A 72,089-nucleotide genomic window follows, 5' to 3' on the forward strand; every position below is an offset into this window, starting at 1 on the left:
CTGCCCCTCTCCAGTCTGTATCATCATCATATCTATTTGCAGGCTTTGGGGAAAAGCAGCTGGAGAGTCATGGTGGCCTGGGGGTCTATTTGTCTCAAGCGTAGATTGTCTTGTGAATGTCTGTTTCATGCACTTGTGTGAAGAAGCAGTTTTTACTTAGTCCCAGTAGATGAAGAGGAAATGAAAACTGGGACCTTACCTCCACAAAGTCACAGCAGTTGTATGTTGGGAACATGAGATTTAAATGTTGTTATGTTTAGCTCCAAAGTCATTTTATTTATTGCAACAACCACTCTCTTACGCATTCAGTAAGTTGGAGTTATTTTTCACTTCAATTTTCGTGTAAAGATATCAGAGAAAACACTTCCTGACTGGCTATTTATTTGAAAAGTCATGAAGTTTCCAGATAAACCCAGATACATCACAGAGCACTCCACTTTCTCACACATCTGCAGGACCCCAAGATTGTGCAGCAAAAATTGATGTTCAAAAAATCGAGCCAGCCGGGCATGGTGGCGCACGCCTTTAGTCCCAGCACTTGGGAGGCAGAGGCAGGCAGATCGCTGTGAGTTCAAGGCCAGCCTGGTCTACAAAATGAATCCAGGCAGCCAAGGTTACACAAAGAAACCCTGTCTCGAAACCCCCCCCCCAAAAAAAAGAACAATAAAATATTAAAAAAAAAAAATCGAGCCAGACTCTCCCAAATTAGATCTGACTGTATTCATGACATTAAGTTTATTAAGGATTTCAACAGTATACAGTCAGTCAACGAGTCCTTCTGTCTTTTCTCACACAGCTTGAGGTCCTTACACTCCAGTTGGGACTGGCCTTCCATTAGCAACATTGCACACAAGTGCAGCAGGTCTAATTCGGTGTAATGGAAATGCAAATACAAATATTTAGTGTGTCAGCAGCTGTGAGGACCAACGAACAATGTGCCAGTATCACGAAGCACAGCAGTGCTCTATTTGGGGCATTTACAGGAAGCTTTAACCATCTGGATGAATGCCAGCAACAGAGGCAAAGAAATAATATTAAGCACAGCCACACAGAGAGCACAGAGAAATGCAGTGCAGTGGAGTGGTGGAGGGGTGTGTAGAAGTTTGGAAGGAGGTTTGTATGAGCAATGTCATTCCTTGCCTCCTCATCAATAAATGCTTCAGTATTGAATCCCATGGTTCTTAGGTATTGTAAACTCAATGAATGATGGACCTAAGTATACTACCTACTGGGTATGCATTTTGTGAAATATTATATAATCAGAAAAAGATAAAGAGAATGGTGACACATTGTTCTGTATTTTACTCCAATTCAATATATGCATCTTTACATTTTGTATTATAAAGACATTTGAAAAAAGTCTGAAAAATTGTATTTATCAGATAATTATTTTTTGCGATGATTTTTAACACGAGGCTGCCACACATTAAGCAATTGAAAAGCTCTCAGTAATTGCCTGAAGACTTGTCTCAGACCCAGGCTACCCTCTGAATTTTTCTTAACACAACATCTCCTTCTAGCATTTGATGCCTACCTTTGTTTGTCAGTGAGATGATTGCCTTCGGTCTGGAATAGTTAATATCCCTGGAAAATATTCAAAGTTAAATTAGTTAAACATAATGACAACATTTCGACTTTGATATGCATATAACCCCAGCCAGCGGCTAAATATCTTTATCTATTTCCTTTATCTTGAATGTTCAGATACGACGAGCACAGCAAATGCACATCAATTGCATTAATCACTGAAAAATGTGCTTCTGGAGGTAAAACCTGAGAAGCTGAATGTCTTAGTATCCCTGCTCCCTTTGCCTTGGTAGCAAACCTGAGGAGTCACATCTTTAATGTTCTTCCACTGTGTCCCTGTCTTATATTCAAATCCCCCAGCCCCAGGCTTAATGTAAGCCTGGCAAAGGGGATATCACTGGACAGGATAGTAGAAGGAACTGACTGACTGACTGTAGCTTTGATCATTCAGTTCTAGTGGGAGTCATTAAAATATTATCAAAACATGAATGTGCACAATTCGCACACATTTACATATGTTGGCTGGTGTCCAGTACAAGAAATCTACTTGATTTGTATCGTTAACATTGTGCACTGTGCCCCTGTGCCATGTCTTGGTCCCTTAGGCTCAGGCTTATTATGAAAGCTAAACAGAGTTGGGCAAGCAAGTGGAAATCAACTGGCTACTTCTGCTGCTACTGGTGGAGTTTCAATGGGGATTATTAAACTATTGTTAACAGACATACCCCTGTGTAAGCAGAGGTCATTATGGGAAAAAAAAACCCAACATTTTAATTCAGGCTATCAAGACAGAAATCGAAAGGCCTTATTCTAAAACTTAAGCAGCTCTTTGCTAAAACATGCCAGTCCATGTGTCTAATACACCCCCTTCCCCCAGGTCTGGTCTCTTTTTATGCCTTTAGAAGTATGAAAGATTGTATATTTGCATACCAACATATCTGTTTTTTTAAAAAATATTTATTTTATGTGCACAGTCTGAGTGAGGGTTCCGGACACCCTGCAATTGGAGTTACAGACAAGTTACATGAACTACTCGTGTATGCTGGGAATTGAAACTGGGTCATTTCTGGCATTCTTCACCACTGAGCAATGTCTCTAGCCCCTGGATGCCCATATTTCTTTACATGGATAAAGTCAAGAACTGGGCCTCAAAGCAGTTTCACACCATTTAGTTTCCTCATCAAGAAAAGAACACTATGGCTCTTGAGCCTGGACGTCCCCCTCTTCTGGGTGCCATTGAGGATACGTAGAAAGGTACACCTGTCAGTCAGCTCTTTCCATTGAGGATACTTAGAAAGGTACACCTGTCAGCTTTTTCCCACCATTATGCCACATTCAAACCATCCATCATGGAGAGAACCAGATGGAGCTAAGCTTGTAAGTGGCAACACAGAGAGGCATTGGTACAACTGTGCACACAGTAGCACTTGCTTTGTGTGTTAATGTACTGATCCACAGAATTGGATGGTAAGGTGCAGTGCCCTGGAACACAGTTGAAATGTGACTCTTTGGCTGTTGTTCTCCCAAAGGCTGCGATGTCTACCTTTGTTTGCCACAGTGATCCAAGGGTAAGTGACTCCTTAGTCCTACTTTTCCTGTCTGTAATCATGTGGCAACTTAAATGAAAAGCAGCAGAGACAGAGAGGAGAAAAGGACCAACCCATGATAGAGATAACTGACCTCGGCAAAAGGCATATTTTAGTTAATTACTATTTCCACAAAGTATGGAAGTTATTTATTTGTCTTAATGTTGTGTCAAAAATACCTGACAAATGCAATTTAAAAGAAGGATTTGTTCTGTCTTAGACTGGCAGTGTACAGTCCATCCTGGGGTAGCCATTGTAGCCAGGAGCATGCATAAAGTGTGAAACCTGGGGCTGGAGAGGTGGCTCAGCAAAGAAGAGCACTGGCCGCTCTTCCAGGATCTGGGTTTGATTCCCAGAACCTATATGAATGCTCATAGTCATCTGTAACTTCAGTCTCTGGGGAATCCCATGCCCTCTGCTGGCCTCTGCAGGTAGTACACAGGCAGAGGGTGCACAGACACCCGTGTAGACAAACACTCCTATACAATCAACCAACCAAGCAAGCAAGTAAATAAATAAATAAATAGAATTTCTGAGGCTAGAGAGATGGCTTAAGAGCACATACTACTTTTCTAGAGGACCTGAGTTCAACTTCTAGCATCCACACTGCAATACAGCTTCCCCTGGGGAAGCAGATCAGATCCCGAACTGTCTGTCTCCCTGAGCTCAGAAAATAAAGCTTTCATATCTGAAGTGAGTTTTCTTGGATTCCACCTTGAACCTAACTGTATTTAAAATTTTCTTTTAAAAAATTGGTTCATTTTACATCCTGGTTGTAGTCCTCCCTCATTACCTCCTGGTCCTACCCTCCTTCCCTTATTCCCCCTCCCTCCTTCTCACCTAGTCCTCAGAAAGGGGGAGCTCTCCTCCCCTATCATCTGACTTCAGCATATCAAGTCTCACTTGGACTGCCTGTATCCTCTTCCTCTGTGGCTTGGCAAGGCTACCCCACCAGGGGGAAGTGATCAATGAGTGGGCACCAGAGTCCATGTCAGAGGTAGCCCCTACTCCCCAAATTATGGAACACACAAGCAGACTGTGCTGCCTATCGACTATATCTGAGCAGAGGGTTTAGGTCCTCACTATGCATGGTCCTTGGTTGGTGCATCAGTCTCTCCAGCAACAACCCCCCACCTATGTCCAGATTTGTTGGTTCCATTGGTCTCCTTGTGGAGCTCCTGTGCCCTCTGGGTCCTTCTAACCCTCAACCCTTCCGTAAGACTCCCTGCACTCCACCCCAAAGTTTGGCTGTGAGTCTCAGCATCTGCTTCAGTTCCCTGCTGGGTGGAGTCTTTCAGAGGACCTCCATGGTAGGCTCTCTTCCTGTTCCTTTTATTTGCCCCTCTGAATGAGGCTCGCACCACCACAGTACCCAGTCAAGGGCGAGGGACTGCGGATTTAACACACAATAAAACAGCGAGTCCTTTGTGCTAAGAGAGCAGCAGCCGTGGCAGCTTTTATTCAGTGTCCAAAGAACCTTTTTATAGGCAGCAAAACAGGAATGCCACTCGCAGGTGAAATCCCTCAAGAGTTGATTGCCCATAGGAGGGAAAGTCCGGAGGAGGGGAGGGGTGCGTTCTCAGAGCAGTAAACATGACCAGCTGACCAACATAAACACAGACATGGAAGCTGCTAAAAACAGGACGTGAAACAGCAACACAGGCAGGCAGCCCAGTCGGGCCTGGTTCCCACACTTGCTCTGTAGCTTCTTCATGTCTGTGTATTGTAGTGTGGTTCCCCTGTATTATGTGGCTAATATCCAATTAAGTGAGTATATATCATGCCTATCTTTCTGGGTCTGGGTTACCTCACTCAGGGTGACCATTTCTAGTTCTATCCATTTGCCCGCAAATTGCATGATTTCCTTGTTTTTAACAGCTGAATAGAATTCTATTGCGTAAATGTACCACAGTCTCTTTATCCATTCTTTGGTTGAGGGACATCTAGGTTGTTTCTAGATTCTGTCTATTATGAATAAAGGTGCTTATGAACATAGGTGAGTAAATGTCCTTGTTGTATGGTGGAGCCTCTTTTAGGTGTATATGCCCAGGAGTGGTGTAGCTGGGTCTTGAGGTAGAAGTATTCCTAGTTTTCTGAGAAAGTGCCAGATTGATTTCTAAAGTATTTGTATAAGCTTTCGCTCCCACCAGCAATGGAGGAGTGTTTTCCTTTCTCTAGAACCTCAAGTGCTGTCACTTGAGTTTTTGATCTTAGCCATTCTGATGAGTGTAAGATGGAATCTCAGAGTTGTTCTAATTTGCATTTCCCTGATGACTAGGGACAGTGAGCATTTCTTTAAGTGTTTCTTGGTCATTTGATATTCCTTTGTTGAGAATTCTCTGTTTAGTTCTGTACCCCATTTTTAAATTGGATTATTTGGTTTGGTGGTGTTTAATTTCTTAAGTTCTTTATATATTTTAGATATTAGCCCTCTGTCAGATGTAGGGTTGGTGAAGATCTTTTCCCAGTCTTGTTTTGTTCTGTTGACAGTGTCTTTGCATTACAGAAGCTTTTCAGTTTCATGAAGTTCCATTTATTAATTATTGATCTTAGAGCCTGAGCTGTTGGTGTTCTGTTTAGGAAGTTGTCTCCTGTGCTGATGAGCACAAGGCTCTTCCCCACTTTTTCTTCTAACATATTTAGTGTGTCTGGTTTCATGTTGAGGTCTTTAATCCACCTGGACTTGAGTTTTGTGCAGGGTGATAAATAAGGGTCTATTTGCATTTTTCTACACATGGACATCCAATTAGACCAGCACCATTTGTTCAAAATGCTATGTTTTTCCATTGTATGGTGTTGGCTTGTTTTTTTTTTTTTTGGAGAAAAACAAGTGTCCATATGTGTGTGGGTTTATTTCTGGGTCTTCAGTTTGATTCTATTGATCCACCTGTCTGTTTCTATGCCAGTACCATGCAGTTTTTATTAATATTGTTCTATAGTATAGCTTAAGATCACAGGTGGAGATACTTCCAGGAGATCTTTTATTGTACAGGATTGTTTTAGCTATTCTGATTTTTTTGTTTCTCCATATAAAGTTGAGAATTGTTTTTTCAAGATCTGTAAAGAATTGTGCTCGAATTTTAGATGGGAATTTCACTGAGTCTGTAGATTGCTTTTGGTTAGATAGCTATTTTTTACCATGTTAATCCTACTGACCCATGGGCATGGGAGATCTTTCCATATTCTGATGTCTTCTTCAATTTCTTTCTTCAGAGACTTGTAGTTTTTTTCATACAAGTCTTTCACTTACTTGGTTAAAGTTACGATAAGAGACTTTATTTTTTTTCTGGCTATTGTGAATGGTGTAGTTTCCTCAGTTTCTTTCTCAGCCCATTTATCACTTGTATAAAGGAAGGTTACTAATTTTTTTTACTTGATTTTGTACCCAGACACTCTGCTGAAGGTGATGATGAGCTGTAGGAGTTCTTTGGTAGATTTTTTTGGGGCCTTTTATGTATACCATCCTATCCTCTGTAAATAGTGATACTTTGACTTCTTCCTTTGCAATTTCTATTCCTTCAAATCTCCTTTTTGTATTATGATTCTATCTAGGACTTCTAGTATTATATTGAAGAGATATGGAGAGAGTGGACAGCCTGATTTCAGTGGAATTGTTTTAAGTTTCTCTCTGTTTAGTTTGATGTTGACTATAGGCTTTCTGTATATTGCCTTTTCTATGTTTAGATATGTGCCTTGTATCCCGACCTACCCTTTACTTTGAAGTAATTTCTTTCTTTCTTTCTTTCTTTCTTTTTTTTCTTTGAAAGCTCTTTATTATTCTGCATTGCTGGTCAGTACAACACAATTAAGAAGCTGTATAGAGGTCAGGATGTACCCCACGTCATAGAAAACAGTCTTCAGGCTGGGCCCTGTGCTGAGTGACTCCATTTTATAAGACAGCAATTTGCTTCATTTTGAGAGCAACTGCTGAGGCCGAATGACTCCCTGTCTTATTTGTGCAAGTGAACAATCACCATCTGCCCAACGCAAACTACACAGCACAGACCAATCATGTAATCAGGTAAAACATTGTGGGTTTATTAAGCAAAATCAGGAACACACATGGGCCTGGATTTTTACTTGATTACATGATTGGTACTCCATTTATATGCCCCAAATAAAGGGATGCCTCCTTGTTATAGTGTCATATAAAAGGAGGTCAGTGGTACTCAGTGACATGCCTTTACATTGACTGCATGCATTCTGGGATCAATAGCCAATGAACTCCTATGTCAGTTCCAGAGCCCCTGCTCAGCAAGGTCCCTAGCTTGACATTGCTTGCTTGTATCACCCCAGGTCTATGCTGAGGACCAGGTCTGCACACCTGGGAACACTCTATAGTTGGGTTAGTTAATAGCTTATTCAACCACCTGAAGTGATTCTCCGTTCATACCTTTGTAAAAGCCATAGCCTCTTTAACTCTTTAGTTGCCATGCTGTGGTATGGAATGTTTTTTAAAGTGTTATGTGTGCTTTGAGTACATAGGATTGAAATAAAAGAATGTGTAATTGCCAACGATCCTGACTATGATTGAAATTAGTAATACTTGGTAAACTAAAGTTTGTATTTTCTTTTTTAAAAATTTAATTAATTTATTCAGATTACATCTGAAATTGTTATCCCATCCCTTGTATCTATCCTCCTGTTCCTGCCTTCCTCGTGTTTTCACCCTATTCCCCTCCCCTATGTCTGTGACCAAGGGGTACCTCCTCCCCCACTATATGGTCATAGGCTTTCAAGTCTCATCTTGGTAGCCTGCTTATTCTTTCTCTGAGTGCCACCAGGCCTCCCCACCACAGGGAGTGGTCAAATATGGGACACCAGAGGTTTTTTCTTTTTAAAGTAATTTCTATCTTTATTCCTGATATGTGTTTCTTGTATGTATGTGGCAGATGGGTCCTGTTTTTGCATCCATTATGTTAGCCTGCGTCTTTTTATTGGGGAGCTGAGGCCATGATGTTGAGAGATATTAATAACCAGTGGTTGTTAGTTCCTGATTTTTTAATGTTGGTGCTGGTAGTGTGTGTGTGTGTGTGTGTGTGTGTGTGTGTGTGTGTGTGCATGTGTGTGTGTGTGTGTGTGTGTGTGTGTGTGTGTGTGTGTCCTTTCTTTTGGCTTTGGGGATGTGGAGGTTTACTTCCTTTGTTTTCCTGGGTGTAATTAACCTCCCTGGGTTGGAGTCTTCTGTAGGTCTGGATTTGTAGCTAGGTCCTGTTTAAAGTTGGGTTTTTCACTGAATATCTTGTTTTCTCCATCTATGTTGATTGAAAGTTTTGCTAGGTATAGTAGTTTGGGTTGGCATCTGTTGTCTATTCATGTCTTCATGATATCTGTCCAGGCCCTTCTGGCCTTCATAGTCTCTGTTTCATAGTCAGGTGTAATTGTAATAGGTTTGCTTTTATATTTGACTTGGCATTTTTCTCTTGCAGTTTTAAATATTATTTCTTTGTTCTATACATTTAGTGTTTTGACTATTATGTGGTGGGAGAATTTTCTTTTCTGGTCCAATCTATTTGGAGTTCTGTAGACTTCTTGTATGTTTATGGACATTTCTTTCTTTAGGTTGGGGGAGTTTTTTTTCTATGATTTTGTTGAAAATGTTTTCTGGGTCATGGAGCTTGGAGTTTTCTCCTTCTTCTATTCCTATTATTCTTAGGTTTGACATTTTTATAGTGTCCCAGATTTCTTGTATGTTTTGTGTCAGTAAAACCTTTTTATTTTTAACATTTTCTTTGACTGATTAATAACTTCAACTGTATCTTCTACACTTGAGATTCTTCCATCAATCTCCTGCCTTTTGCTGTTTGTGTCTGCAGTTTCTGTTCTCTTCCCTAGCTTTCCCAACTCCAGGGTTGTCTGAAGTTGTGTTTTCTTTGTTGCTTTTAATTCCCCGTTTAGGTCTTGAATATTTTAAAAAATTTCTTTCATTTATTTCTCTCTTTTGATTGTATGTTCCTGTAGTTCTTTATAGGATTTAATCAATTCCTTCATCTGTTTGAATGTATTTTCCTGTATTTTTTGAGAGATTTATTTTCCACCTCAGATTTAAAATCTTGTTAGTATGAGTGTTAGTATCTCCAGGGCTTGCTGTGTTAGGACCACTAGTTTCTGGTGGTGTCACATGGCTCTGAGTTTTGTTACTTGTGTTCTTGCACTGACTTTCAGCCATCTGGTTGTCTCTGGTATTAGCAGGGTTGGAGTTTCTTCTTCTTTTCTTTCTTTCTTTTTAAAAAACTTTTAATTTTATTAATTTATTCAGATTACAACTAAATTGTTATCCCATGACTTGTATCCTCCCATTCCTCCCTCCTTCCTCCTTCCCCTCCCAAGACTCCCCTACCAAGTCTCATCTTGGTAGCCTGCTTATTCTTTCTTTGAGTGCCATCACGCCTCCCCACCAAAGGGAGGTGGCCAAATATGGAGCACCAGAGTTCATGTCAGAGTCAGTCCCTACTCTCCACATAACTGTGGAGAATGTCCTGTCCACTGGAGTTTCTTCTGATGGGGTTGCTGTCTTTGTCCCAGGTGGTCCAGGCAGGTTGGAGACAGACAAAGAGAGCTCCAAGCTGAAGGTTGCTTGCTAGGGCTCCCAAGAGGTCTCTTTAGGATGGCGGACAATCGCTGCTGGAGCTTGTGACAAGCTGCATGGGTGCCCCTCAGGCCTCCTTGGTATTGTGGACAATGTGGGTTGTTGCTAGAGCCCAACTCATCTGTGCTGGTTTGCTGTCATTGACTCATATGGGCTAGGCCAGAGAGGAGCAGGTGAAGAGAGATCGAAGCCTAAAGCTGCTCTGGTGCAACACAGGCCTCCTCTGCTGGTTCATTGTCTGAGTCCTGGATGGGCCAGGCCAGAGAAAAGTGGTGTGTGTGTGTGTGTGTGTGTGTGTGTGTGTGTGTGTGTGTGAGAGAGAGAGAGAGAGAGAGAGAGAGAGAGAGAGAGAGAGAGAGAGAGAGAGAGAGAGAGAGAGAGATCCAAACCCCAAACTGCTCAGGTGTCCCAAAGGCTTTCTCTGTTCTTTCTCTGGCTGTGTCCTGGATGGGTCAGGCTGGTGAGGAGTGGGCAGAGAGAGATTCAACCTTAAAGCTGCTTGGGTGTCCCACAATCTTTCTCAGGATGGAAGCTGATGTGGGCTTTCCACACAACATGTATATATAAATAATAAAATAGAAAAAATAGAACATGTATTCCATTTTTATTTGTCTGATAATGTTTAATTCTCTTCTACTTTTTGTTGGAAATACAATTCTTTGTTGACTATATTATATATTGGCTTTGTTGTCTATGTCTGTATATACATATGTGTATTTGTTACTTATTCAAAAATTCCTTTTCGCTTTCTCCTGTAACTCTTATTGTAGGGTGTTTGTCATGCACACATTGTCTTGTTTCATGGTACCTCACAGGTGCCCATGACTCTCTTTAGTTCTATTCATACTTTTATCTTTATGTTTATCAGATTGTACAGTTCATTGTTTCTCTCAATGTATTGGTTAATTTATTGTCATGGCATACAGCAACTGCTATGTAATTGTTGACTGAAGTAATGCTCAGGAAGCCCAACCACCAGCTACAGCTCTGGGGTGATTTTACAGAGGTCGTTACCTCTGGCTTGGACTTCGACTTATTATTGAAATTTCAAATTTTATACTCATGTCTATTTGATTCTCTACAGTGTTAACATTATTCCACTTTTTAACCCTGACCATCTCTTCAAAGAGCTTCAGGCACTCTCTCAAGTTTGTATGGTAGAGATGAGGAGACACTGCATCTGAGTTGGGGTAGTCCTGTGGCGTTCTCCTTGAGCAGCTCTGGGCCATTCAAAAGCTGCCTGCACTTCTTCCATCCCATAAACTAAGGCCATAAAACAAGATCATTGTGGTACCTGCATGGTTAGGTTTTTCATGGATCAAATGTGGGTGTGCCTGTCAAATTCAGACTATATAATTTCTTTTTAATTGAAAAATAAAATTATTCATATTACATCTCATTTGCTATCCCATCCCACACATCCTCCCATTCCTCCCTCCCTCCCGCTTTCACCCCATTCCCCTTCCCTATGACTGTGACTGATGGGGATCTCCTCCCCCTGAATATGATGCTAGGGTATCAAGTCTCTTCTTGGTAGTCTGCTATCCTTCCTCCGAGTGCCATCGGGCCTCCCCATCAAGGGAACATGGTCAAATATGGGGCACCAGAGTTCGTGTGAAAGTCCAGACTATATAATTTCAATGGAATTACTTTCAAGTTTTTGATTTCTCTTCTGCCTGCTTAACTGTGCAATTGAATCCTCACAAGTAATATCTATTTCAGTCTGGATTCTGTTTTGATATGTTTCATGCTTGTATGATTCATCAGCTGCAAAAGTTCTCAGCTATTATCTCTTATAATAATGTTTCTTCTTTTTTATTATTTTCTTCAGGAATTCATGTTATATTTAGCACTTATTATATTTAATCACTTTTCCTCCATGTTTATCAATCACCTTTTTGAGTATTGTACCTATGTCTGTGTGTGTTTTTCAGCCTTCAGTTCACTGTAGTTTTCATTTCTTCATGATTTGCTTTTTTTTTTTTTTAATGTCTACCCTTTGCTTTCAGTTTCATATTTGTTTACATTTGTCCTAGTTTGCTTTCTATTGCTGTGGTAAAACACCATGACTAAAAGCACCGTGAGGAGGAAAGGGTTTATTTGGTTTCCATGTCTCAGTCACAGTCCACCACTGAGGAACATCAGGGAAGGAGCTCAAGGTAGAAACCTGGGGGCAAGAACTGAAGCAGAGACCATGAGCTGCTGGTTCTTGGCTTGTTCTTCATGATTCCCTTAGTTTATTTTTAAAAAGCATCTCTGCACCATCTGGTCAGAGTGGCAAGACCACATCACATCAATCACTAACTAACAACAGGCTCCACAGAGTTGCCTACAGGCCAATCTTACAGAAGCATTTTCTCAGTCGAGGTTTTCTCTTTCCAGATGATCCTAGCTTGTGTTAAGCTGATAAAAAGTTACCAGAACAGTATCTTACAAAAATATCCCTTAGCTTTTTCCCTCTAAACACTTATGTTTATGCTACTTAATTCATTACTCCAGTACTTAAAATCTTTGGTGGTAGAATTTATTCTGACTTAAACGATTGTAGCAATATTTGATCTTAGTGTGAGCCCATGCATAATTTTCATATACACTGCTTTATCTGATGGGAGCATTCCCAGTATCTTCCTGTGGAAATACTTATGTATTTGCTTTTCAGATGTTCCCCATGGGGAAACAGTGCAATGTCAATATATGCATGGTATTATCTTTCTAAATATAAGAGATGCCAATTTCTAAAGCCTGCTTCTGATAAGTTTAAATATGGGGATGTGATTCTGCATTATTATCAGTTATGATAATCACTTTTATTGACTTTACTCCATTCTTCCTGGATACAAATGATACAGAAGGAAGATGGGGGAAATGCGTTTTGTTCTTTTGTATGTGATTATAGTGAGGTCAGGCTTCCAGGGCATTGTGTGTACTCATAACATAGGCTGATTGGAACTTGGACTGTTTCTTCAAGCACTACTTGATTGTATTGTAATCACACTCTTGTGTGCGTGGGTTCTAACAATGTTTTTGAGTCTAACTGTTGATTCAGACACGTGGAACCCAGGTCACAGCACTTCCTCACTCAATCATTTCTATTTCCTTTGGTTTCCATGAATATATGTCTGTTTAATAAATCAAGTCAATTTTAAACATTAAAACCTAGCTGGCTATAGTGAATCACAACTGTAGTCCATGCACTTAAGGAAGTTGAGACAGGAAGGTTTCTGGGATTTTGAGGCTAGCCTGGGCTACATAATGCATTCCAGAGAAGACAGGACTATAGAATGAAACTTGTCTCAGAAAACAAGTTTTGTTCTTGTTTTCTATTTTGTATTTTCAGAAAATACAAAAACAAAGGAAAAGCTAAAGTATAATTACACTGTTCAATGACCTTTTTATGTACCTATTTGTTCCTATTTCACAGATTCCTTTGAGATTTACTTGGTGATTCTGTGAGGCAATATTTGACACATTAAAAATATACAGGATAATTAGAACTATTAATTTGAGATCTTTTGGGTTGTTTTAGGCCTCTGTGAGAAGAAAAATGACAAATATAGGGAATAAAGCTTATCTCACATCCAATTGTTTCAAAATGTGGTGACAGGGAGGAACTACTGCTCCTCTCTATCAGAAGGTCCAAGTCTTTTCCTGAGTCGCTTCATGGCTGACTTCATTTCCTGGTTCCTCAGAGTGTAGATCAAGGGGTTCAAGAGAGGGGAGATGACTGTGAAGGTGACACTGATGGCTTTATCTGTGGGGAGGGCAGTGAAGGGCCGGGCATAGACATAGATGCAGGGCACGAAATGCAGGGTGACCACAGTGATGTGGGAGGTGCAGGTGGAGATGGCTTTCTTCCTGCCCTCTCCTGAATGAGACCTAAGCATTGCCAGAATGACCGTGTATGAAACCACCAATAGCACAAACCACAGAGTTGCAACCAGGCCATTATTGGAAATCATCAGAAGCTCAACTACGAAGATGTCTGTGCAGGCAAGTTTGATGACCTGGGGGACATCACAGTAGAAAGTGTCAAGAACATTGGGTCCACAGAATGGAAGCGTCAGCAAGAGAGAGACCTGTGCAATGGAGTGGATAAAGCCCCCTACCCAGGAGGCAAATATTAACCCAATGCAACGGCTTCTGCTCATGATGGTCACATAGTGCAGGGGCTTAGAAATGGCCACATAGCGGTCTAGAGCCATCACAGACAGAGAAAACACATCCACTCCCCCAATGAGGTGGAAGAAGAACATTTGAGCAAGGCAGCCGTTGAAAGAGATGGCCTTCCTGTCTGAGAGAAGGTCCACCAGAACCTTGGGGGCAGTGATGGAGGAAAAGCAGATGTCAGCAACAGACAAATTCCTGAGCAAGAAGTACATGGGGGTGTGAAGGCGGGACTCACAGGTCACTGTGACCATGATGAGCAGGTTCCCCAGCAGAGTTGTCACATACACCAGGAGAAGGAAAAGAAAGAGTACCACACTTACTTCTTGACTCTGGGTCAGGCCCAGGAAAATAAGTTCTTTGACCCTGGTGTAATTTTCCATCTCCAGGAAGTTGCCCTCTTTATTTGCTTTGTTTTTGTTTTTGTTTTGTTGTTGTTTTGTTTGGTTTGAAGCCTCGGGCTCCTTGTGTTGACTTCCTAAACTCCTAGGATGAAAGTGAGTTCTTGTGCTTTGTCAAAGTTCTTAAAAGTGATGGAGTTGTCCACATTTTAAATATTGTAATCAGATTTGTGAGCAAATCAGGTTGCCACTCGCAGCGTCATTCACTTTTTCCCTACAGAGCAATGTTAGGGGAAAATTATAATAGGTAGTGATACTTAAGCATCAAATTTAAAAAGGAAACATCACTGGGCTGCAGTTTAAGGCTTTATCAGTTTTTTTTCTGCTTTAATCTGTTCAAGCCTCTTGGTCAGTTGTCTTACTTTGGAGGCCACTTTTTAATAGTTCGGGTCGAGTTTTTAAGAGCATGAAATGGAAAAGACCATCTTCAGGTTCTGTGTTTAACTGTCATCATTCTTTTAAAATTACTATTAATTTCTACATTGTACAAGATGATGCTTGGGCAAAGACCCTGTGGAAGTTTTGGATATCTGAAACATGTTTTTTCCCCTTAAAGGACAGTACAGAGACAATATTAGGACAACAAAACACTGATTTACTCCTCCGCATTTTGCCACTGATTATCTGAATAATGGGATTTCTGATGTATCAGCTGTGGACTATGTGGACAATACTGACCTGAGCAATTGGGGAGAAGAAGGAAACTGGGCCAAAGCGAGACTCACATGAAAGGCCAGAGACAGAAGATGAATGTAGTTTCCTGTGTCTTACTGCGGGTTCCCAGTTTCAGCCTCTGCCAAAGGTCGGGAGCCAGCTAGAGATCTGCTTCCCTCTCCCATCATGACCCTCTCTTGTCTGCATCATCATCATCATCATCATCATATCCATTTGTATGCTGCTGAGGATGAGCAGTTTTGGAGTTAGGATTTCTTGGCAGCCTTCTCACCTCAAAGGCTGAGGTAATCCTGTGAATGGCTCTCTTGTGAATTCCTATGAGGAGAGGAGGCTTTTTACTTACTTTTAGTATATGGAGAAAGGTGAACTAATTTCCCCCAACTCAATACCTTCTGACAATGTGAAATTCAAATTTAGTGGGATTATGTTCTGCTGCAAAGCCGTTTGATGTATTACAACAGTAATTGTACAAGAATTCAGCAGGATTCAGTTATTGCTTCAACTCAATTTTAGAATAAAGGTAGTAGAGAAAAGTCTCCCAGGAGTTATCTAAACAGTTATAAAATTTCTAGATAAATCTGGAGTCAGCGTAAGACACCTACTTTATCACGCATCTGCAGGAGCCTCCATAAGGCTGTGTGGTAGAGATAATCTTTACAGAGTGGAGCCAGACTTCCTTAAGTAAGGCTCCAATTACATTCCTCACACTGAATTGATTAGGAATTTCAGAGACATGCATTTTGCCAGTGAGTCCTTCATCCTTTCTCACGTATTTTGTGATGCTTACAGCACTGTGGGGGCTGGGCTAACACACATACAAACACACAGATGCAATTGTAGCCAAGATTTTACTCTGGAGAAATGTTCTGGTGGAACTACAAGTGTTTAAGTCCATCTACAGCCACGGGAACCACAGCAACATTCTATCAAGGATGGGTGTGGGAAGGGCTCATAGCAGAGACAAAGACTGCCATAGTCTAGAAACATAACAGGTGGAATTAACATGAATAAGCCACACAGAGAACACAAAAAAAGCAGAGCAGTTGGTCAGAATAGGAGAGCATGCAGTGAAAGGATTTTTCTTGGTAACAGACAATCTCTTGCCTCGCTACCGCATTAAAACATGTCTCATTGTTGCATTCCATGGTTCTTACGTATTTGTTTGGTGATGAATGAGTGATTCAAGCCTTCTGCCTTCTCAGTCTGTATTTCATGCAAGCAAGCTTGTATAATCAGGAGGAGATAGAAACAGAAGGGAGACACATTGCTCACCCCACCCCCAACTTCAGGTTAAACAGTTTTACATCATATTGTATTACAGTGGTATTTGAAAAGATCTGTCTGAAGAATCTCATTTGACAAAAATCTCATTACACTGATTTTAACATGTAGCAGCCACATACTAAGCAAGTGAAAGGCCCTCAAAAAAAATTCCTGATGGTATGTCTAATGCACTGCAGTCCTACACCCTTTTAATCATACTATTATTTCCAATGATTGACACCCACCTCTGTTGTGTCTGTCAGTGAGATAATCATCTTCGGTCTGAAGTATCTGATATCCCTGGGAAGTATTCGAAGTCAATTTTTAAAAAAACATAATCAGTGACAACATCTGAATTACAGCATGGTCATCCTTACTGCTAGACAGCTGTTATATGCCGTCACCCATTTTCCTGGATCCTAAAACTTCAAACGAAAATCATATGCTATTCAGTGCAGCATGCAACAGCATTAATCTTTGAAAAAGATGTGCTCTTGAAGATTTAAGTGTCCTTGATCCACTTGAAGTAAAAGATTTGCCTCTTTAAGGTTCATGGATTTGGGTGGTGACCCCGTCTTCTGCTCAAGTCCTCTAACCTTAGGCTTAATGTAAGGATGACAACGAGAATCTCATTGGACAGGGGAGTAGCAGTAACTGATTCTAGGTTTGATGATGCAGTTTCAATGGGATTCATTAAAATGCTATCAAAACACGCACGTGCCCACACAAAGACATCAACACATTATGGCTGGTGTACAAATTCCTTAGAGGCTATAGAAAATACTTGATTTGCGTGATCAAAGTTTGCACTGGGTCCCTGTGTTGTGTCCTAATCCCTTAGTCTCATGAGAGCTGTTGGGCAAGGACATGGAAGCGAAGTGGCTAGTTCCACTGGTGCTAATGGAATTTCAGTGATAATTGTTCAATTTTTTTGGCTAACAGATACACTGATGTGCGAAGAGTCAGAGACCCATTATGGAAAAAGCCCACTGCACAGTACTGTGTCCATGCTCTCTAATAACTACAGAGCAGTCCGATCCTCTCATTTTCAGCTTACTCTGCTCTGCTAAAGCATGAGAAACCACACATCTAAAACATTTCCACGGTCTGTTTTCATGCTTTCAAATGCATGAAAGATTTGAATATGCATCCTTGTAACATAGCAACAAGCCGTGAAGAAGTTAGAAAGCCCGGACCTCTAGCATTTTCATAACCCTTCTCATCAAGCAGAAAGCAGCAGAGGCTCCCGAACTTGTTTGTTTCTATTTCTAGGGCCACAAGCTCTGCCCTACCACAGTGGCACAGGGTTACACGAACCCTTAGTTTGACTTCCTCTTTCTTTCCCAGCCATCATCTAGTGTAGTTAATGAAAAGAACCCCCACATGAGTAAAGGAGTAGACTCTATAGAGGAAGGAGACAAGGCTGCCCCTTGTCAAAGAGATGATTTCACAAATCCCGTCAAAGAGGTTTCACGAATTAAGCATAACGAGACGGTAAGTGGAGCCTTTGGGCCACGCAGTGCACTTTGTTGAAGCATTTGAATAAACATGTCAATATATTGTGTGACGTAAGGATGAAATTTGAAGATGAAAATAAAATTAGAACATGAATAAATACATGAATATAAAGCAGGAGCTGCCATTCCACCAAGAAAGGTGTTAGCCATATAATAGGAACGCTGGAGTCTCTAGCCTATACTGATCCTGTAGAAAAAGTGGAATGTAGTATGCACTCACTAATGTCATTTCTGAAGCCTGGGGATTTAGCTCAGTTGGTAGAATACCTCTCCAGCTTACAAGATGCCCTGGGTTCAATTTCAAGAACTGCATGGACTGGGAATGGTGGTTTCCACCTGTAATGCCAGCACTTCCTGGGAAGCAGATGGATCAGGAGATTAATTAAAGGTGTCCTGCACAACACCGGGAGATAGAGACCAGCCTGAGTGACAGGACCCCTACTCCTCCCAACATGTCACCAATTCCTAGGCACCAAGAATGGGACAGTGAAACAGATGCACATCCCTCTGACATTCTAGTCTAAAGACAAAGTTATTTTAAGACAAATTAAATTAGCTAGGTGTGGTGGTGCACAGCTTTAAACCTAGCACCTGGGAGGCAGAGGCAGGTGAATCTCTGTGAGTTCAAGGTCAGCCTGGTTTACTTACTGAGCTCCAGAACAGACAGGACTACATGGAAAGACTCTGTCTCAAAAAGCCAGACCAGTTAAGTTATGGAATTATTTTAGATGATAAAACACAAACAAAACAAGCCAGAGTTAAAAACAGAAAGTAAAGTTAGTAATGATTTATTATTCCTTTTCTAAGTATTAATTTTAAATTATGGATGATGCGTGAATGTGTGAGAGGGCAGGAGCCTGTGGAACCCGGAAGACAGCATCATATCATCTTGGTCTTGAGTATCAGGTAGCTGTGAGCTATCTAATTCTGGTGCTGGGAACGAAACTCACATCCCATGCCGGAACAGTGCCCGCCCTTCACTGTACCACCCCATGCCAGAGCAGTGCCGCCCCCCCCCGCCCCCTTCACTGTGCCACCACTAGTCCCAGTGATGTTTTACCTCTGAAAAGGTAATAAGAGAGTGGTGAGTTTTTATAAATATTTATTTAACTACGGTGTGTGTATGTGTGTGTGTGTGTGTGTGTGTGTGTGTGTGTGTGTGTGTGTATAGTATGTGCATTCCCACTCAGCTGTGGGAATGACGAGTTTTTGGAAGAAGGGGGCCGCTCTGACTGAAGTGGAGTTGGTTCAGTGAGACGGTGGGGAGGCAGCACAAAACAGTCAGGCAAAGCCGCCAGCTCATTAGTACCAGAGTTTTCACTGACTGCATGGAAACACAATGGAGGGTGTTACAACTACTTGTTTTTATTGTCAGCTTTAGGGTTAATGTTGTACGGCTGGGTGACACTGACGCTCCTGTCCTGGTGTGCATTCTACAGGCGACTTCAGAACAAGAGTAGAGCTGTTAGGGGGGCCGGGGAGGGAGCCTCGTTGGTGGTGTCTGCCTAGTGAGCATGAGTGCCGGGACTTGGGCCCTGGAGAGATTAAATGCAGGTGTACTTTGCAAGTTCAGGCCATGTCATTCCAGTGGCCACGTTTTCAAAAATTTTTATTCTTTCTTCTGCATGATTAATTGTACAATTGAGTTCTTTCAGGGAATTTTTCATTTTGGCTCACTTGCTATATTCCATTTTGATATATTTTGAGTCTGAGCATCTTTAGAATTCATCAATTCTGGACATCTCTCAACTATTATCTTTCATTTTTGCACTCTTAATATCTTCCTAAGGAACCCCTGTTATATGTAACATTTATCCTGTTCATTCGCTTTCTTCTTCATGTCTATCAGTCACGTTATAGTGTGTTGTTCTGTCTCTGTCCCTGTGCAATCCCTTTTCAGTTCATTATAATTTTCATTTCTAGATGTTTTATTCTTGTCATAAATCTGTTTTGTGTCTTCAGTTTCATTTTTACTGACTTGAAAAAGCTATGCATAAGCTTTCACATTGATGTTATATTTTATATCTTATTTCTATAACACATATTTTTTTTTGCTAGCATAGCTTGTCCTTACCTGTCCTAATTTTATGGCATGATTTTATTTGAGTTAACATAAATTCACACCTAGTCTTCATATATACTTTTGTCCATCTTAGGACTAGTCCCACATCTTCCTATATAGGTGTGTACGGGTTTCATCTGCCTCCACAAGGAAACGTGACATGCACTCTGTTCACAGAATTATTATTATTTTTTTAGCTCTTACAAATTATAATTTCCAAAACCTATCTGTCTTTGATAAATTAAGTATAGGATGTGTATTATTATCAGGTATGTTCATCTCTATTATTAATTATTAGATACTTTCCAGTGGATCCTTTTCTTCAATCTTCCAAGATACAATGGTACAGAAGGAGGAAGCAGGAAATGATTCTGCTCCTCTGTACATGGTTACCAGGAGTTCAGTTTCCAGTTTCCAGGGCTCTCTGTACTCTCTACAAGGCTGTTTGGAAGTTGGAGTGAAGACATTTCTGCAAACACTACTTGACTGTGTTTTAATTATACTACTGTGTTCACAGGTTCTAACAAAGTTTTTGAGTCTAGCTTTTGACAACCATAATCCTGAGGGGCTGAGACAGGGAAGTTACTGTGAGTTTGAGGGTGGCTTGGATCTTTTAGTGAGTTCCAGACCACCCTGGGATACAAATGACACATCATGTAAAAAAAAAAAAAAAAAAAAAAATCAACCCCAGTCCTCAAAGAAAAAAAAGGTAAGACTGGCAAGTTTGGAATCAATTTTTACATACCTTTGTTTCTTCCATCCCACAGGTTCAAGTAAGATTCATTATAAGTAAATGTCTATTTAGACATTGAAACTATAAAGAAGAATCCAACCTCTTAATTTGACAGCTTTATTGTATTTTAATATACCACAGTAAAGGAAACCACAGAGCAGTATACATAAGAAAGACAAAGTATTTATTTATTGTATTTGATATGTTTTTTTCAAACGCTCAAATAAATTATGTACAAGGTGGATGTTAAATGTAGGATAACTAGTTCCAGATTCTCTGTATTTATATATTGATATGCATATATTATATATGTATTTATATATTGAGGTTTTACAGAAGCAGACTGAAGTCAAGTTCATAGTTACTTTGACAGTCCTAGGGAATGAATGAAAGGAGGTAATTTTTTTTTTTTTTAATTTCTAGACAAAGTTTCTCTGTGTAGCCTTGGCTGTCCTAGACTTGTTTTGTAGACCAGCCTGGCCCCAAACTCACAGAGATCCACCTGCTTCTGACTCCTAGAGTGCTGGGATTTACAGGCATGAGCCACGGCACCTGGTTCAGGGAATCTTTAAAAACCATTTATAACAAGTGTGTGTGGACTTAAAAAGGAATACTGAAATTACTAACAGTGTTTAATTCATAGTAGACCCACTTAAAAGTCATAAAATAACTGCCAATAAATGGAGACATAAGTTCTAGAGACTTACAATTTTGAGACAGATTACTCTGATGACCCCTGTATGTCTCAAAATCCAAATCCCATCCTTAATTGGTGGGCTATCCCGACACTTCTATTATAGTTTATGTTTACTCCTTACTTTCTGTTAGTTGTTCAAGGGATATATATATATATATATAACTTTCTACTGATGTCATGGCTTACAAGCAATTTCTCAGATACATACCATATTCATGTTTCACTATTCCACAATCAGTAATGGAACTATTCTATTTCAGAAAGCATAAGTCTTTTCCTGAGTCTCTTCATGGCTGACTTCATTTCCTGGTTTCTGAGGGTGTAGATTATTGGGTTAAGGACAGGAACAATAATATTTAGGGTGACTGAGACAGCTCTGTCCATGGGGAGGGCAGTGAAGGGCCGGGCATAGACATAGATGCAGGGCACAAAGTGCAGGGTGACCACAGTGATGTGGGAAGTGCAGGTGGAGATGGCTTTTCTCTTTCCTTCTCCTTTGTGTGACCTCAGCATTGTCATGATGATTGTATAAGACACCAGGAGAAGAACAAACCATAGTGTAGTGATCAGGCCATTGTTTGAGATCATCAGGAGCTCAAGAACAAAGGTGTCGGTGCAGGCGAGCTTGAGGACCTGTGGGACATCGCAGTAGAAACCATCAACGGCATTGGGCCCACAGAAGGGGAGTGGCAGCATGAGCGCGATCTGCACAATGGAGTGGACGAAGCCCCCCACCCAGGAGGCCACGATAAGGCCTGTGCACCGCCCCTTACTCATGATGGTCACATAGTGCAGGGGCTTCGAGATGGCCATGTAGCGATCAAACGCCATCACAGAGAGAGAAAAAACGTCTGCCCCGCCAAGCAGGTGGAAGAAAAAGATCTGAGTGAAGCATCCATTGAAAGAGATGCTTTTTCTTCTTGAGAGAAGGTCCACTAGGACCTTTGGAACAGTAATGGAGGAGAAGCAGATGTCCAAGACAGAGAGGTTGCGTAGCAGGAAGTACATGGGAGTGTGGAGGCGGGACTCCCAGGTCACAGTGACCGTGATAGTGACATTTACTAACACAGTCGTTACATAAACCATAGATAAAAAGAAAAATAAGACCAAGCTCACTTCTTGAGTTTGGGTAAGGCCACAAAAAATAAATTCAGTAACCTTGGTGTGATTTCTCAGTGCCATTGAATGGCATTTCTTCTGTGTATACCTTTCAAGGAAATGCTGGTATTGCTGAAGCAACAAGGCAAGATTTTCATCCTGCAGAGATAAAAAATGCAAAGGTATATAATTTGCCATTTTAGCATATTCTTCAGGAACTTACCTGGGAGTAGCACGTGATTCTACTTGCCTCAGCTCTATTATTAGCATAAGTTGTGGTTTAGACTAGATCATTTCTTTTCATATTGTTCTTAATGGGTGCTTATGGATTTTGCTAAAACTTACCTCTAGAAGCTCGAAGAACAAGAGCCTTATCATAAGGTACACAGAACAGGTTCTGTGCTTTCTCCAGCTCTGTAAGTCCAGATATTCTGGTTTTTACTACAGGCTTGGTGAGCCTGCTGAGCCCGAAGACCTGGGTTTGTTTCTCAGAACCTACACGGTGAAAGGAGAGAAAAATACCCACGAGTTGTCCTCTGATTTCCATACCTCAGCAGTGGCATGAGTGCACTCTCATATAGGGGTGCTCTGTCTGTCTGTCTTTTTTTCTGTATGTCTGTCTGTCTTAAAGCCAGTGGAATGAATTGCCACTCTCCAGTAACACAATAGGCATCCACATGGTGCGATGTTATTATTTTAGAAGCCACCACACGTTTAAATTCAATGTTTCTTAAAATCATTCTGAGGACAAGGGGTAGATATTATTATCCCACTTTAGTGATACTAGATTCATCACAATAAAAGAAAAAAAATGTCCAAGGGCACACAAAAGGTCAGAGGTAGCGTAGAAATAAGTCACATTTTTTCCCCCTGGATCTTCATTTCTGGGTCTTTCTACTACTTCCCATCTCCTATCAATTTCAGGACACACACACACACACACACACACACACACACACACACACACACACAAGAATTAATGTAAGGAACTCCTTTCTAACTTTCCTCAAATATTTATTTATTTATTTATTTTACATCCTGGTTATTGCCCTCTCCCCAGTTCCACACTCCCTCCCTCTTCCATCATCTCCCCTCTCCTATTCCTCAGAAAAGGGGAGGCCCCAACCCACCCACCCTGGCTCATCAAGTCACAACAGGACTGAGAGTGTCCATTTTCCCTGTGGCCAGCAACACACTCTCACCAGGGGGGAAGTGATAAAAAAGCAGACAACAGAGTCCCTGTCAGGGACAGCCCCTGCCCCCCTTACTAGAGGACCAACATTAAGCCTGAGCTGCCCTTCGGCTACATCTGTATGGGAGCCTAGGTCTAGTTCGCGCAGGGCCCACTTCTCCCCATCACAGTGAAATTTGAGGCCATCACCTTTCTTCCACTTCTTACATGCTGTATCACAGAAATGATATCCTTTAAGTTTAAAATGTCATTTCATGGATTCTCATAGTTTGGGGATAAATGATGGGATTTAAACAACAACAGAAAGATGACAAAGAATGGCAGTAGAGGTGGTTTTATTATTGAAGAAAGAAGCTAGGGTCCAGACGTGTGTATATGAAAAAAGGAGGAAATACATGTTTACCCAGGCCCTAGCAGAGAAGGCTGTGAGCAAGGCAGATGCACACCCTGCTACCTGCCCTTCCAGGGTCAGCCTGCTTGACCCTTGACTGACTGCTGTCATATTGCTTGGGTCACACATTAACCAAGTGCGACTCCCTTATGCAGAGTAAGATCGACCCCTGTCATGTAGCACATGTCATATGTTAAGTAGACAGGATTCTCTTCTGCAGTACTTCACCTTCCTGCAGCAACCTTTGAGGTCAGGGGTTTGAGAGAGGGCTCAGAGATTAAGAGCACCTGCTGCTCTTGTAGAGGATCCAAGTTTAATTCCTAGTACCCATGCCACAGCAGCCTACCACTGCCTGTAACTTCAGCTCCAGAGATGTGATGTCCTCTTTTGGACTCTGCAAGCACCTGCACTCATATGAGTAATGACCGCCTCAACATATAGATATACGTTAAAAATAAAATAAAATATTAAAAAAGAAGCCTTTAAGACCAGGCCCCTTGCTCTGTCTGGCAGGACTGGGGATTCTAACGCAGACCCCTGCCTTTCTGCTCCTCTGCAGTGTGAGCAGATCTCCTGTCTGAAGAACAGCTCTTCCTCTCTCTCTCTCTCTCTCAAACCCCTGCTCCTTTCCCTCCCTAAAACCTAACATCACCAGGGTAGGGATGTAGATGGTTAGCAAGGTGAATTTTTCTCTTTGCCTTTCCAATAAAGAAATATCAAATAATGTCCCTTCAACTTGAGATTTATAATTTCTGGTATTCACCCTAAAACAGGTGGACGTAATGATGGCCACCGCTTTTCCATTAGTAGCTTGTCCATTCTTTTACATGAAGCTGTGGATGAGGAGGAAAGAGTAGATTCGATTGAGAGAAATTTGACTTGGTTTTGTTTTCTCCAGATTGGTCAGGACTGAGCAATCTGTTCTAGCTTAAAGATCAACTCATAGACCAAGCATTATATAAAGATAATATTTATTATAGATTTAAGTGACATGCAGAAAGCTACCTAGCAAGTGAGTCATGAAGTCAGTCTTTGACTTTTACTTCCTCAACAGTGTCTGAGGAGGCTTATGATAATGACAAAAGAACAAACACTTGCTCAGAGGAGAGAGATACATTTACTTAGCATCTGAATTTGACTTAATTCCCTGGCACAATTGTGCATATATAAAGTTCCTGATTCAGTGCCCAGCTAGGAAGCATGCTTGAGTGAGTTTTGGAAAGCAATGATTTTGAAAAGTTATGTAGATAGATAGCTTGTGTCTACCAATGACTATCTCCTTAGTCATTGAACCTAGGTCTTCAAGCATTTGAGGCAATCACTCTACCACTGAGCTGCAGCCTCAGCCCCTAAGAAATTATTTTGCTCATCTTTCTGCCTTGGCCTCAAAGACACAAGATAGAGATGATTTCCCCTGATGCAGTTTACAAAGTCATTTTTTGACCTTGAGAAAATCATGTTGTTCTGGGTTTTTTGGTTGTATTAACTACAGGACAAAGTCAATGGCTTAAGAGCAGGATGTAACTGGTTTGGAATTTTGTCTCTTCCTCCTTCTTGTTCTCACCTGGAATGAATCCTTTATGTTCTTCCAGTTTTCTTTGTAAATCTGAGAAGGAGTAACACTTACTTCATGAAGCTGTGTGAAGAATAAATAAGGAAATGTCTGTAAAGTCCCTAGCTCTCAATAGGCTCTCAACGAACTTGGGTCTTTCCTTTCTGCAGAAAGTATCATCTTCCTTGCCTACCAAGGAAGGAATGCATGCAAAGACACTTGCAAGAAGTAAAACACTTCTTTGTAAACCTTCTCCTTGAGCCAACTTGTCCTTTTTGTTTGACGAGTTTGTGGGAACTGATCAAGTAGAACGAAGGCATGGATGCTGGATCTGTGTGCTTGGGAACAGTGCTGCTTATGGATTAAGTCAAGGGGATGGCCCTGAGATGGCCTCAGCTCCTAAGGAGAATTTGGAGTCTTAAGAGGAGGCAATTATTTTGTAGGGAAAGGTTTCATGACCCCAAGGATCATCCTAAGTCCTAAAGTGGAACAGAACCTGCTTTTTCTGCAATTAATTTTTTTCTAGACATTTTTTCCTTCTCTTTTACTGTATTAGGCCCATGTCTGTTGCTCCTTCTCATGCGGGCGTTGGTGACTTCCTAATACTTAACATCACATTTCTACTCAAAGATGATAAACCTTCAACTATTTCTGCAGCACCTTAGCCACACTGTTCAGTCATTATTCTGCACAGCCTATACTATTTCACGCTCTGACGGTACAGTATCCTTACCCAAATTCTTCAGTTTCCAACCGAGAATGCACATCATTGAGGCTTCAGTGCAGACAATGGGGGAAATGTTGTGTTTTCAGGTGAAAGCCTGATGAAGATTTGCTATGGCTGGCTTCAATGTCATCTCTTTAACCTTCACTTTGGAAGGACAGATCTTAGGAGTCACATCTTTCTGACCTTCTTCCTATCCAAACTGCCCTTGCCATAAGCACTAGTTTATGAATCTCAAGCAAAACAAAAATTAGCAAAGGGAATTTAGATGTGAGCATTGAAATAGAATGGACATTCCTCTGAGTACCATGGTCCCAGTGGGAATTATTAGAGAGTTTCTGAGTAATTACTTGCAAGCCACTCATGTGCACCATGTAAGAGTGTCCACATTTCTTTGCTCTACAAATCATATTTTTAATTGTTTGTTCTTTGATAACTTCATACATGTGCATAATGTATTCTGATTACTCTCACACTCACTGCCTCCAGTCTCCCTCCCATCCTTGTCAACTGCCTTTCCTTCTTACTAGTCCCTTTGTATCATAACAGTACCTTTTTGTTTTGTTTTACAACTCTCTGGGTTTAACCAGGGCTATCTGTGTGACTATGAGTGTAGAATTATCCACTGCAAGCTTGTGGGCTCACTGTTGGGTTTGCAACTGAAGACAACAACTGCCCTTCTCCAGAATGCATCACTAGCCAATAGTTTAGAAGGGAGGTTAGGGTCTCGTGAGCCCCTCCTCAATCTATGACTGTTTATTTATAGGCCCAGTCTGGTGCAGGCCCCTTGCAGACAGGTACAGATCCTATAGGGTCATGATTGCAATGGCTGTGTCATGCCAAGAAGTTAGGATTTTATATCCTTCATTTCTTGTTTATATTTTTTTTCTCCTTTTTCTATGATGTCCTACAAGCTTTTGGGAGGGAGGGCATTATAAATGTCCTATGTAGGGCAGAACACTCAACTGTCATTTATTGTACATTGTCAGTAAGGTACGTTACTGACAATATTCCTTGAAGCAGCCACCAGTCTCTGCATTCAGTACAATTCACTGCAAAAAGAAGCTTCCTATGGTCAGCTGTATGATTTGTTTGTGTGTATAAATGTAAATGATTAGAAGGCAGTTCGATACCATGCCAATTTAGCTGAACAACAGGAGTAAATTTCTCCCATAGGGTTATGACACTTCGCTCCCATCAAGCCATGAGTTTTTGACAAGGTACAATAGCAGGCACAAATTCTTTCCCATGCAATAGGCATTAAATCCACTCAGAGAGCAGTCATGCCACTATTGCACCAGTGGGGCCATCTTTCCTTGTGGTTAGTATCATAGCCCTCCCATGGAGTTCAAGCTGAGTACATCTGTTGATTACTCTCCCCCCACCCCCAGCAGCCTGTGTAGCACTTTCTGGCAATATGAAAACTAGATAGCATGGAGGAACTTTGCAGCTCAATTCCAGCACGCCTTCTTTGTATCTTGCAGCAAAGGTGTATGGTGTCTTTAGCAATAGAATCTTATCATCTAGTTCTGGTAGGCCATGAAGAAGGACGGTAAGATGCTCCACCATACAACAAGGACATTTGTTCAACTAAGTCCATAGCAGCTTTATTCGTAATAGCCAGAACCTGGAAACAACCTAGATGTCCCTCAACTGAAGAATGGAATACAATTCTGCTACTAAAAACAAGGAAATCTTGAAATTTGCAGGCAAATGGATGGAACTAGATAAGATCATCCTGAGTGAGGTAATCCAGGCCCAGGGAGACATGCATGGTATATACTTATAAGTGGAATATTAGCCCAACATAGATGTCTCCTGAGAGACTCCACCCAGCGGGGGATCAGGACAGATACTGGCATTCGAAGCTGGAATCTGGGTGGAGTGCTGAGGGTTGTATGGAAGAGTGGGAGATGGAAGGAGTTGGAGGGGTTAGCAACCCCACAGGGAGACCATCAAGGCCAGCGGATGTGGACACAGTGGGGCCTGCACAAACTAATGCATCAACCATGGACAATGCAAGCAGCAAACCTAGAGCCCCTGTTCAGATGTAGTCAATGGACAGTAAATTCCCTACGTGAGGGAAGGGACTGCCTCTGACCCTCTGATATGCACTCCGGTGCTTGTGATTTGACCACTGCCCCATGTAAGCTATCCTGATGAGACCTGATAGGCTGTGACCAAATGGTGAAGGAGGAGGCCCCCTCTTTGTCAGCAGTCTAGGGAAGGGGAATAGGGCAAAAGTGGGAGGGAAGGTAGGACTGGGAAGATAAGAGTTAGAGAATAATAATCGGGATGTAATGTGAATAAATTATACTAAATAAAAAATTAGAAAAGAGAAATCTGTAGTGTGTGTGTGTGGAGGGGGAAGGGCTCCCTGAGAAACAGATTCTAAGGAGATAGACCACCTGGCTCTGAATTTTTTTTTATAACTCATAGCTTCCAGCATCATTATCTAGCCATGAGCAATATTTACCTTTTCCTTTTTTAAACTAACATATTTTAATTGGCTTATGAAGTAGTAAGTTTCCATATGGCTGCCCTAGTTTCATTTTTGTTCATGTTATAAAACATCTCAACCAAAAGCAACTTAATGGAGGAAAGGGTTTATTCAGCTGATGATTTCAGATCACTGTTCTTCATTGAGGGAAGTCAAGATAGAGAGAGTCTTGATAGCAGACCTGGTTGCTATTACATTTAGCAGGTCCTCCAATAAAGGAATGTACTTTACAGCCAAAAAAGTGTAGAAGAGATATTGTCATACATTGTGTGCTGCCTGGCAGGCTTATCTTCAGATAGCTTTCCTAGAGGGTTCAGGGTAACCTACCTAGGGAATGGTGCTGCCCACAATGGGCTGGACTCTCCTACATCAATTAACAATCCAGACAATCTTCAATAGATGTGTATACAGACTAATTTGTTTTAGACAGTTTCTCAATTGAGATTGTCTTCTCAGATATTTCTTAACTGTATCAAGTTGACAGTTAAAGCTAATAAGGACATCAGTCTCTAAAATCCTTCAAAGACTGTGGAAGGCAAAAAATAATGCATTCTCCTATTCTCTGACTTTTTGAGAAAGATTGGCCTCTGGGAGCATCTAATGTCATAGGTCATTGCTTATGAGGACAAAGTCACAGCTGATTTTGGGGTGGTGGAAGCAAAACCATCCTAGCTATTTCAGTGATATATGGCTTTTCAATGGACATTGGTATATGAAAAGATACATAATATATCTTTGGTAGGAAGTTTCTCTGTGGGGGCCATCAGATCGAATATTTAACAAATTTCATCATGGGAAAGGAACTTTAGAAAGTTTCCAAGATGTATCAGAATCATGAGATTGTTGAGGGCTCAGCCTCTTTTTATTTTATTTTATTTTAAAATATTTTATTAATTTAATCATATTACATCTCAATTGTTAGTCCATCCCTTGTATCCTCCCATTCCTGCCTCCCTCCCGCTTCCCCCCACACCCCTCCCCAATGTCTGTGACTGAGGGGGACCTCCTCCCCCTGTATATGCTCATAGGGTATTGAGTCTCTTCTTGGTGACCTGTTATCCTTCCTCTGAGTGCCACCAGGCCTCCCCATCAGAGAGATGTGGTAAAAAACAGGGCACCAGAGTTTGTATGAAAGTCAGACCTCACTTTCCACTCAGTGGTGGCGAATGTCCTATCCATTGGCTAGATCTGGGTAGGGGTTCAAAGTTTACTGTCTATATTTTCCTTGGCTGGTGGAGGGCTCAGCTTTAAACAAGACTTCTATGTCACCCACTTCAAGGAAACACCAATAGAAAGGCCACAGAGAGAATGTAAGAGATTGAGGATAGGAAAGAGGGCTGTGAAATGCTGCCCTCTGGACACAACTTGGCTGCTATACTCAAGAACTCACAACATTGTCGTTTCCTGCATAAGACCTATTCAAGACAGGGCCCATGAATATTTCATCATAGAACATTGCTGCTAGGGTACTAGGGAATCACATTCTCAGTGTTGTTACTAGTAAGTTTGTCTCCCTCAAATAAATAACACCCACCTATACTCATCAAAGCAACCCTAATCAAAGTAGGTAGGGCATCATTCTTGAGAAGAAGGTGTTTGTAGGAGTGGGAGGAAAAAGAGGATAATGTGCATGTGTGATGCACACATATATACAGTACTTTGATGTATACATACACACATATGTATGTACAAACACATACATGTCTCTGTATGAAAAGTGGAAAGAATAATACAAAAGAAAGACTAAAAAGCATTTTTCTGATATCATAAGTCTTGGTTGCAAGTTTCTGTGTCTTATGGAAGTCTGGGAGGACCAAAAGTAGGCATTATCTACTAGGACCTTCCTGACTAAATATTTTAAAAAATATTTTATTAATTTATTCATATTATATCTTAATTGTTAGCCCATCTCTTGTATCCTCCCATTCCTCCCTCCCTCCCGCTTTCCCCCTACTCTCTTCCCCTATGTCTGTGACTGAGGGGGACCTCCTCCCCCTGTATATGCTCATAGGGAGTCTCTTCTTGGTAGGCTGTTATTCTTCCTCTGAGTGCCACCAGGCCTCCCCATCAAGGGAATGTGGTCAAAAATGGGGCAGCAGAGTTCGTTTGAAAGTCAGTCCCCACCCTCCACTCAACGGTGGAGAATGTCCTGTCCATTGACTAGATCTGGGTAGGGGTTCGAAGTTTATTTCCCGTATTGTCCTTGGCTGGTGTCATAGTTTGAGCAGAACCCCTGGGCCCAGATCTGCCCATCATAATGTTCTTCTTGTATGTTTCTAGGACCCTCTGGATCCTTCTATTTCCCCATTCTCCTATGCTTCTCTTACCTAAAGTCCCAATAGGATGTCCTCACCTCTGATCCATCCTGACTAAATCCTATGCATTGTAACAATTTGGTACTTTATAAAAAAAGTTGTTGGGTGGAGCACAAGGAGTCTTATGGAAGAGTTGGGGGATAGAAGTACCTGGAGTGGACAGGAGATCCACAAGGAGACCAATGAAGCCAACAACTCTGGACAGAGGTGGGGGTGGGGTGTTGTAGAGACCACTGCACCAACCAAGGACCATGCATGGTAAGGACATAGACTCTCTGTTCAGATGTAGTAGACAGGCAGCACAGTCTCCTTGTGGGTCCCTGTGGAGAGCAGGGGCTACCTTTGACATAGACTCTGGTGTCCACTCATTGATCACTTCCCCCTGGGGGGGGGGGTGGCCTTGCCAGGCCACAGAGGAAGAGGATACAGGCAGTCCAGATGAGACTTGACAGGCTGAGTCAGATGATAGGGGAGGAGGGCTCTTCCTTTCTGAGGGCTAGGGGAGGGGGTGAGGCAGGGTGAAGGAGGGAGGGTGGGACTGAGAGGCGATGAGGGAGGGGACTACAATCAGGATGTAAAGGGAACAAATTAAAAACAATAAAAAAAGAAAAGTTGTTCAATGTGCTTTAGTTTCCTGAGATTTATAACTCCACCTTCCCCTTGATTTTGAATGACTAAGGAGACAGAAGGGTGGAATTTGAGGCAGGCACAGAGAAGGACAGATTCTTTACATATCCATGGCTGAGGTGAATTCTAACACCTACCCAATAGTTATTTGTAAGTGATCCTGCATACAGCATGTGTCTTTTTTTTTTTTATCCAATATTGTTATTAAAATAGGCCATGATGGACTATGCATGGAGAGGACCTAGGCCCCAAGCTCAGATGTACCCAATGAGCAGCTCAGTCTTTGTGTGGGTCCCCTAGTAAGGAGAGCAGGGGTTGTCTTGGCTGTGGACTCTGTTGTCTGTTCTTTGACCACTTCCCCCTGGTGGGGTGGCCTTGCCAGCCCACAGAGGAAGAGGATACAGGCAGTCCAAGTGAGACTTGATAGGCTGGGGTCAGATGTTAGTGGAGGAGTGCTCCCCATTTCTGAGGACTAGGGAAGGAGATGGGGGGGGGAAGAGGGAGGGAGGGCAGGACAGGGAGGAGACGAGGGTGGGGGCTACAATTGGGATGTAAAGTGAATAAAATTTAAATAATAAATTTAATAAAAAATAGGCCTTGATGGTGGAAGACATTTCTTAGCTAGTTTTTGTATTTGAGCTGTGATAGTCATCTAATCCTTAGATAGAAGCTACGTTTTTATTTCACTTTTAAAAGTCCTGGAAGGGCCTGGGGCGATGGCTCAGTCAGTAAGATACTTCCTTCCCAATCATGAAGAATGTCTTCAGAATCCACGTGAAAATGCTGGGTGAGGTGGGTGTGCAGGCTTGGAATCCAAGTGCTGGTGAGGCAGAGACAAGGTGCTTTACCGATCCAGCAGCCAATGGTTCAGCTAAACAGATGAGCACCAGGCTAGTGAGAGACTCTGTCTCAGTAAAAAAGGTGGATGGCTCCTGAGGATTGACCCCAGACACATACACACACTACACCACACACATACACAGCACACACACACACACACACACACACACACACACACACACACACCACACACACACATACACAGCACACACACACACACACACACACATACATACACAGCACACACACACACACACACACCACACACACACACACACACCACACACACACACACACCACACACACACACACACCACACACACATACACAGCGCACACACACACACACACACACCACCACACACACACCACACACACATACACGTACACACACACCAGATACATCCCAATTTAAATAATTCTTTATTATACATTTATAATACTGTACTTATTTTATAAAATCATTTTTTATAACTGACCAATGTGTACATGTTTATTTATTTTTTTTCAGTCCTGTTTTTAAAATTTTTTTTTATTAATTTATTCTTGTTACATCTCAATGTTTATCCCATCCCTTGTATCCTCCCATTCTTCCCTCCCTCCCATTTTCCCATTATTCCCCTCCCCTATGACTGTTCCTGAGGGGGATTACCTTCTCCTGTATATGCTGTGTACATGTTTATTTAGGAATGCAAGGATAGCTAACAGGGAAGCTTAGATGCTTGATCCACATGGGCACCAATGCTGACTTTTATGATTACCATCCTCACACCATTGACCGTACTTCATTCTCTGATAACTTTGTGGACAGTAGTGTTATTCTGCATCAGAGGTGGTGACAAAAGGGAAAAGTTGGCATTAGAGCAAAAGACGACAGCATAGGAGCACTTATGGGATTGATTTCAATTATTTTTCCTAGACTTCTTTTCTGAATACGAGTCAGATAGTGCACATTGTCAGGTCTCATCTCTTCATTTTATTTTCATATTCCCTCTAATAGATTTGCATGTTTATATCATAGAACACATATGGTGACATCTATATCACAGAAGACACATAGAACTGGCTCTCTCTTATTCTTAGACTAGCAAATGCAGAGAACTGAATTAGCTTTAGACTTCTGGACTCCACCAGATGGCTTACCCGAGCTTATTGCTTTCAGAAGGCCCCAGCCTCCTTTGCAGTCTCCTCATGGCTGACTTCATCTCCTGGTTCCTGAGAGTGTAGATCATAGGGTTTAACATGGGGGTGATGACAGTGTTATTGATAGATATGGCCGTGTCCATGGGCAGGGTCGTGAAGGGTCGGCAGTAGATGTAAACACAGGGCACGAAATGGAGAGTCACCACCATGATGTGGGAGGTGCAGGTGGAGAGAGCCTTGTTCCGTCCCTCCCCAGAATGGGATCTGAGCATAATTAGAATGATGGTATAGGAGCCCAGGAGCAGGAGGAACCACAGCAGGGTCACCAGCCCATTGTTGGAGATCATGAGAAGTTCAAGAACAAAGGTGTCCGTGCAGGCCAGCTTCACCACCTGAGGTACATCACAGTAAAAGGCATCCAAAGTGTTGGGGCCACAGAAGGGGAGTGGAAGCATTAGAATTATCTGGACAATTGAGTGCAAACCACCACCCACCCAGGAGGCCACCACTAAGGCCATCCATACCTCTCTCCTCATAATGGTTACATAGTGTAGGGGTTTAGCAATTGCAAGGTATCTGTCATAGGCCATCACGGAGAGGAAGAAAATATCTGCCCCGCCAGCAAAGTGGAAGAAAAAGATCTGTGTCAAGCAACCATTATAGGAGATGGTTTTCCTTTCTGATAAAAGACCCACTAGGAACTTGGGAACTGTGGTAGATGAGAAAATAATATCAAGAATGGATTTGTTCCTCAAGAGGAAGTACATAGGAGTGTGGAGGCGAGACTCAGAGGTTATGGTAACCACAATGAGTGCGTTTCCCAGCACAGTTGTTACATATACAAGAAAGAAGACTGCAAACAAAAAGAACTCCAGTTCTCGGAAGCGGGTGAGTGCCAGGAAGACAAATTCCTTCACATTGGTGTGGTTTATCTGGCCCATGGCTGGGATAAGCTTCTGTCAAGCCTACCTAGGGAGAAAAAAATGTTAGGGGTTGGATTATGGTAGCATGAGGCTGAAATGTCATTTGTTACGCGTTGTTATGTTATTAGGATTTTAAAAGTACTCAGCTGGTCATGACTATGTAAGAAAAAAAAATGCACCAAAGTCTTCAATTTTTGGCCTAGAAATTCCTTATCCTGATGGTGCCTGGTTTGCAGGGAGAACGATCATAGTTGTCGCCTTCATTGTGGGTAGGGAGACACTCACACACTGTGGTCACTCACCCATTAATTGTCCTCTGTCTTGTAGGAATAACTTCTTTACGTGGGGGCTATTCTGCATTTTCACCAGGGGCTTTCAAAACACTGAAAATTTGTCTTGGTTTTCACCTTAAAGTCAATGGGGCCTTCAGACTGGTTATGATTTTCCTTGAAGCTTAGAGCAGTGCACAACTTTCCTACATTTGCACAGCTGCTGTCAATAAACAGCAAGCCAAGGACTCAAATTCAAATAATTCTCCTTGACCAAAGATTTTGGTTGGGAACCTCTGAGCCTTCTTTCCATCAGCTTTTCAGACTTGGCTTTCCCTGTCCTGTCTTCCCAAGTTCATTTTCAGCAGGCAACCTGCTAAGTCCATTTAGTGAGCTTCCCCCATCCTTGCTGTCCAATCTATCATTTCTAATATTAAAATTCTTGTATCTTGTATCTATTTTGAGGTGTTTCTGGGTGGAGCCTCTCAGAGGACAACTCTGCTAGGCTTCTGTCTGCAAGCGTAGCAGAGAATTGCTAGTAGTGTCAGGGGTTGGTTCTCTCCCGGTCTTGGGTTGGGCCAGGCATTGGTTGGTCATTCTCTCAATCTCTGCTCTATCTTTATCCCTGCACATCTTGTAGGCAGGATGGATTTTGGGTCAAAATTTTTGCCAAACATTGGGCAATACATAGGGAGTCTTGTGGAGAAGTGGGGGGGGGGAGGAGAAAAGGACCTGAAGGTGACAAGAGCTGCCGCACAAGACGACCAACAGAGTCAACTAACCAAGAGACTAAAGCCTCAAAAAAGACCTTGCATGGACTGGACCTCCGCCCCTTACAAAGATGTAGCAGATGGGCATCTCAGGCTTCATATGGGTCCTCTAGTAAGGGGAGTGGGAGTTGTCTCTCTGACATGGACTCTTTGGCCCGCATTTTGATCACTTCCCTGTAGCGGAACTGCCTTGCCAGGCCACAGGAGAAGAGGACACGCTCAGTCCTTATTTGACTTGATGAGCTGGAGTGGATGGACAGGGGGATCCCCTTTTCTGAGGAATATGGGAGGGAGATGGGAAGAGAAAGGGGGTGAGACTGGGCTAGGACCAGGATGTAATGTGAATAATAAAAAGACTACATTAAAAAAACCAAATCTGACAAAGGTCTAATATCCAAAATATATAAAGAACTCAAGAAATTAAACACCACCAAACCAAATAACCCAATTGAGAAATGGGGCTTGGAACTAAATAGAGAATTCTCAACAGAGAAATATCAAATGGCTGAGAAACACTTAAAGAAATGCTCAACCTCCTTAGTTATCAGGGAAATGCAAATCAAAACAACTCTGAGATTCCATCTTACACCCATCAGAATGGCTAAGATCAAAAATTCAAGTGACACCACATGCTGGCGAGGATGTGGGGAGAGAGGAACACTCCTTCATTGCTGGTGGGAATGCAAACTAGTACAGCCACTTTGGAAATCTATCTGGTGCTATCTCAGAAAACTGGGAATAGGGCTTCCTCAAGACCCAGCTATTCCACTCCTTAGAATATACCCAGAAGATGCTCCAGCACACAACAAGAAAATTAGGTCAACCATGTTCATAGCAGCCTTATTCATAATAGCCAGAACATGGAAACAGCCTAAGTGTCCATCAGTAGAAGAATGGATAAAGAAACTGTGGTACATATGCACTATGGAATACTACTCAGCTATTAAAAACAAGGAATGCCGAAATTTGTGGATAAATGGATTGAGCTAGAAATGATCATAATGAGTGAGTTAACCCAGAAGCAGAAAGACTCAAATGGTATATACTCACTTATATCTGTATACCAGCCCAAGTGGCATGTCCCACGAAAGCCTTCACTTACCAGGAAACTGGGACAGAGGGGAGGACATCCTATTGGGACTCTAGATGAGAGAAGCATGTGAGAACAGCAAAGTAGAAGGATCCAGAGGGTCCTAGAAACCTACAAGTAGAACATTATGATAGGCAGATTTGGGCCAGGGTCCCGCTCAAACTAAGGCACCAGCCAAGGACAATACAGGCGGTAAACTTTAAACCCCTACCCAGATCTAGCCAATGGGCAGAACATTCTCCACAATTGAGTGGAGAGTGGGGTCTGACTTTCTCACATACTCTGGTGCCTCATATTTGACCATGTCCCCTGGAGGGGGAGACCTGGTGTCACTCAGAGGAAGGATAGCAGGTTACCAAGAAGAGACTTGATACCCTATGAGCATATACAGAGAGAGGAAATCCCCCTCAGGAACAGTCATAGGGGAGGGGAATAAGGGGAAAATGGGAGGGGAGGGAAGAATGGGAGGATACAAGGGATGGGATAACCATTGAGATGTAACAAGAATAAATTAATAAAAAATAAAAAAAAATCAAATGTTAATACAGAAAAAAACCTTGTATCTGAGTGCTTGGACTATCTGTAGCAAGAATTCATTTTAGCCAGTTTAACAAGAATCATCTTGTTCTCTATAGTCCCTTTCAGTATTTTTTCTAATTTCCACTAATCCTGTCAGTTTTACTAGCTAATTTCTGTAGACACTCACCCAATCTTGCTGCATCTGGAGTTGAGCTCAAACATTCTTTCTTGTTGCAGCAGTTTTGTCTAAAACCTATCTTGATATGTTTAAGCAGCGTTCACTGATTCTTTCTTCCTCAACAGTCCCCACAAATTTTGTGACTGCACCATTCTGCCACATCAGTGTCTGGGAATTATTGTGGATTATCATAATCCTGATGGGTAGAAAAAGCTTAAGTCATTCATTAACTAGCTTCATCAGTTCTCATCTCCTGATGTAACGTACAGGAAGGAAGAACCAGGCCCTCATAAGTACTGCTCTGTAGCAAACTGGGAACCAGGGTCTCACTGTAGACTCACAGGGCCCCCCGGAAAAGCCAAGGACCAGTGGTGGATGTTCAGAGTTGTTTAATGGTCATAACATTTGGTGATCAGAAGAACTGATCATTAGAGCTTCAAAGAATGTCAGAGATGGCTCAGCTCAGTGCTCTTCACTACAGGAGTAAAAAAGAGAAAGGTGTTCATTTGGTCAGAATGAGACTATGAAGTAGGAAAGGAGAATTTTAGCCAGATTCTTCAATGTGTATTCTAGAAACTTTGTACAATTTCTATATAACAGAAAAAAATAGCCTTTGCTTTCAAATCAGAAACAAGCCATTGGAGAATAACTTCATTTTCAATAAGAATAGCTGCATATTTAATAAGCAGAAACATTTAAGAGCATTCAGACATCTGAGACGACCAAATTCCACTTCAGGAGTATATTTAGACAGTTGGAATTTAAAACAGTTGAATAAAATGTGAAAAAGATAGCATAAAGCTGGGCGTGGTGGCACATGTCTGTAATCCCAGCACTTGGAGAGACAGAGGAAGGCAGATTTCTGTGAGATTGAGACCAGCCTTGTCTTGAAAGTAAGTCTAGGATAGCCAAGGCTACACAGAGAAACCCTGTCTCAAGAAACAATCAATCAAACAAAGACAGCATAATGAAGATGAAAATAAAGATGAAAGAATATAAATCATCTTCCCTCAAAATAAACATACTAGAGGATTCCATAACAATTGTTGATGCTTTTTCTTTAAAATTACCTAAAAATCGGGTCAACTTAATGAATTTACTGAGAAATTAGGATACATAAAACTTAAATAGAAACTTTGTGAACATCTTAGATTGCTGATATTTCTATCATTAAAAATTCATTTCTAAGCCAGGTGTGGTGGCACACGTGTTTAGCCCCAGCACTCAGGAGGCAGAGGCAGGTGGATCACTGTAAGTCCAAGGCCAGCCTGGTCTACAAAGAGAGTCCAGGACAGCCAAGGCTACACAGAGAAACCCTGTCTCAAAAAACTAAAAAACCAAAAAAATAATTCATTTCCACAGAAAAGCAAATTGTCATTTTTCTATTTTAAGTTACATACTTTTAGTTAAAGCATTTCTACAATCCTTCACTGATATGTGCTTAAGGTACACAAGTCAGTAGGAGTCTATTTTCAGTGTGCTAGCATTTAGTATCATTGTCCCTGTGACTGGCATTCTGAAGCTATTCTTTCCATCTGCACTCACTGATCAAGCAGCAGCAGTAAGCCAAGCAGGACCAAAATCTACTTGAGACTTTGTCTTTTATCAAAGGCATCTACATGGACGAGCACCATGACACTGCTGAAGGCACACTCTGTGGAGCCCCAGGGGAAATGCTTATGTGTAGAAGGGAGAGCACTTCATAATATTCATCTTAGAAAAGTCGGGACTCTGTTACTAACCGCCTTGCTCTTCAAAACATATGTGGTACTTCATTACTTATCCCATTAAAAAGTATGTAGCCATATTGTAGTTTCTTGTCTTCTGTCTTCTGTCTTCTTCTTCTTCTTCTTGTTCTTCTTCTTCTTCTTCTTCTTCTTCTTCTTCTTCTTCTTCTTCTTCTTCTTCTTCTTCTTCTTCTTCTTTTCTTTCTTCTTCTTATTCTTTTTTTCTTCTCTTCTTCTTCCTCTTCTTCCTCCTCCTTCTTCTTCTTCATATTTTGTTTTATTGCATGTATCCTGTTACTGTTGCTATAAAATCTGCCAGCTCCTCTGAAGACTGATGGGCAGTATATTGTTTGCTAAGAAAGAGACTTTGTGTGTTATAAATAAGGTAGGGTAGGAGTCACATTTGTTTTGAAGGGTTGAGAGGCACAAGGCATTAGCTAGGTGAGGAAGCAGTCTTGGGAGACTGGAGCTGAGAAAGGGAGATTGGAAAGCCAGTGATGGATGGCGTTGGGATCCAGGCTTTCTGAAAGCATAGGAGACTAGTGGGCTTTAATTAATATTTTAAATAATTCAGTGTGTAGCATTTGGTAAATGATTTTTGCATGCACCTATAATTTATTTAAGACAGGGTCTCAGAAATAGACACACCAAGTTACATGATATATTAATTTTCTAGTTTTGATTGAGCCTAGATCTAAATGTGTTGAATCTTTGGCTTCCTTTTACACAGAGATACTAAAAACTGAAATGGATTACAAACATATGTATTTCTCACAGAAAAATAAAACAATAGGTAGCAAATGTTAAAGCAGTGAAAACATTAGAATAAAATTGAAGTGATGTTTTAAAAAATAAATTTTGGAGGGGTTGGTGAGATGGCTCAAGGATTAAAAGCACCTGCTGCTCTTTCAGAGGACTTGGATTTGATTCCCAGCACCCACATGGTGCATTCCAACCATTTGTGATTCATCTGTCAGAAGATCTGATTCCTCCTTCAGGCTTCCACACACACCAGGGGCACCATGGCTCACAAGTGGTGCATAGACACACTTGCAGGCAAAACACTAATATACATAAAACAAACAAACACAAATAAATACATAAGACTATGAAAATATTTGAAGTAGATGAAAAGCATATTAAAGACAATTAGATTTGATTAGGTGACAGTGTGTAACACTCATGGCTTCAAAAGTATTGTAAATATCAATAAAATATAAGTGAAAAAATGGGACACTATCTGTAAAAACCTCCCAAAACATTAATCTTTGTTGTTGTTTGTGAGACAAGGCCTCCCTTATGTAGCTCTTGCTGGCCTGAAACTCACTATGTAAGCAAGTTAGCCTTAAACTCATAGAGATCTGTCTGTCCCTGCCTCCCAAGTGCTAGCATTAAAGGTGTGTACCACCATGCCTGATCTATTCTTAATATCTTTGATGAAAAGCTTTTATAAACCAACATGACACTGACAGAAACTTAAAAAAATGGAGTGTAAGTCTCACAATGATGTGTTGATCAGCTCACATGTGAAAATATGGTTAACCATACTTCTAATTAAAGTGCAAATTAAAATTGCAATCAGATGTATCTTTTCATGATGAATATTGTCCAGTGTTGAGAAGGCCTGCTATTTAGATATAGATGTAGGGAAAGAGAGACCTTCAAATATATTGAATACCAGGAACAAAATTTGGAGGAATGGCATTTGGAAGTATGTATTAAAGCTGAAATTGTACAAACATTATTTACTAGTATGAAATTCTGCTTTGGGAATTCAGGTTAAAGGCTGAATAAACCAAATTCTTAGTGTGATGAGGATCAAGAAAGCTCATCACAGGGCAGTGAAAAATAAAATAAAAAAGAATTTAAGCTATTTTTTAGTGTAAAAAGTTGGCTCATTAAGTGCTATGTATTGTGCAGCTTAAAATTGGCAAACTTTGGCTGACAGTGTAGAATTGTGAGGAGATCTTTTAGTGATGGGTAAAATGCTAAATATTATTAGCTGATGTAATTTTAGGGAGAAAAAGCTACGAGCCTAGAAGTCTAGAAGGGTGCGTGTCTCAATAGTGGTGGCCACTATCTGTGAACAATTTTACTTAGGCAATTCTGATAAACTTAATTAACTAATTCAGTGATTGATTTTTTACTCTTTTGGAGATAGGGTCTTGCTAGGTTGCTCAGGCTCTCATTGAACTTCTAACCTTTCTGTCTTAGCCTACCAAGCACCAAATTTCAGGGGTGTACCACCACACCTCATTCTGGCAACTTTACTTAAAAATATATAGTGCCTTATGCCTTCTTAAAAAAACCTAATTAAAAAAATTAAAATAGTTTCTGATTTTAAAATAAGTAACTCATAACATTGGAAATGAAATGCTTTCTGTAATGATTTGAACTGTGATATTGTATATGTTCCTTTCCTTTTTTTGCACAGTTGTTGTGAGAAATACAACTTACTGAAGAAAGGCCTTGGGTGAAGGAGGGTTAGTTCCAGTTTTTTTCTTACATTTCTTACGTCTCTGTGAAGCATCGCCCAAGTGAAGAACCTAGGGCCTGTACATTCTGTTCTCTCAGAACTTAGACCAGAGCAATAGACAGTTTGCCTCTCTTTGAAGTCCTAGCAGTCCACCTGTGTTTTGTGGCCAATCACTTTAGAAAAGTCCTAGACTTGGGCTCAAGAAGAGTTCAGGATGAAGTGACAGCCATGCTACACGACCCCCTCAGGGTGGCATGATCGGTCCTAGAGGCAGCTTGCCCAAAGGACACAAGCATGTCAAGCACTTTCATTTTGACCCTCTAACCCTGAGCAATTTAGCCATTATGACCTTTGGAGCATTATTCCACACAATGAGAAGCCGGGGTTTTCTTTACAGTGGGCTTTGCTTCCGGCAGCCCAGCATCTTCTATACATATTTCTGTTTTTTTTTTTTTTCACTTAAAATGAAAAGTTCCTGGTGTCAAGACTTTCTTTCATCTCTATTGAATTGCTAGCATCTTACTAGCATAATTCAGTTATTTGGTAATTCTTTGGGAACAGACGTATGAGCTAATGGATGTGTGTAATGTGTAGTAGGTCCCCACCAAGTGTCTGCTCTCCTTTACTCTTTTTTTTTTTAGACCTTCTACTACGCCCTGTAATCATTTGTGTTACTGTGAGAGAGTGTTACTGTCTTTCTGCCTGTGAATGTACACCAAAGCATTATACAAGTGTAGTTCACCAATGTCATTGCAATGCTGTCATCACCATTATGTAAGTTTCTCTTCTGTTTGAAGCTAGCTTTTAATCTTCTTTTTATAAAGGGATCATAGGGATTAATATCCTATACATCAGAGATACTCACTAGATGTTCAGGCAATGAGTTTGACGTAAAAAAAACGTTTAGTTTAAATGTGTTTCAGAAGTACAATGCTTTATGCTATAGATCATACCATCTATCTATCTATCTATCTATCGATCTTAGTTTTTTAGACAGGATCTCACTTTGTAGGTCTGGCTAACGTGAAGCTCTCTATGTAGACAAGGCTGGCCTCCTGAGTGCTGGAATCAAAGGCGTGTGCTACCACACCTAGCTAAGAGTCTTTTAACTTTCAGTTAAGATAACGTATACTTAAGTTACTAATAAGTGTTTTAATTTTCAGAGACTAAAGGATGAACACTACCTAAATCATAAGTTCTATCACATCTTCAGAACGTTTTCACCTACCTCTGTATTAGAAAGACAAGCATTCCAGTTTATCCATAGTCAAGGTCTGCTCTTCTTCAGCCAGAACACATGCACAGCCGACAGTGTTCCCCCAAACACCAAATTAGAAGTCTAATATAATAGTCAGCGTAGGGATTTGTGCCAGATATTTGTGGCAAGTATAATTTTCAATGGCAAAGGCAAGCACTTGCGGATGCAATGGGAGTTATTAAAAAGTTACTAAGCAACACGAGAGAGTGTCCTTTCCTCTGTCTCTCTGTGCCCATCCCTCTCCCCCCACCCCTCCCCTCTCTCCTCCCTCCACAATTAGAATACAATGAGGAGGTGATGAAAATGTACTCAGGAAAGCCCTGAAAAAAAAAAAAAAAACCCCAGAAGCCACTTATCCGCGCTAGATCATCATTGAGCTTTGTGCAAAGTCATTCACACCCATGTACAGACATTTCATCAATAATATGCAACATGCAGTTTCATATGACAGATATCACAATTTGGCTGTATCATTTATTTCCTTTAAAAGGTTAATCTTAATGATCAATCACAACACGTATTTAGTGACTTCTGGGTATCAGAAAAACAGTGTGACCTCTGCATTCATGGAATTTATTGTCTGGAGGGAAGTCAGACATAGATTACATCATTGATGGTTATAACTGTGGTGGATCAAGGGATAGGGAAAAATGGCACAGGGATGTGACTGGTAGTCATGGGAACCTTGACATACTTTCCTGAAAGAATGTCTCTGTGTGGGGGTGAGTGGGAGGAAGGGGAGTGAAAGAGGAAGAGGAAGAGGAAGAGGAAGAGGGAGAGATTTGATAACAAAAATTCATGATATTTATTAAATCATTTTCCAAAAATATTTAAAATAATTATTGTGTTTTCTCAACAGTCCTGAAAAAAATCCAGGCATTGGCTAGAAACATCCTTATTGAGTCCTACCCTGAGATTTGGGGATTCCTGGCAGTCTGGTTGTCCTCTCCTGACATGGAGGCCCTTGGAGTCATGAATGGCCCTTCAGTTCAGCATTTGGTGAGTGATAGTGCAAGAAACTGAGATATCTCAGCATGTGTTTGGAACTCCATTCTCATCTCTCCAAGAAGGGGAGCCTACAGGGCTTTTTCTTCACTTAGCCTACCCTTGGAAGGTTGGCATGATTTTTGGAGAAAATTGGATAGGATAGCTCAGCTCCCCCTTCTTTCTTCTGTTTTAGTGGCATCTGTCTCCTTGTAGGAAGCATGCCATCTTTTAAAAAAAGATTAATTTATTTACATATACAGTGTTTTGCCTACTACACACCTGCATAACAGAAGAGGGCACCAGATCCCATTATAGATGGTTGTGAGCCACCATGTGGTTGCTGGGAATTGAACTCAGGACTTTTGGAAGAGCAGCCAATGCTCTTAACCTCTAAGTCATCTCTCCAGGCCAGCATGCTATCTCTCTGAAGACTCCAGGGACATACAGCAATAGTAAGTTAGTCCTCCTGAGTGGGGTAACCCCTCAGAAACAGCTGTGGTGTCAGATACAAGCCTTGTTCTCCATGGAACGCTATCAGGAATTCAGCTGATGCTTTGATTTTTTTAATTTAAAATTGTAGTTATTATTATTGCATGTGTGCACACATGTGTATACCTGTGTATGCCACAGTGTATATGAAGAGGTCAGAGGACAACTTGTGGGAGTTTGTACTCACTGACCATATTGGGTTTCAAAGATGGAGCTCAGGTTATCAGTCATGTGTAGCAAGAATTTTACATACAGAGTCATCTGGGACTGGAATCATAGGTATGTGCTACTGTGCTTAGTTAAGAGTTCTTAACTTTTAGTACCAAATGAGATATATTTAAATTACTAATGATGTTTTACTTTTCAGAGACTAAAGGATGCATCCTGACACTTTGATTTTTTCTTTATTTTTAATTAGCATACAAGTTTTTGGATATCAAGCAGTGGATGTATATGACCTATAGAGGTCATCCTAAATATTTTTGGTCTTGGATGAGAGTGAATTTTGGGAACCCTGGAAACCTAAGACAGCTGATTTTCCTCCAATGCATTGATTATGCTCCCCCCAATGTGGAGTGACATTTCTCTTATTTGAACAATGAAATCACATCAAATCTCAATATTGCTGCTACAAAGCCTACCCTTACCAAAAAGTCAGTGCGCTGGCCTGCACAGTGGTCAGGGGAAGGATAAGCTCTTAGAAGGTTGAGATCTTTTCTTTTGTAGAACTTGTGGCGTCCTGTGAGCAGACACTATCGAAACATTGGAAAACTGCCTGCTGGCTCCTTATCTCCTGCCTTCCGGAGTATCTCTTTACTTCTACATGTTCTATTGTCTGTAAGCTCTGGTCAGCTTGAGGACAGCAGATGTGGGGAATCTGGGCGTGTAGTCAGGAGGCATGCTGGAGGCTCTATGGCTCCATGGGGTCCTCAAGTGATCAGGATGGCAAAAGGGAGTTTGTTGGCAGTTTCTAGAGACACGATGAAGCCAGAGTGGATCTTCCTAGCAGGGATATCTCTGATGGACAAACCTACTTTAAATGTCTTTCCCTCCAAAAAGCAGTTGTACAGGTATGAAAGCCTACTCTGCATTTCCCCAAGATGATGAAAAATGTGCAATACCCCTCATGGAGCTGCAAGTGTTAACCCAGGTAAGGGAGGAACAGAGATTTCCGAGGGATTCCCTTCAGACAGAGGAGGGCATGTATGGTTATGTTGATCAAGACAGACAGTAAGCTGAAGTGGGATTTGTTCCCAGTGTCAGACTGACGAAGACATAACATGGTTAAAATCTAGGCAATACTGACTCAAACAATGACAAACTTGGAGAGAGATGATCAACAGTGCAAAACTGTTGGACATAGGAATCGCGTTAGTCGGGTTCTTGTACAGCTGAGGCAGAGGCTGTAGCAAAGGAAAATCCTCTTTAGCATTTGCTTAGAGAATGGCTCAGCTGCCATAAAGCGAATTCAACAAGAACACCCTGTTTAATGGAATGGATGTTTTGTTCTTATAATTTTTCTAACCTATAGACAACAGACCTCTTCAAATTCTGCCATCTGGTAGGAGCAATTTCCAGAAGACCTGTATCTATACCAGAGTTCTGTCCTTATTTCTGGCGTGATGTTGAGCAAGTTGGGTTTCCTGCTGAGATGTTGTTTCTTCATTTCATATCTAAATACAATGTTTGGCATCCATTGCCTAATAACAGATAGTTGTCACAATCATTACAAAATATGTTACTATAAATTTGTTTTTAGATAGCATCTCAGGATATGGCCCCAACTAGCCTGGAACTCCTTGTGTAGATCAGGCTAGCATCAGCTCACAGAGATCTGTTTGCTTATTCCTCCTGAGTGTAGGGATTAATTGAGTGGGCTACCATGCCCAGATGGGAGCTGTTTTTAATGAAGAAATTCCTTTCACTTTTGTTTTTGATTGGTGACCTCAATAGGCAAGTGAGCATGAAGAATGGAGACACATCTGATGGGAAGGGCCTCATTTTTATTTTATTTTATTTTATTCTTTTCTCACACAATACATCCTGACCACAGTTTCCCCTCCCTCCACTCCTCTCCTGTTTCCCTTCAGGAATGAGCAGGCCTTCCAGGGATATTAACTGAACACAGCATAGCAATATACAACAAGGCACAAATCCTTATATCAAGGTTGGATGAGGCATCCCAGTAGAGGAAAAGGGTCCTAGGATAGTAGGCAAAAGAGTCAGAGACTCTCCAAACTCCCACTGTGAGGAGTCCCATAAGAGCACTAAGTTAAATAACCATACCATATATACGAAGGACCTAGCTCAGACCCATGCAGGCTCTGTGATTGCCACTTTAGCTCTATGAGCCCCATGAGCCCCGCTTAGTTAATTCTGTGGGCTGTGTTCCCCTGGTATCCTCTACCTATCTATAATCTTTCTTTCCTTTCTTCAGAGGGGTTCCTCAAGCTCCACTGAATGCTTGGATGCGGGTATCTGCATCTGCTCCCATTCAGCAACTGCTGGATGAAGCTTCTCTGGTGAAAATTGGGCTAGGAATTGATCTGTGAGTAGAGCAGACTATCATTAGGAATCATTTCCTTGACCTTTTGGGGTCAGTTTTGTTTGGTTCTGTCTTAGGACCCTGGACTATTCAGCCATTCCTGGCCATTCAGGCAGTGTGTAGCATGGGCTCCCTCTCCTGGTGTGGGCCTCTAGTTAGATGAGTCATTGGTTGGCCACTCCCACACTTCTGCACCACCACTGGCCCAGCACATCTTTCAGGCAGGACAGATTGTAAATCAAAGTTTTGTGCCTGGGTTGGTATCCCAGTTCCACCACTGGAAGCCTTTCCTGGTTACAGAAGATGGCTGATTCAGGCTCCATATTCCCTATTACTATGAATCTTGGCTGGAGCCACACTCATAGATTCCAGGGAGTTTTCCCTACACTAGGTTTCTGCATTGCCACCCAATGTCTCCCAATTCCAGTTGTCTATCCCTATACTCTCTGGGGGATCATTTTTATAGTTCATTTTCAAATATTAACACAGAATGTCTCCCTCGCTCAAGGCAGAGGAGGAGGTGATGGCTAGGGTGATGTTTGCCTCTAGTGGAGTGGAGGAGTATGTTTCTACTCACAAGTTAGAAAACACTTTCTTTTTCTCCATCACTTTCCACAGGGCATCTTTGATCTCTTTGTTCCTCAAACTGTAAATGAGAGGGTTCAGCATGGGAATCACCAGTGAATAGAAGACAGACACTACCTTGTCTCTGCTGAATGAGTAGCTGGAGCTGGGCCGCAGGTACATGAAGAGTGCTGTCCCGAATAGCATGCTCACTGCCATGAGGTGTGAGGCGCATGTGTTGAAGGCTTTCCACCGGCCTTTCACAGAGTGGATCTTCAAGACTGCAGACACTATGTAACTGTAGGAGACCAGGAGGATGAGAAATGAAGTCCCTCCTACCATGATCACTATGAGGAAATTCACCACTTGGCTAAGGAATGTGTTGGAGCAGGACAGTGCCAGGATTGGTGGGAGGTCACAGAAGAAGTGGTTGATGAGGTTTGGTCCACAAAAGTGGAGCTGAAATATGGAACTGGCCTGAATGAAAGAACTCAGGAAGCCACCAAAATATGCCCCAGCCACCATGCGCATACAGAGACCCTGGGGCATGAGGGTGGTGTACAGCAGCGGGTTGGAGATGGCTGCGTATCTATCATAAGCCATTGCTGTCAGCAGGAAGCACTCAGTTAGGCCCAAACCAACAAAGAAAAAGAACTGAGCGGCACATCCCAGGAATGAGATAGTCTTCTGCTCTCGAAAGAAATCAGAGAGCATCTTGGGAGCTACAGAGGATGAGTAGCAAATGTCTATAAAGGATAAGTTGCTGAGGAAGAAGTACATGGGTGTGTGCAAACGGGTGTCACCTCTGATCAGGAGGATTAGGGCCAGGTTCCAGGTCAAGGTCACAAGATAAATGCCCAGGAAAGTCAGAAAGAGGAATGTTCGGAGTTCTGGATGGTCTGAGAATCCCAAGAAGATGAACATGGTCACAGATGAGCTGTTCCAGGTGTTGGTTACAGTCATGTTTCCCACAGATCACAAGGACAAAGGACAGCCCTGGGTTAATAATGATCATCCACATTACAGATGCTATGGACAAGCGATTACACATACATGGGGTTCTGGGCATTACAGAGGGCTAAAAGCAAAAGGAGCCAGAGAGATGACTTAGTCAGCTAAGTGCTTGTAAGCATGAGGGTCTAAGATAAATTTCAGGAACTCATGTTAAAAAGCCAGCACAGGGGATTGGACAGCTAGCCTAACCTACTTGGCAAATTGCAAGCCATTAGTAGGCCTATCTCAGAAAACAAGTTAGATGGTACCTGATAAATGACAATGGAGGCATGTCTCCACATGTGTTTGCACCTATACATACATGAACATGCATGTACACACTATCATTAGGAATGTAAAATATAAAAATGCCCCAATTCCCACAATTGCATCATTGTATCAAATGTTTGGGTAGTAAACCGCCCAACTGAGATGACTATCAAATATGGACTTAGACTCGCAGGGATCAGTTCATGTCTGCACCATTTGCTCACGTATCACTTTGGTGAGCTAACATCTCTTGTTTCAATTTCTCTATCATTAAGCGAGCTTGAAATAAGTTGTTTATAAATTTGCTTTAAAAACAAACAAGGTGACATGTATAGAGTACCAAGTCATAACAAGTGGCCAGTCAGTTATTAAGATGTGTGTTCCAGATGAGTCACTGTGTCCTTGTCCCAGGGCTTTGTGGACAGAATGCTCTAATTTTCATATTGTTTGTCCCTACCAAAACTTATGTTGAAATTTGGTTGTCAAGGCATTGGAAACTTTGATAAAGGATTAATGTCTTCCTTCTGGGACTGAATTACTTCTTAAAGGAATGGGTTAGTTTATGGTAAAGTGGGCTTTTGAAAAGTAGGTTAGTTTCTTTGTTCTCCTCTCTCCCACATGTTGTCTATCTACCATGTTGTGAGGTAGCATGAGGCCTTACCCAGATATGGCTGCCTAATTATGGACTCACAACCTCTAGAGCTGTGGGCTAAATAAATATCTCCTCGTTACGTTGCTCAGTCTCAGGTACCTTTTCACAGCAACAAGAAAAGTTCAAGGTCACGTAATCTGGGTTAATGAACCCTGTACCTATCTCACACGGTTGAAGAGGGAGACTCTGAGAGGCTCAGGGACATAACTAAGTTCACCTCTGCCAGAACCTCAACTTTGTAAACAGCATTAACCTTGTAGAACACAGCAAAACCAAACAACTAACCCAGAATGTTGCGCATAGAAAACCCTCAGTGGACTCCTTTTCTGTCTCAGGTCTAGCAAACATCTAAAAAAAAAACTTTATGATTTATAACCTGAATATCCTGGTTTGCACTTAGCATGAATAGCTGGTTTTGGAGGAAGACACAAAGGCACAGACAAACCTCAGACACACTGCAGAGTTGGAAGCACTCTGGTGTTTTTATCAGTCCTGATGTGAGTTCTGTCCTTCAAGCACACCATATGACTCATGCCTCGCCCATGCAGGTGCCCAGAGCCCTCAAAGCCTTGCTGTTCTAGCTCTTTCTTTCATCCAGTGTGCAAGTGATGGATGAAGCTGCAAGAGTCCTGTTGAATATAAATAGATTGTTCAAAAGAAACCAAGACTGGGCCAGGCATGGCAGTGCATGCCTTTAATCCCAGCACTTGGGAGGCAGAGGCAGGCAGATCATTGTAAGTTTGAGGCCAGCCTGGTCTACAAAGTGAGTCCAGGACAGCCAAGGCAAAACAGAGAGACCCTGTCTGTAAAAACCAAAAAAAAAAAAAAAAAAAAAAAAGAAAGAAAGAAAGAAAGAAAGAAAGAAAGAAAAGAAAGCAAGCCAACAATGAGGATTCAGATAGTAATGTTCAAAGCATTTCCCAAAAGATATAGTGAGTGTGTGGGGGGCTAGAGGTCGCTACAGTGTGTGGAGAATCTGCTCTGTGAGGTCCGTCCTAATTACAGTCTGTCCAAATTACTTTTTAGAGTATTTACTAATAACTGGGACCATATTCAAGGGCACAGACGTTCCTTTAGAAACCTCATTTCCTCTGCCATTGTGTGTGTGTGTGTGTGTGTGTGTGTGTGCATCTAGATATGCATGCACTATGGTATGTGCCATTACATGTGTGGAAGTCAGAAGATAAATTGTGTAGTCAGTTCTTTCCTTCCATCATGTAGGACCCAGAGATTGAACTCAGGTCTTCAGACTTGGAGGCAAGTGCCGTTACCTTCTGGCTCTCTATTCCTTCTGAATTATTTTCTTTACTGCAAAGGCTTAAAGATTTTTTTTTAGAAGTCCATCAAAGAGAAGTAAACTTGACCAAAATTTGGTTGCAGTTCTTGAGTCTTCCTCCCTTCCTGCTTCCTTCCTTGCCTCCCTCCCTCTTTCTTTCTTTCTTTCTTTCCTTCCTTCCTTCCTTCCGTTCTTCCCTTCTTTTTACTCACCAAACACTGTGAGGTGTGCAATGTAATAATGAACATTATAGACACTGGAAAAAGACAGACTGTTGTTCAAATGTGGAAAACATAAATAGAAAACAAGTTGTGGTGATCCTTATAGGAGGTAGAAAATGCTTTGAAGGGGGCAAACAGTAACAAATTAATTCTCCCCAATGGAGTCTCCCTGGATATAGTAGCCACCTAAGGATAGGTAGGCCCCAAGACCAGTAGTGACAGCCAACAGACGATGAACTCAATTGTACATTGTACACATTTTTGTCTAATGTGGCTTTATTTAGTCATTTTTTGGCTTACTGGTCTTTTGTTTATTATATTTTCTGATTTTGTGTTTAATGGAGGATTTTTATGTGTATGTTTTTTTCACCTTTCAAAATTGTGTATTTTTGTTTGTTTTGTTTTTGGTTTGTGTGTGTGTGTGTTTTTTTTTTTCTAAGAAGAGAGGGAGAAAGAAAGACTGTGGAGTTGTGGAAGATCTGGGAAGAGGCGGAGGATGGGGAACCAGTCAGAATATGTTGCATGAAGCACAATTGTTACATTGTTGTGTTTCCTAGTCCCTTGAGGGTGGGGACTCCTGATAGAAACCAGTCTATCCCAAGCCACCTCTTGTTTTACTCCTCTGGCCAAATCCTTTCTCCTTATTGAGTTATCACACCAAGAATTTCTCTGTGTAATGAATGAAACTTTTATTTGCCTTTCCCATAACTCACTTCAAACATCCCTCTAATTATCTTGTTTCCTTCCCCCATAATAAGTACTAATACTTTTATTTCAGGGAGATAGTTACATTCTGTTTAACTATATTGTGTGTACTGTCAAAGAGTATTTCACTGTATACTATAGTACATATTGTTAACATGACAAATGTTTAAGGATTTGTTCTCCCACATTACACCAAAGAAGAACTGGAAAATGATCTTGTATGTATTCATTGTGAGAAATGGTAAGCAAAGTGCTTTGGGGTATGTCATAGGAACTGCAAAGCATGACAGACATGGGAAAAAAGTTGGTTTTTAGCCAGGTGTTGCTGGCTCATGACTTTAGTCCCAGCATAACCAGGAGGATCACCAAGTTCATGATCAACCTGGTCTACAGAGTGAGCTCCAGGACAGCCAGGGCTACACAGAGAAACCCTGTTTAGGGTTTAAAAAAATGAGTCTGACATAGTGGAGGGGAGGGAGGGAGGAATGGGAGGATACAAGGGATGGGACAACAATTGAGATGTAATATGAATAAATTAATAAAATATTAAAAAAAAGAGTTTGAAATGAGATTGTTTTGAAATCAAACAGTGACACCAAATACTTCGGGTATTAGTTAAATTTAACTGAAAATAAACAGACATTATTCTTTAGATAGTCTAATCATGGTAATTTTTATCAAATTTAATTCAATATCATAAACTTACTTTAGACTTTAGTAATTATGTAGAGCTTGAGGAGGACCCCAGGGCCCAGACCCGCCTGTAGTTTCCCAGGACCCTCTGGATCCTTCTATTTCCTCATTCTCCCAGGCTTCTCACACCTAAAGTATCAATAGGATGTCCTCCCCTTTGACCCACTTTCCTGGTAGGTAAAGTTTTTCATGGGGACGTACCCCTTGGACTAGTGTCTCGATATAAGTGAGTATATACCATTTAACTCTTTTTGCTTCTGGGTGAACTCATTCATTATGATAATTTCTAGTTCAATCCATTTGTCCACAAATTTCAGAAATTCCTTGTTTTTAATAGCTGAGTAGTATTCCATAGTGTAAATGTACCACAGTTTCTTTATCCATTCTTCTACTGAGGGACATGTAGGCTGTTTCCATGTTCTGGCTATTATGAATGAAGGCAGCTATGAACATGGTTGAGCATATATCCCTGTTGTGTGGTAGTGCATCTTCTGGGTATATTCCAAGGAGTGGAATAGCTGGGTCTTGAGGAAGCCCTATTCCCAGTTTTCTGAGAAAGCGCCAGATAGATTTCCAAGGTGGTTGTACTAGTTTGCATTCCCACCAGCAATGAAGGAGTGTTCCTCTTTCTCCACATGCTCACCAGCATGTGGTGTCAGTTGAGTTATTGATGGCACCAGCCAAGGAAAATATAGGCAGTAAACTTCGAACCCCTACCCAGACAAGCCGATGGACAGGACATTCTCCACCGTTAAGTGGAGAAGGAGAACTGACTTTCACACAAACTCTGGTGCCCCATATTTGACCATGTCCCTTGGATGGGGACGCCTGGTGGCACTCAGAGGAAGGATAATAGGTCACCAAGAAGAGACTCGATACCCTATGAGCATATACAGGGGGAGGAGGTCCCCCTCAGTCACAGACATAGGGGAGGGGAATAGGGGGGAAGCGGGAGGGAGGGAGGAATGGGAGGATACAAGGGATGGGCTAACAACTGAGATGTAATTTGAATAAATTAATAATAAAAAAGGAAAAAAGTACAAAGTAATTATGTAGAGCACTTTAAACACCTGTGACCTTGACTGTAATCTTTCTAGTTTAAGAAAAAAAAAATCCTGATTATATGTTTGTATATTTTAATGAACATTTTAAAAAGCATTATCTCATTACCGAGTGTAGAAACTCAAGGCAACAATTTTATAAGGTGTTAAAACGGATTTTTTTCTATAAAGCACATACACTGGAGCCAATATAGTTCAATTGCATTTCCTTACTGAAAAGATGAAGGAAGTGCTTGACTACCTCTGTGGATGGTCTGTGTTTCTTAGAATTCTCCTGAGACAAATTTTTGCAAAGGTTTCATGTTAAAAACAACTGAAAAATAAATGTGTTAAATAAAAAGATACTTTACATTGTTGTGAGAAAAGCACTATATTGTAAGAAAATGTGGATAAATATTGTTAGGATTAATCTTGGTTAATTTCATCCAACATCTAAATAAAAAGGGCTTTATTTTTGACTATTAACCATAAAAAGAATATATTGTATGAAATTATTTTCAATAAAAAGAAACTTAAAAACATATTTTTAGGGCTGGAGAGATGGCTCGGAGGTTAAGAGCACTGCATGCTCTTCCAAAGGTCCTGAGTTCAATTTCCAGCAACCACATGGTGGCTCACAGCCATCTTTAGTGAGATCTCGTGCCCTCTTCAGGTGTGCATGCGGGAAGAACACTGTATACATAATAATTAAATAAATCTTTAAAAAACATTTTTAACATACAGTGCTTCATGAATTTGTGTGTCACCCTTTTGCAGGGGCCACGCTAATATTTTCTGTATTATTTCAGTTTCGATGTTTGTGCTGCCTAAGTGAGCATGACCTTCCATTTCTTACTTGACAGCTTCTCTGAGATTAATACATGTGAAAATGTTCTTCTTACTCAAATGGTATATACTCACCTATAACTGGACACTAGCCCAGGGGGCATGTCCCATGAAAGTGTTCACCTACTAGGAAAGTGGGATAGATGTGAGGACATCCTATTGGGACTCTAGGTGAGAGAAGTATGAGAGGATGGCAAAAGAGAAGGATCCAGAAGGTCCTAGAAACCTACAAGAGGAACATTATGACAGGCAGATCTGGGCCCAGGGGTTCTGCTCAAACTAAGGCACCAACCAAGGACAATACATGTAGTAAACATTGAACCCTTACCCAGATCTAGCCAACGGTCAGAACATTCTCCACAGTTGAGTGGAGAGTGGGATATGACTTTCTCACATACTCTGGTGCCTCACATTTGACCATGTCCCCTGGAGGGGGAGACCTGGTGGGACTCAGAGGAAGGACAGCAGGTTACCAAAAAGAGACTTGATACCCTATGAGCATATACAGGGGGAGGAAATCCCCCTCAGTCACAGTCATAGGGGAGGGGAATAGGGGGAAGGAGGATTGGGAGGATACAAGGGAGGATACAAGGATAACAATTGAGATGCAATATGAATGAATTAATAAAAAATAAATTAAGGAAGAAAAAGGAAAAAATTTAAAAGAAAGAAAGAAAAAAGGAAATGTTCTTCTTTAGAGTAACTTAGCTTTTGAAAAATGTTTTTTTATGCTTTACTTTACATTTAGTAACACTTCAGATTTTCTTTTCACAGAATTTTTAGTGAAAATTTAACAAAATTGCAAAACTCAAAATTCAAGATTTTCTGAAGAGTTAAGCATTCTACTGAATATTTAGTAATTGGCAAGGTGACAAGGCATATTTCTTTTCTCCCTCTCCCACACTATGGCTTCTATAAGACCCAGTAAAGAATGAGGTCAAGCACCCCTACACAAATCAGTTAACAGGACAGCATGATAGGGTGTTACCTGCTCAGCTGATACAGTGAGTGTGCAGGATTCAGAGACACATAGTAGAGTTTATTGGAAATCTCGATTTTCTATAAGTTATTTTGAATTCTAGTTTTAAATTGGATATAAAAACTCAAATGTGAAAAAATAAAGGCTTCTCAGAAATATCCAATTTATTCTGTTTTTTTCCCCAAACTTTAAATGTAAGTATACAAATGACAGCACTTGGAAACGTGTGTGTGTGTGTGTGTGTGGTGTGTGTGTGTGTGTGTGTGTGTGTGTGTGTATTCAGACATTTTGAATAGCATAGTGCTAAAGCACAGATAAGTTACCATGATATGAAATGGCTGTAAAATTTGTTTTTCTAAGTAAATGAAACCATAGTCCAAATACACATTCTAAAAAATACAAATCTATGGAAACATTATCAAGGTCGTTGTTACTGCTAGTGCCTAGGGCCAGGGAAGAACGAATAGGCAGAGAATGAAGGAATATTCTGGCCGGGAAGTCATCTGTAGGACACTGCTGTGTGGACGCTTTCATCATACACCTTTCCCAATCTATACCATGCCCCGTGCCAAACACCAACTCAGTGTATTAATAAACTGCATGTCGGATGCCATTGTCACGTGAGTGGAAGCTCATTGATTGCGACAATCTGCTAGAACATGTTGGTCCTAGGAGAAGATAGAGAGACCGTGTGGGAAACCTCTGTGCCATCAGTTCCCAGCTGCTGCCAGCATACAAATGCTCTAAGAAATAAAGTGTGTTTCCTTAAAAAAAAAAAAAAAAAAAAAAAAAAAAAGTACAGAAGGAAAACTCTTAAAACATCTCGGGTTGAATTTGAGGAAGAGTAGGTAAAAGTGAGTGGTACAAAGAATAAAGCTATGTCATACCTTGGGTGCTGTCTGGGCTCGTGGGTCTCTTGGGTGCTCTGTAAGTACGGTTAATGTAGCTGTGACGATAAGGAACGATCCATGAGCAACTGCACTCACCCTCTCCCTCCTCTGCTGTCTTTCACTGACACTGGTCTCCAGTTGTCCTTCTTCTGAATGGATTTAACCAGACTTCAGTGGCTGCATCCAGTCTCCAAAATGCTGATGAGCGTGGAGAAGAGTTTGGCACTGGCTCTCAAGGATCGAAATCTCTGCTTGGTTCACAGAAAGAGTGCGGATAGAGGAATGCAGGGAAAAGACACGGGGAGGATGGGGAGAGCGCGCGCTCTTTAGGAGGCACCACTGGAATATGTACATGTAAGGTCAGTTTTTGGAAGTGTTTGAAGCTGGCGTTTGGGGTGAACATGGGAAGAGTTTGCATCTGTCCTCAGAGAGGTCTTGTTATGTTTACCCTAGAGGGTCCTTACAGAAGAGAAAGGAATGCAGTTCTCACACTTGAAAGCTTTGTAGTTAATTGCTCTCCAGGGCTGTGTACAGTAAAATTCACACAAATGCTCCAAAGACAATGCTTATTAAGTGTCACCTCTATGGCCAGATGCTCCATCCCCTGAAGGGCAGTCACCGTAGCTTCTGGTAATCGACGAAGAAGCTTTGGGTTGTTGCAGAACACAGTAACAGCACAGACACCTGGCCTATGGAACCAAGACTGGCTTCATGAGAACCCATGTTTACTAACTCTGTTCTGCTCTGCCTTGGAAGGCGTGCAGCTGGAATGACGGGTGCTTACTGAGCTCCGACTGTGTGCTAAGCCCTTCGTGGTCTCTGTGTGTTAATCCACGAATCCCTAAAACACCCACAAAGTTCAGAGGGGTAGGCAAATTCAAAATGGCCAGCAAGCTGCTAAAACATCACAGCGGGTGAACATTTCATCCTACTTATCTCCACATGATTGAGTTGGCTCAGAATCTCAGCAAGAATTAGCTACGAAAGCCTATGCAACCCTTTTGGTGCTTTACTTAAAAATTTCTCCTGTTGGGATGTTTACACATTCATTTTCATTGTGGTTCAACTCACGATAGCTTGGAACCACTCAAGATGCCCATCAATTGGCCAATGAATAAAGAACATGTGATACATTTACTCAATGGAACATTACTCAGACGTAAAAAGAAAACCAAAATTATGAAATTTGCAGGTAACTTGATGGAACTAGAAACACCTATAGTGAAGTCATCCAGGTCCAGAAAGACAAATGTTCTGTATGATAGGTGGAGGTTAGCATGAAACCCTTTGTTTCGTATGTTAAACCTGGAGCACATGTGAAAGCCATAAAACTGGAAGTGGACCACTGGGGGAAGATGTCTTAAGAGGGAGAGAGTGTAGTAAAAATTGAGGCAAAATGAAAGAGAAACTGAACATTACTCAGAGTCAGCCCTGTGCTAAAAACTGGCATGCTATTTGTAGTAGCTCTTTTTGATTCTTTTGCACTACCATTCTTTTTAAAAAATTATTTATTTATCATATATACACACTGTTTTGCCTGTATGCACACCAGAAGAGGGCACCAGATCTCATTACAGATGGTTGTGAGCCACTATGCGGTTGCTGGGAATTGAACTTAGGACCTTTGGAAGAACAGGCAGTGCTCTTAACCTCTGAGCCATCTCTCCAGCCCTGCACTACCATTCTTTCTACTTCTTCTCTCCACCTCTCTGGCCTCTTCTTTGTAAGTTCATCTTCCTTTCATAGTGTTTCTTTTTTTTTTTTTTTTTTAAATCTTAGCTGGAAAAACAACTCTGGTAGGGTGCCTGCCTAGAATGTGCAAAGCCCAGATTAAGTTCCTTAAACAAACACATTTCTTGGAGTTGGAGAGATTGGCTCAGTCCATAAAGTACTTGCAGAGCAAGGTTAAGTACCTGAATTCCCAGCACCCATCTAAAAGCCAGGTATGGCAGTGGACACTTGTAATCCCAGTCTTGGGTAGGTAGAGGCAGGAGAATTGCTGACACTTGCTGGAAGCTCTGGGTTTGCTGAGAGACCTTGTCTCAAAAATAAGGTGGGACGTGATCAAAGAAAAACCCAGTGTCAACCTCCGGCTTCCACACACATGCACACAGGTACATGTGCACCTTCACGCACACACATGTACACGCACACACAGATGGATGCACACACAGGAAGCTTCTCATATCTTTATCTGAGGCCCGGATTTCCTCATTGCCTTCAGTGAGTGAGCTCATCTTGGTTGCTTTAGTGGCCACAGGCTTCTTCATCACCTTATTTGCAGCCCAGAGCCAGTCTTTCATCTCAGGCTATACACAAAATTCTGTAATCCACGTTTTTATGTTAAATCTATGCCCAGAGTCAGTAAATCATGGCTCAGTGTTCAAACTTGGCCCTTCAATGGCTGTACACTAATGATTTAAAAAAATATTTTGAAAGGTTGAAAAATCAAACAAGGGGGGGGGAAGCAGCATACGACCCACAAAACCTAAAGTATTTATTGTGTAGGCTTTTGCTGAACAAGCTGGCAGATCTTGATCTGTATCAGCCCATAAGTATGGGTAATATTTAATCACACTGAAAGCCTAGTTTCATTATTAATGATATCTATATTTTAAGACTTTCAATGACAAATGTTGAACCTTTTCTCCTGGGTGAGCACAGAACCTCTGATTCCAACATTTGTTCCTCTATCAACATACAGTTTTATTTTGTGTGTTTCTAGTCAAACATATTGTTGAATATATATTGTTGCTTCATTAATATTGAGGTTATAGCCCAAACACACCATATCTAGTCTGAGTGAAGCCTATCTGGTACATGCAATTAAATTTTTTTTCCTGAGCATTTTTTTTTGTGTGTGTATTATTCTCTTTGAAGAATAATAAGAATAATAAGTAAAAAGTATGTTGCTTTGGGACAGAAGAAATGACTCAGTAGTTAACACCACTTGTGCTTGCAGAGGACTTAGGCTCAGTTTCTAGCACCCACACAGTGGTGCACATCTATCTGTAACCCCTGTCCCATGGGATCTGATGCCGTTTTGTGTCTTCTGTGGGCATTAGGAATGCATGTGGTCCACACATATAGATGCCAGACAGAACACTCACACACACACAGCGCAACGGCTGCACTTGGCCTTTATCCTATTATCTGGGGTTACTGTGACGAGTAGGTGGCTCGCACAGTTCTAGTGGATCACTTAGAGCAATAATTCTAACCTCAAGGTTTTAAACGCTCAGTCACTTCCCAATCATACAGTTGTCTCTATGGAGCTGCTAAATTATTTTATTTCTTGTAAATTAGTAAGAATTAAAATCATAACAAAACGTAACGGCACATCACAGAGCTTCTTAAGTGAAATTTACAATACGCCTGCGTGTATGTGTGTGTAGGCCAGAGGGGATATCTGCTGTCTATTTCAATCACTCTCACGTTTGTTTGTTTGCTTGTTTATTTGTTTATACGAGATCTATTACTGAACATGGTGCTCTCTGATTCAGCTGTACTGGCTGGCTAGCGGATACCTGGGATAAGCCTGGCTACCTCCCAACCTCTGCCATATTTGAGTTCTTAGATGTGGGTACTGGGAATAGAACTCAGGTCCTCATGTTTGTATGGTAAGTACTTTATCAGCTGAACTATTACCCTAGTCCTTGATATGCTTAAAAAGAAAAAAAAGAAAAAAAAAAGACCATGATATTTACAATAGAAGTATTTGGGTAGACTCAAATGAAATTGACAACCTGGAATCTTCAAATGACTATGGGTCTATGTAGCCATGGAAACAGTGCCTGTCTGAGGAAGATGCTTGCTTGATACATATTTACAGTCATATGAATCGATTGCTTTGTAAAATGATATCTACCCTCTCAAGAGCCACTAATCCAGCCCCAATTGCTGCCAATTCATATCAGTATAGCCTAGGAGGACAAGAGCAATGCGTGAGTTTGAGGAAGACAAACTGTTTCTCTTAAGCTTGAGCAGTATTGCTAGATAGTTTTGGAAGTATGCTCAGGACCATATGGAAAGCGTACTGTAAACCTGTTATCAAGCAGGATATTCTACATATATTCTGAATTTTGAATTTGCCATCTCAGCATGATCATCTGGGAGTAAAGGTAACACTGTTTACTGGATCAGACAGTGACCTGTGTTCAGTAGACCAACATGACATATCTCCTCTGGCACAATTTAGAGCAAACAGTCCAGTGTTTAATGGAAGCAAGAATACTAACTTGTGTTTGTTAGGAAAGATATGCATGGAATATCTCAGAGGCAAAGAGGAAAGTCCCCCTAGTTAAACAAGAATAGCCAAGGGAGGAAGAACTGCAGTCTTTGAAAAGCAGTATGAGGGTGACAGTGGTAGATGCTGTCACTGGCAGGATGCCCTGATCTTGATACAAAGGCCGGTGTCAATGTCAAGCTTCGAGAGACAGAGTGAACACAGTCCATCCATCAGATAGCAGGAAACACAATCTTAGCCTGGTTCTTTTCACTTAGCACCAAGCATTTGCCATTTATCTGTGTTGCTACTGCACATCGCTGTCTCACTCATTTTGATTGCTGTGTAGTTTTCTGTTGTATGACCACAACACAGTTTGCTTAGTGACTCTGTCATGGACATACCCTTGTACAGGGTATAGAGCACAGGGCATGGAATGTGTTAAGGGTGATCAGTCACTGCTAGGTGCTGGAGTCTTATGTCAGGCCCCACAGTCGGATATTTTAGCAAATTATTATTTGTAGTAATGGATGTGTGATCAGAACCTTGTGCATACTAGGCCAGTGTTCTACCACTTATCATCATGGGCTCTTAAAGTTGTGTGCAACTTAACCATATTACCAAAAGGTGGCAGCAACATCATATAGGGGCATAACCTTGTAGTCTTATGAAGATACTTTGTTAATAAAGTTATCTTTGATATGATAATACTTATTTGGTTGTTCATGTGTATTAAAGCTGTTAACTCCTTCATAAAAATCTGAAACCATGAATGATCAATAGAGTAATTTTCCACAGTACAATAGGAAATTGAATTCAGGTCCTGTGATTTTTTTAACCACAATACATCTTAAATATATTTAAAAGCCCTCTAAGAAGAGACTTGATATCCTATGAGCATATACAGGAGGAGGTAATCCCCCTCAGGAACAGTCATAGGGGAGGGAAATAAGGGGAAAATGGGGGGGGGGGAAGAATGGGAGGATACAAGGGATGGGATAAACATTGAGATATAACAAGAATAAATTAATAAAAAAAAGATAATAAGACCAAAAAAAAAAAAAGCCCTCTAAAATATTTAAATGAACCTTTATCTTAGATTTATTAGAGAGGTCTGATGCAAGACTTTAGACCTATGTTGGGCTTCAGTTTTTGTTAGTTTCCGTGGAAGAAATACAAGCTGAAATAATGTTTCAAATTTCATGATGAGAATAAGATGTTTTGCTTCTGAGTACCTCTGTATTTCTCATTGGGTTTTGTTTCAAATACACTCATTAAAGCAGCAATGCTAAAATGCTACTCTAACATAAACATCAAATTATATTTTAAGAGAATGTACCAGAGAATTCAACCTAATATGCACAGCACGCTAGTGAGAAAGCTTGAGCTCAATTTTATATTATTGTCTTCTACTTTGATTTATTTACTTATTTATTTTTAATTTTTATTTAATTAATTTATTCAGATTACAACTCAATTGTTATCCCATCACTTGTATCCTCCCATTCCTCCCTCCCTCTCTCTTTCACCCTATTCCCCTCCCCTAGGTCTATGACTGAGGGGGACCTCCTCCCCCACTATATGGTCATAGACTATCAAGTCTCATCTTGATAGTCTGCTTATTCTTTCTCTGAGTGCCACCAGGCCTCCCCACCAAGGGGAAGTGGTCAAAGATGGGGCACCAGAGTTCATGTCAGAGTCAGTTCCCACTCTCCACATAACTGTGGAAAATGTCCTGTCCATTGTCGACTTTGATTTATAATACTATGTAGAATTTATTTGTCTATGTGTGTTGTTTAGTTTTGTAATTAAAAAAATTTTTTTTTTGCTGATTCTTTGTGAATTTCACATCATGCACCCCAATCCCTCTCATTACCCTGTCCCTTTATATCTGCTTTCTGCCTCTGCAAGCTCGCCACTCAAAGAAAACAAAAACCAAACCAAACCAAACCAAACCAACAACAGCTATGCTATAGGAGCTTCTGTGTGTCACACAGAATACCCTTTTATTCAAACAGCTTAATTTGCAAGTGTTCATTGCAATGGGTCATTGGTCTGATTCTAGGCCTCTGGCTTCTGCTACACTAATGATACTGAATCTTCACTGGGACTTGTCTCAGATATCCTGTTGTTGCTGTGGTGATCCTGCAGGTTTGGTTCTACAGGACAGGTCCCTAAGCAGTTCACAAATGGGGTGGATGTTGGGATGGGCCGACTGAAAGCCCTGTATCTGGGTCAGGGTGGAAGCTGAGTTGTTCAGGCCACTCACTAGCTCTCGTGTGCCGGCACCACCAGGGCCAGCTCACCTGCTTTGCCCAGGTGAGGTGTGGGGCCCACTTTCCCAAATGATGCAGCTATCGAGGGGTGTGGCCAGCTCACCTGCTCTCATGCCCTGAGGTGGTGGTGGTGGTGGGCAGCTCACTCAAGCTGCTCAGGTGAAGGATTGGGCCAGCTCTCCAGTATCCTTACCATCAGGGTCAACTCTACTGTTCTGCTAGGTGAGGTGCTGGCCTGCTCTCTGAGTGCTGTGGCTGGTGAGGGGCAGGGACAGCTCTCCCAAGCCTGGTTTTGCATTTTTTAATGTGGCAAAGTATATAAGAGAAAATTATACCCAAACATGAGAACTCTGTAGAAAGACTGAACCAACAAAATAGGTTTAGATGATAGATAGATAGATAGATAGATAGATAGATAGATAGATAGATAGTATACAGAAAGACAGTGGATTTCTTAGGGGAATTGCTTCATGCTATTACAGAGGCCAATTAACTCCACAAAAGACTGTCCTAAACGTTGGCAGTCAAGTAGATTGTCTTTTAACTCAGTTCCAGTCCAGAGGCCCCAGGACCAGGTTTCTCAGTATGAAAGGAGGGCCTGAGAACCTAGGAGCTCACTAGTGTGAACTGCAGAGTCCAAAGGGTAGGTCGCCTGGAGCGTTGATACTTAACAGCCGGAAAAGAATGATAACATCTCCAGAGGTAGGGGAGATTTGTGTGTCTTCCATTTTTGTTCATTTGGAGCCACAGCTGTTCAGATGGTGCCCACTCCCCATCCTTACTCAGTTCACAAATGCTAATTGAACATTCTTATACTAAGGAAAAACACTTTATAAGCTACATAAGTGTCCTTTAGTTCATTCAAATGGGCACCTAAAGTTAACAATGATACCGTTTTCTATACTAAAGTATTTTAAAAGATTATTTTACTTTATATGTATCAGTGAGTTGCCTGCATGTATGTATATATGTGCATCATGTGGTGTCTGAGGGTCCAGAATACGGCATAAGAGTCTTTTGAAATCAAATTAAGGATAATTATGAACCAGCATGTGGGTGCTGGGAACTGAACCTGGATCCTCTGCAAAAGCTCTTATCCACCAAGCCATCTTTCTAGCCCCGCATTTTATACATTTTATGATGTTAGGTACAATGTCAGTTGCAGTGCATATTAATACTAATATGCACATCAATATTAGATACATTGTTTTGTAGATTTACTTTGAAAAAGTGTATTGACTGGAATCAAATTTGATTTGCTTAATAGTAACTAAAGCCTATCAATCAATCAATCAAAGGTTCCCATATGCATATAAACGTGGGAATCATCCTCTCACTTATGGTTTTACTTTTCAGACTGAGGCTGCTAACTTGATTTCCATAAAGTAGCACAACACCTTTCTTCTGTAAGTGTTATTCCTAAAGAAAATATTAAAAAAAAAACCCTTATGTTTCAAAATCAGAGGGTTTTGGAGACCCAGGGATCTTGGATGCATGTTTTCTTTGCTGAGTTCCAAAGGACTGACATGCCCACAGGGACCCATGCGGGCAGGGGCAGTACAGGGAGTAGCACCCAGGCAGAAAGAGAGAACAAGGTGTTGCCACAATGAAAATGAACAAATAAAAAGTGAGGTAGAAATTTCTGTGATTATCTTTTCATGTCAGACTTTCCCAGAGAAAGGGAAAGGGCTCTGCTGATGGAGGCAGTGTTATACAGGAATGTTTTCATGTGCCAATTCCTCAGCAGTCTGGATAGCTTCACTTCCTTTTACTTTTCTTTAGTTTTTTTTTTTTTTTTTTTTTTTTCCTGAGACAGGATCTTACCCTGTAGCTCTGCCTGGCCTGGAATTCATTATGTAAATCATGTTGGCCTGGAACTTACAGAGACCCCTGTGTCTCTGCCTCCCTGGGATGTGCTAGGATTAAAGATGTGAGTCGCCACAGTGGGGTCCTCACCACAGTGGGGTCCCCATCTCCCTTTTCTTCCTTTTTTCCCGCCCCCCCTTTTTTAGACAAGATTTCTCTGTATAGCCTTGACTGTCCTGGACTTGCTTTGTAGACCAGGCTGGCTTCAAACTCACACAGAGCCACCTGCCTCTGCCTCTGAGATTGTAGACGTGTGCCACATATATTTTTACTGCTAGAGAAATTAATTTGTGGCTGTTATTTCAGTGACCTTCTGTCATTAGGAAAATTTGAGTTAATTTCCATACTGAAAGTTGGCAAATTGAAAGATAAGAGCTAGAAAACTGGAATGAAAGTAAAGAGAAGTAGAGGAAAATATAGCTATAAGAAAAAGGAACTGCCACATGCTGGCGAGGATGTGGAGAGAGAGGAACACTCCTTTATTGCTGGTGGGAATGCAAACTAGTACAACCACCTTGGAAATCTATCTGGCGCTTTCTCAGAAAAATGGGAATAGGGCTTCCTCAAGACCCAGCTATTCCACTCCTTGGAATATACCCAGAAAATGCTCCAGCACACAACAGGGACATATGTTCAATCATGTTCATAGCTGCCATATTCATAATAGCCAGAACATGGAAACAGCCTAAGTATCCCTCAGTAGAAGAATGGATAAAGAAACTGTGGTACATTTACACTATGGAATACAATCAGCTATTAAAAAAAAAAGAAATTCCAGAAATTTGTGGACAAATGGATTGAACTAGAAATGATCATGAATGAGTTCACCCAGAAGCAAAAAGAGTCAAATGGTATATACTCACTTATATCGAGACACTAGCCCAAGGGGCATGTCCCATGAAGTCTTCATGTACCAGGAAAGTGGGTCAGAGGGGAGGACATTCTATTGGGACTTTAGGTGAGAGAACTATGGGAGAATGGGGAAATAGAAGGATCCAGAGGGTCCTAGAAACTTACAAGAAGAACATTATGACGAGTGGATCTGGGTCTAGGGGTCCTGCTCAAACTATGGCACCAGCCAAGGATAATATAGGCAGCAAACTTTGAACCCCTACCCAGATCTAGCCGATGGAAAGGACATTCTCCACAGTTGAGTGGAGAGGGGGATCTAACTTTCATGATAACTCTGGTGCCTCATTTTTGACCAGGTCCCCTGGATGGGGAGGCCTGGTGGCACTCAGAGGAAGGATAGCAGGTTACCAAGAACAGACTTGATATCCTATGAACATATACAGAGGGAGGAAGTCCCCCTCAGTCACAGACATAGGGGAGGGGAGTAGGGGGAAAGCAGGAGGGAGGGAGGAATGAGAGGATACAGGGGGTGAGCTAACAATCGAGATGTAATATGAATAAATTAATAAAATTAAAAAAAAAGAAAAAGGAGCTGGGAGCTGGGTGGTGGTGCACGCCTTTAATCCCAGCACTGGGGAGGCAGAGGCAGGCAGATCTCTGCGAGTTCGAGGCCAGCCTGGTCTACAATGTGAGTCCAGGACGGCCAAGATTACAGAAAGAAATCCTGTCTTGAAAGGAACAACAAAACAAAACAAAGTAAAAAACCCAAACAACAACAACAACAAGAGAGAGAGAGAGAAGAGAGAAGAGAAGAGAGAAGAGAAGAGCGAGAGAGAGAGAGAGAGAGAGAACGAGAGAGACAGAGAGAGAGAGAGAGAGAAAGAAAAAGGAGATGGTTGGGCTGGAGGCACATGTCTATAATCCCAGAGTCAGAGGCAGGCAGATCTCTGTGAGTTTGAGGCCAGTCTGGTCTTCTGGTCTACAAAGCAAGTCCAGGACACTCAAGGCTACACAGAGAAATTCTGTCTGGGTGAGCGTTCAGGCAGTAAACTGTCTCTTTCATGTTCTCATTTTGGCAGTGTTAGCCTGCACTCCCTGTATACTCAGGTAATTAATTTTATTCCTTCTCAAGTCTCTGATGGGGTTGAAGGCCAGATAGTTTAGTTTTATAATTAAGCATAGTTTTTTTTTTTTTTTAGGGATTAAGATGTTTTTCGGTCTAGATAGATGTTTTAAGTTGATAATGATGAAATATGATAGATATTGATTTACATTCAAGATTTTAGATACACCAAGATAGAAAAGATGTTTTCTTCAAGGCTGCCAAATACAAATAGCTGTAGGTAGTTTATTGTATATATGTGTACAAATATAAATATAATATGTAAAAAATACCACATGCTCTGGTGTCCTCCCACTGCTTTATCAATCATCCATAGCTTCCTTCTGGTGAATGAAGATTCCTAGATGTAATATTTTTATCAAAATCTCTGTTGTGTGGTCAAGCATATATTCATCAGCAAATATAGGCTTTCTTTGCACTGAGGATACAGAAAGTACTTTTGTGCTTTTTCCGTTATGTAGGAGGCTCATTAATAAATATTCACTGTGGTGAAAAACTAGAGAGAAGCAAAACTAGCACTGGTTTACAGCAAGCACATGTTAGATCATAGTTTCCAGACTAGTGTGCTTATTAATGGCCAAATAAACAGACTCACAGTAGAATGTTTGGGACACCAAAAGCAGCATTTCAGAGCTGCCTGAAATAGGAAAACCCACAACTCTCACCTCTAAAGAGGGCCTGTGAGTGGAAGATGAAATTCACTTCAGAAAAACCACTGCAATCCAGGGTGTGTCTCTCATTTTTCTAACCTCCCCAAATCTTTCCCAGATGGACTGGAGCTAATTAAGTTCTGAATAGATGTTTGCATGAGCCTTGTTTGATGCCTATTTTAGCTGCCAGCAAAGAACAAAACTGCACCAGGGCTACAACACTCCATCTGTTGAGGGAAAGACACAGACAGACAAATTACAAATGAGGTTATTTGGAGAGAAAGAAGTCGAAGCAGATAATGTATGTCAGGGCCTGATGGGACCAGCTAGAGGGCTAAGGAAGGTTGAACTCCTGGGACGTGGCACTTGATAGTTTCTCTCTACACGTGTCCCTTTTTGTCTGTCCCCGAATACCCATCGTTCTTGATGTTATGTATTATGTATGAGTTGGTGAATAGGCAGATTCCCTTGTGCTTGGTCAAAGAAACTCGTTTCTTTCTACAGTGTCTCTGATATGCATGTTATCTATTTAAAGCCAATTTCATGGTTTGATGTGTAGAATTTGGTAGACACCGACTGCTGCTCCTATGATTTACCAGTTACCCCTAATGCTTTGCACACATTGATCAAATGTGACCAATCCATGCTTTATGGGACACACGTGGCGGAGGACAGTTATGAATGTGGTCTAGCACAAGACTGTATACTTACTCAAAGCACTATGAGGTCTCTTCACTACTAGATTTTGTCATGTGAGTGATTGGTTCTTCAGTGTGAACATCACAGATTGTCATTTTAAGTTGCAATGTCAAAAGGCTGGACACACCTCCAGGGTCACGCTGTACCACATAGACTCTCAGGTCTAAGATCAATCACTTTCTATTTATAGTCTAAAAGTGGACAAATGGGCCAATGACACAGCTCAGCACAAAAAGGTGCCTGCTAACAAATTTTGTTTTTTGAGTCCTGAATGGTGGAAAGAAAGAATTGACTACTGAAATTTGCTCTCTGCTCTCTGAGCACGCGCAAGCACAAGTGAGCATGTGCATGAGGGCGTGCACGCGTGCACGCACCCACACATGCACACACACAGAGTTTTTTCTTCTAATAAACTTGTCTGTGAAAGTCTTTTTTAAATTAAATTTATTTATTCATTTTACATCCTGATTTCAGCCCCCTCCTTCCTTTCCACTTGGTCCTACCCTCCCACCCTCTTCCCCCTCTCTCCCCTCCCCTTCTCCTCAGGAAAGGAGAGCTCCCCACACAAACCCACCCTGGCATATCAAGTTGTAATGGGATTAAGCACATCCTCTTCCACAGAAGCTAGACAAGGCAGCCCAGTTACGGAAAAGTGATCTAAAAGCAGGCAACAGAGTTCATGTTAGAGACAGTCTCTGCTAGGGGACCCACATGAAGACCAAGCTGCCCATCGGATACATATGCACACACACACACAGATTTTAATTGCAGAAAATTGGAGAAAAGCACAGGAACAGCCATGGCAGTCACAATCATGGCTTGGAACCTTGACAAACTGGGTGTGGAAGCATCTCTCTTCAGAGCTGCCAGGCCAGATGGCTGGCTGGCATTGTCTAACTGGAAGACAGGCAGACCACAGACTTTTATGGACCACGTTCTAGAAGCAACAAAGCAGCCAAGCTCTGAAATAAAACTATGACATTAGACTTTATTTCAGAGTCTGCATGCATAGAGTATGGTTTGGTATTATATGGCAGAGTCGTGCTTGTTCTAATAAAACTTTGTTCTTATAAATATACAACCTGGATGCTTTTTTGTTTGATTTTTATTTTTTATTATATTTATTCACATTACATCCCAATTGTTATCCCCTCACTCTTATCTTCCAGCTCTCTCCTTCTCTCCCTCTCCCACCCTCTTTCTCTCCCCTAAACCTCTGATGAGGGGGCCTCCTTCTCCACCATATGATCACAGTCTATCAGGTCCCATTAGGGTAGCCTGCATCCCCTTCCTCTGTGTGTCCCCAAGGCACCAGAGTCCATGTCAGAGGCAGTCCCTTCTCTCCTCTCTCCCCATACACATGGAGCACAAACTGCCCATCAGCTATGTCTGAACAGGGGGTCTATGTACTCTGCATGGACTGTCTTTGGTTGGTGCATCAGTTTGTGCAGGCCCCCTGGGTCCGGATCCGCAGGCGTTGGTGGTCTCCCTGTGGAGCTCCTGACCCCTCTGGGTCCTTCCCTAATCTGGATGCTTTTTATCTTATGAATTCTTTAAGAAGAAAACTTGATTCACATGATTCAGAGAAGGGAAAGCCATACACTGATTCTCATGTAATTTCTGATAACTGGGAACTGAGGAAGTGGCTGGCAGGGGACATGTGACCCCTGAGCTCAATCCTCAGCCTGTAAGGCAATCATCAGTGAGACTCCATCTTGGCTGAGCTGATGCTCGGAGGTGCATTGTGAACCTAAGCAAGAAGACATGCCTTCATTTAGCAAGAACAGTTAGCTAGAAGCTCAACTACAGAAGCCAAAAAGCAAGGTTAGTAATTTAGAGACTCTTCCAGACTATGAACTTTGATGGAGTAGGTTTTTGTTTTCACTTTGGCAGGTGTGCTGTCTATGTGCTGAGTTTTATGGTCCGGGTAAAACTCCATCATGGAGTCAGTTGTGCTAAATCGGGGCCTACTAAGGTCTGGTCCTGTTACTCTGGCCCAGGATGTGATAGGGTTACTCTGTGTGCTCCCCACTATTGCCACCAGTGCTCTCATCACAGCCCTAAAGTAATGGGACTGTTAGTTGCCTCATGAGTTTCATTGTAGCAATGGGTAGTTGACTCATATGGTCTGTTTACTTACATGTAAGTTTCCAAAGGTGATTTTCCTTCAGTATTCTGGCATTGAACTAGTACTAGGCTCATCAAATGCATTTCATCCACATTTTCTGAATAGGTGAATTAATCTTAGTATTTTAATACATGTTTCTTATTTGACTCATAATGTTAAATTTGTCCTGCCATTTGTCCTTAGAAAATTTCTAGTCACACCTACCTCTTCAAGAAAATCCTGCAGACCAAAAACCAAAACCCAAACCAAGCCAAACAAAAAAATTAAAAATGAATGACCACATAGGAGGAAAGTTTTTGGTAGAGCCCGAAGGAAGGTATGATCATCATGACTATCTAACAATTAACATATTCTATTGTAACAACATAAGTTCATTTTGTTTTGTTTTTAAAAGGGTCATCTTATAAAAGTTCCATAATGAAATCCATTATTCTGTATACTAACTTTAAAGAGCTAGTGAAAGAATTGTTTGTTAAAAGTGAACTTCATAAAAACTGTGCATTGATAGGTTTTGTTTTTCTTCAGATCAACTGAGGCATGTAAGAACAGATACTTAGTTTTTTTTTTTCTGTGTTTGATACAGAATTCTTCAGGTTTTTGCTTTCCTCCAACAGATTGCAATTTAAATTTTTTAAAGCCTTAATTATAAGTTTGGAGCGAGAACAAATGTGATTCTTTTATAATTTAAATGTTCATGCATATATGTATACTTATCACCCAAGAATAACATTTCACTGTGGAAATACTAAGATAGCAGTGTAAGCTAGTTAATTTGGGAGAGAAGTATTAAATAGAAAATTAGGGTGAAATAAGTGTGACTATACATGTGTAGACAAACAACTTCTAGTTCAAGAGTTAAAAAATGGTAAAATAATATAATTTTTTAACTTAATGATTAGCAATAATATACATTAAAGTGATGTAAAAGTCACATTATCTGAATTTTTGGGAAATACTACATGAGCAATAGTATGCTGGTCATTTATTTATGCTGAAAATATGAAATTACTTTAAAAATTGGGAAATACAGTTTATTTTGTGTTAAACATCTAGATTGAATTCACACTGATTTCTTACTCCTTAAAGCTCTCCTACAAATGACACTAATATATGTTGTATTTACTAATGCCACATATAATATATATGTATGTATATATATACACACGTATGAATGTGTACACACACACACACACACACACACACACACACACACACACACACATTAAAAGCACTGAGATGTGGGCCAGTGAGATGGCTTAGCAGATAAGAGATTGTAGCCATGTCACATGATGAGTTCAAACTCCGGGACCCACATGGTGGAAGAGGAGGGAATCAACTCTCGTAGGCTGCCATTTGATCTTCACATGGGGGCTGTGATATTTGTCCCTTCTGAATAAAAACATGTATAAAATTGTTCTAGCTTGAATATGAAATATGTCCAAAGGGTCATGAGGCTAAAGTCTTGTTTCCCAGCACATGGCTCTGTTTTAAGAGGGTCTGAAGCCTTCAGAAGGTGGGGCTAGCTGGGGAAGGTGGATCCTTGTGGTCCAGTCTCCCCTGTCCTGTATCAGAGTCATTCGCCATCATGTTGTCTCCACCATAGCGGGTTAGTCCCTTAAATTGTGAACCAAAGTAAATCCTGCAGCAAATTAGCTCTGTTGGGTGATCTGTAGTTAGCATGGAGGCGGGGGAGTAAGTTAATTGATTCTCATTGAGCAATTCTAGAAATTAAGGTGGTAGGAGCATGCGCAGGATGGGTAGGGTGGGAAACTGACCCTTCAGCTGAAAATGTAATGCTGGTTTCTGAAACTAGGTTTCTAGGTAGCCTTTCCCACCACCTGTCACCACTCCAGCAACTGACAGAGACCTATAGTCAAGGGAATTGAACCAGGCTCTTCCTTCTCTCTCTCTTTCTCTCTCTCTCTCTCTCTCTCTCTCTCTCTCTCTCTGGAGACTTTGGTGTCTGACCTTATGCTTAATTTTCTTAAAGTTTACTTTGTGTGGATGCTTGTGTGTGGTGTAAGATAAGGGGCCACACGTGCTGGTTTGGGGTGTGGAAACACTGTTTTCCCAGTGCCCTGAGATGACCATTTGTGGTTATGTCCTCCTGGAGCTCTTGTAGCACTTCAGATGAGCATAGGTGTCAGGCTTTAATACTGGGCTCTATATTCTTTTCTACTGGTTTATGTCAGCTTCTGTCCCTATGGTGCTGCATTGATTACTGCACCTTTGTAATGTAATTCACTGTTTAGTAATTTATTCTGCTAATTACTGCTCTTAGCCTCACACTAGGTAGCCATGCTTAGGTTCTGAGA

The 72,089-nt window shown here is 41.3% G+C and overlaps 4 protein-coding genes and 1 non-coding gene across 5 annotated transcripts; all 5 read right to left on the reverse strand.

Moving 5' to 3' along the window:
• Nucleotides 1-13,313: 13,313 nt before the first annotated feature.
• Nucleotides 13,314-14,249, reverse strand: LOC127190032 (olfactory receptor 4D10-like). The gene has a single exon (XM_051147082.1). It carries the CDS (start codon nt 14,247-14,249, stop codon nt 13,314-13,316), a length of 936 nt encoding a protein of 311 aa, XP_051003039.1.
• A 7,211-nt stretch (nt 14,250-21,460) lies between these two features.
• On the reverse strand, nt 21,461-22,396 carry LOC127190033 (olfactory receptor 4D11-like). The gene has a single exon (XM_051147083.1). It carries the CDS (start codon nt 22,394-22,396, stop codon nt 21,461-21,463), a length of 936 nt encoding a protein of 311 aa, XP_051003040.1.
• An 11,195-nt stretch (nt 22,397-33,591) lies between these two features.
• On the reverse strand, nt 33,592-34,536 carry LOC127190034 (olfactory receptor 4D6). Its single transcript, XM_051147084.1, has one exon. It carries the CDS (start codon nt 34,534-34,536, stop codon nt 33,592-33,594), a length of 945 nt encoding a protein of 314 aa, XP_051003041.1.
• A 12,863-nt stretch (nt 34,537-47,399) lies between these two features.
• LOC127190035 (olfactory receptor 5A1-like) lies at nt 47,400-48,353 on the reverse strand. Its single transcript, XM_051147085.1, has one exon. The coding sequence runs from the start codon at nt 48,351-48,353 to the stop codon at nt 47,400-47,402; it is 954 nt and encodes a 317-aa protein (XP_051003042.1).
• A 5,619-nt stretch (nt 48,354-53,972) lies between these two features.
• Nucleotides 53,973-54,079, reverse strand: LOC127190275 (U6 spliceosomal RNA). Its single transcript, XR_007830767.1, has one exon. It is a non-coding gene; the product is annotated as a U6 spliceosomal RNA (small nuclear RNA).
• Between the last annotated feature and the right edge of the window lie 18,010 nt (nt 54,080-72,089).

This window comes from Acomys russatus, chromosome 5, assembly GCF_903995435.1.
Source record: "Acomys russatus chromosome 5, mAcoRus1.1, whole genome shotgun sequence".
Lineage (NCBI taxonomy): Eukaryota > Metazoa > Chordata > Mammalia > Rodentia > Muridae > Acomys > Acomys russatus.

Excerpts from the sequence above, each read along its gene's own strand:
- LOC127190035 (XM_051147085.1), bottom strand. The coding sequence starts at position 48,353 with ATGACTGTAACCAACACCTGGAACAGCTCATCTGTGACCATGTTCATC.
- LOC127190034 (XM_051147084.1), bottom strand. The coding sequence starts at position 34,536 with ATGGGCCAGATAAACCACACCAATGTGAAGGAATTTGTCTTCCTGGCA.
- LOC127190033 (XM_051147083.1), bottom strand. The coding sequence starts at position 22,396 with ATGGCACTGAGAAATCACACCAAGGTTACTGAATTTATTTTTTGTGGC.
- LOC127190032 (XM_051147082.1), bottom strand. The coding sequence starts at position 14,249 with ATGGAAAATTACACCAGGGTCAAAGAACTTATTTTCCTGGGCCTGACC.